Source organism: Callorhinchus milii, unplaced genomic scaffold (genome assembly GCF_018977255.1).
Source record: "Callorhinchus milii isolate IMCB2004 unplaced genomic scaffold, IMCB_Cmil_1.0 Scaffold3, whole genome shotgun sequence".
Classification (NCBI taxonomy): Eukaryota; Metazoa; Chordata; class Chondrichthyes; order Chimaeriformes; family Callorhinchidae; genus Callorhinchus; species Callorhinchus milii.
In genome coordinates this window covers 38,555,668-38,627,756 of record NW_024704744.1, presented here as the reverse complement: position 1 = coordinate 38,627,756, position 72,089 = coordinate 38,555,668, and the positions used below count along the sequence as shown (strand labels likewise).

At 39.3% G+C, this 72,089-nt stretch overlaps 1 protein-coding gene and 1 non-coding gene across 3 annotated transcripts; one reads left to right on the top strand and one right to left on the bottom strand.

The window, feature by feature from the left end:
* Positions 1-31,491: 31,491 nt before the first annotated feature.
* Positions 31,492-31,563, top strand: trnaa-agc. Its single transcript has one exon. It is a non-coding gene; the product is annotated as a tRNA-Ala (tRNA).
* A 4,960-nt stretch (positions 31,564-36,523) lies between these two features.
* hace1 (HECT domain and ankyrin repeat containing E3 ubiquitin protein ligase 1) lies at positions 36,524-70,146 on the bottom strand (the record flags this gene model as incomplete). 2 transcript variants are annotated; one of them, XM_042333070.1, is given in 23 exon segments in its annotated part: positions 36,524-37,452; positions 38,730-38,843; positions 39,595-39,665; positions 40,317-40,415; positions 41,148-41,279; positions 43,166-43,362; positions 43,768-43,917; positions 44,794-44,881; positions 45,561-45,658; positions 47,048-47,159; positions 47,695-47,782; positions 47,895-47,963; positions 48,310-48,641; positions 57,116-57,362; positions 58,318-58,424; positions 61,836-61,937; positions 63,618-63,714; positions 65,583-65,665; positions 66,253-66,384; positions 66,733-66,808; positions 68,176-68,280; positions 69,252-69,341; positions 70,092-70,146. In XM_042333070.1, coding segments are annotated over 23 exon segments (2,747 nt in total), but the record flags the coding sequence as incomplete, so codon positions are not given.
* Between the last annotated feature and the right edge of the window lie 1,943 nt (positions 70,147-72,089).

Sequence of the window (72,089 nt, the reverse complement as noted above, 5' to 3'; positions counted from 1 at the left end):
AATCTGTTGAAGGAAATAAGCTGATTTTGCTACAGCTCCTGTAACATGATTGTGATGATCCATCATCATAAACCCCACACATGTTCTGTTGCAATATTAGTCTTCTGACACTCCCAGTAAACCAGACAACTTTTACCTGTTATCTCTCAAACACCAACAAGTCATTTCATTCTGGTTTACTGGTTAGGTTCAATTCTATCGGGAAATGTTTGCTCTTTCTAAAGAAACTCCAGCTTGAGATATCTCAAAGCGCTTCACATAATAATAATAATAATAATAATAATAATAATAATAATAATAATAATAATAATAATAATAATAATAATAATAATAATAATAATAATCCTTGCATTTGATAAAGCGCTTTTCATATCTTCTGGACATCTCAAAGCGCTTCACAGAATATTCTGCAAAGTGAATTGAATTTGTGGGTGAAACGTGGCAACCAATTGCACATAGCAGTGTCCAACAAACAGTCGTGGATTGAGTAACCAAATTATTATTGTGTTTTTTTTAGGGATTATTATCCCTGGAAAAGCGATCTGCCAATCGACTAACAACCGGGTTCCCACTTACTGCTAGGTAAACAGAGGCGTGTGGAGTAAAGAAACTTGCCCAATATACTATAAAGTGAATTTTGTGGACAAAATATAAAGCGTCTTTCATGTCAGAAGGACATCCCAAAGTGCTTAACACTGCTGATTGGGCACTTGAGCTCGGGGTGAAAGCTTAAGGAAGTGGGGAGGGGAAAGATGGCCAAAAGCGTAATCAATGAGGTATGTCTTGAGACATTAGCGATCTTGAAGAGTTTAGGAAGGAAAACACAAAATATTGCTTATGCTGCTGCGGAACTTTCTCAAATAGAGAATCCGGCCCACGGCAGCCAAAAGATTGGACCACCATGATGTATATAATCATGTATTAGAGTGGCAATTTTGATGATAAGGATTTAATAACATAATTACTTCATCTAACCAGCCTCTATCACAGTCCGGGCAGAGCAGACTTCAGTCCTGCTTTCTCACTCTGATGAGTCTCGTATTTTCAACAATAACCAAGCAAATATTCTAAAACATTAACCAATCCACTCCTGCTCCACATTTGAACCCTGACCTGCTCCCCTCCAGAATCAACATTCCCCTTACTCCCAAACCTCAACAGCACACAACCCATTGTGTTCCATGGAGTGTTTGCTTAACTCAGGCTTTATCAATACCCACAAAAAGTAAATGTTCCCAACCAGATATTTATCCGAGGACTTCTCTTGGTGTCTTGGTCAACATTCCTGCTTTATCCATATTCACTACAAATAAATAACTTGCTCTTTCATCTCATGCTTCGTGAGATCTTGCAAACATGCTTAGCCTTTGCATTTGTCTGTCTAACAGTAGTCACTGCATGTTAATGTATAACAATCGAAAGAAACAGTTTGAGCCATTCTGATGGGATAAGACGGAAATAGCCAGCCAATGTAACATGCTACAAATTAATAATAATAATCTTTATATTTTATACAGTGCCTTTCATGCTGAGAGAATGTCTCTAATTGCTTTATGGGTAATGAGGAAAAAATGGAATTTAATTTTTTGATAGACAGAAAGTGCTGATTGCAAAATATTTCAATAAGTGAACCTTGACTGAACTAATTCAAAAGCACACTGAGTTGACCTCTGTGCTGAGGGTAAGCAGGAAACTTCTGGTTGGCTGGAGAGGGTCAGGCTAGTTCATTCAATCTACATCTCCTGTAGTTGCTTTGGAGTCAAAAGTCCTGACAGAGGTAGGTGTCTGAAGCATACCACGATTTTCACATTATCTGCAGGATAGTAACTTCATTATTGTGAACTAATAATGATAATAATAATGATAATGATAATGATAATAATGATGATAATAATCCTTGCATTTGATATAAGGCTTTTTACGTCTTCTAGATGTCCCAAAGCGCTTCACAGAACATACTGTAAAGTGAATTGACTGTATATTTGTGGGCGAACACGGCAGCCAATTGCGCACAGCAATGTCCCAAAACAGTCGTGGATTGAAAATGACCAATTTATTAATGTTTTATTTTTTTGGAGGGATTATTATTAGGCGTGATGAATAGGTTTATTGTAAAGAAGTAATCTGGTTGAGTATAAACATTAATAGATAGCAAAGATCAGATCAAGAAGAATGTAGCATGAATACTAACACTGGAACACATCTTTTTGTCTTTCAGCTGAGTTATAATGAAGACTTCAACATGTCTTAGACTGGAACAGGCCGTCTTGATTAAATTAAAACATACTAAAATGTATTCTTCTTTACATGGCATTTTATTCCCATCTTTCTTATTCTGTGACAAATTTGGAATGACTAGATTATATAGCAAATTACATTAGGGAAATGTAATGCCATGCACCTTATTTCCTTCCCTATTCTGCAAGAGCACAAGATAACTGCTAGTATAAAACTAAGTTTGTGGGAAATTGTACAAAATAAATGTATGTGCTACAGAATGAAGTGGTGGGGAGGGAGGGGGTGGTTATGCTTGAAATAACAAATGGGATGGATATCACAACCCAACAAAATTGAATATGCCTTGCCACATTGAGTTGACAGCGCTGAATTAACATTTCAGCAGAAAAGTAAATGTAAACAGACTATCTTATATGATCTAATAAAAGATTTGAGCTAACTGAAACCACACAATAGAGTGGTAAGTAGCAGTATTATAATGGCTTTTTCCAAGGTAATTGATAGTGATGCCTGATGTCAGCAGTTCAATGCTTATATTTCCACGTTGCAAAGTGGGTTTTCTTGATTGTACAAGAGCCGCGCTATAGTTGTCCCCTAAGGCGATTGTCTTTGGCAGATCTGTTTGCTCAGATTAAAAAATCATTTCCATTATCTGGTCTGTTTTAAATTCGGAAGCAAATGGAAAATGAGATCTAAAATTATTTGTGAAGCGAAATGCTTTGTCACTTAGAACATCGCGTTTGTTATTTCTAAAGGGAGAGGATATTTCATTTGAACCATCAGTAGTCTTACATCATTTCTGCAAGATGACAGGAGCTTATTTATCTACAATTTAATGTAGTGCTAACAGGAATGCCCAGCCTGTGAAATTCATCCCAAGGCATCAACCAGCGTGTTAAATAAAATAAAACGTACAACACAAGGCTTGAAACGTGCTACCGCTTTTTCTCTGCATTTTCAATAAAAGTTCAGCAAAGTTTTGAATCCTGTAACATTTAATCGCTCCACTGTTTTGAGTGTTCAACACAGCAAAGCATTCCGAATCTGATGTGATGTTACAATCATGGGATGGCAGAGCAGGTTACGATTAGAGAATGCCTTAGAAATGGCAAACACAATATGGCTGTGTTTAAAATCAGACTCAGAATAGAGAAGAGGAGGACAACATATCTCAACTTTCGGAAGGAGGATGTAAGGGAATGGGAGAACTAAAATGAGCTAAAATTGACTCAGTTGTTAGAAGGGAGTAGTGCAGAAGACAAGCCAAATTCTTTCAAAAATATACCACAGAAAAAAATAAATATACAATACTAAGGATGTTGTACAGCAAAGAAAAGAGGAAACTAATGTAAACAGCAAGGGGTGGAATGCAAGTTTAATGACAATAATAAAAAACTACAGCATAAATCTACTGATAAACAGAGGCCAGAGAGTGTGTAACGGAAGCTATGAGACTGGTCAATCAGATGAAAAGCAAAATTCAATTAAGATTGCAGGGAACATAAAACACACATTAAAAGTTTTAATAAATATCTTCATGGAAAAAGATGATGTCAAAACCCGAAGGATCTCAATGAGGACATGGCACTAAATCACCAATGGAATGCTGATTTCTTAATAGTAATAATAATTCTTGCATTTGATAGAGCATCTTATCATGTCTTCGCGACGTCTCAAAGAGCTTCACAGGATATACTGTAAAGTGAATTGGCTGTATATTTTATGGGCGAAACGTGAATTGATCCATGTTATGGAGGAAAACCACAGACCACCTAATAATAATAAACCTTGCACATGCACCTAATACCCCTGTAGTTGACACTTCTTAAGATTTCTAGATTTTAAACATTTTCCCAATGTGAAAGATACTATATTAAATGTTAAGATTATTATTTTTATTTGATATAGCGCCTTGTCACATTGCCATAACGCCTTCTGATATCCCTAGGCATGTCTTTTCCCTCTCTGCTTTCAAAACCGATTTAAAGACCTATCTATTTAACAGTCTTCAGCCACCTCCCCACCAACCCTCCTATCACCTTTCTAGTTTGGAGGTTCTCCCTATGTGAAAGCTATTATATAGATGCAAATTATTATTTTTATTGCATATCCGTTCAAAGAAGTGGTTGCTGACAATGTATCCCACAATATAAACAGAGCAACAAACAACTGGAAAACAAGTGTGAATGTTTTAGCTGCTGAACTTTCCCAGTGGCTGATGCAGATCAACATTGCTGACTGGTATGTGTGGCTGAGCCACTGCAGCCAACAATGCTGAAATATAATCTGACATAAGAGTAAATATTCAGAGCTGCTGATGTTTCAAAGGCACATTTATACCAAAGGGCATTTCAGAGCCACTTCAAGTACAACATTTCTGTACCACACAAAGCTTTAAAAATCTGTACCTTAAAAAATCTATGTATTCCACATTTTAAGCATCTCTGATATGTCACAACCTCTGATAATAAATAATATAATAATACACATTACTTGTGAATTTCTTACCAATAAAAAGATTGTGTAAAATAACCACCTTACAAGATGACACACATTTTTATTATTTCATTTTCATAGCTCTGAAAGATAGCATTAAAAAGATGTATTTTATTGGGCAATTGTCTATTGTGAAAGGGTATATTGTAGATACTCGACTTGTATTTTATGGGGCTAAATTTCATCACAATAACTGTAATATACACTTATTATATGATAGCATAGCCACATCTCTCTTAAGTTAGTTTCTAGCATAACATGGTTTCTGGCATGATGTAAGACATGCTCATCAGGTTTGCCAGTGTAAATGACTGTGCATTGTATTGAGCCTGGGTGTAAGAGACAGGTTTTCTCTGCAAACTACCAAGCGGTGAGGGCTGAAAAGCATCCAGACAGTGTAAAAACCACATGAACGAAGACCCAGGGCAGACTTCATGGACCAAATGGCCTGTTTCTGTACTGCAAAATTCTATGATTGTAAATATACTTCGCATCCAGGAATTTCCATTTTTAAAACCACTTAAGTCTCCTCTGAGTACCGACTTCATGTAAGATACATTTGGTGCATCCAAATCAAAATGAACTTGCAGATGGCACCAGTCATGTCTGTAAGAGCACCAGTACAATAGCTTTACAGTGACATAATTGATTCAGATTTGCCCTAGGCTTCCGACATAGACACTCAGATCCTTCAAAACCCATAAATAGCCCTCACCTCAGGTATCTTGTGCACTATTGTATGGTGCTGAAGACAGTGCTACTGCATGAGCTGTCATCCAACTGTCCAACTAGGGTGTTGTGGATGGAATGGAATGCAAGAAAGTAGGCTCAGTCCCTACAGCTGAATGAATTACATGCATGAGAGATCATTGAATATCAAACCCATCTGTATGCATGAATGGCAAAATGACACAGGCACTACTGTACTTCTTATAAATACACAAGTAGTTTACAGGCTGAACATTTAAACATCATAGCCAAGATGCGCAAGCACTGTTTACAGGGCTGGGTTTTAGCAAATAGTTGAACTATCATGGAGAGAAGCCCCTTCTTCATTTGGAGGTAGGTATAGCCAGCAAAGGAAAAGTCAAGCAAAATAGAGGAACAATTACTATAATAATCCTTGCATTTGATATAGTGCCTTACAAGTCATTGAGACATCAAAGCGCTTCACAGAATATACTGTAAGGTGAATTGACTCTATATTTTGTGGGTAAAATGTGGCAGCCAATTGCACACAACACTGTCCCACAGACAGTCGTAGATTGAGTGACCACATTTTTTTTAAAGGAATTATTATCCCCGGGAAAGCAATCTTCCAATCGATGAACAACCGAGTTCCTATTTACTGCTAGGTAAACAGAGGTGTGTGGAGTAAGGAAACTTGCCTAACATTTTGCCCTGCCGGGAATAGAACTCGGGTCCTCTCGCTTGCGAGGCGAGTGCTCTAACCACAGAGCTAGAGCTCTTAAGCTTTAATCGGAGACATTTCAGTCTATGAAGTCTAAAATGGACACAGAAAGTAAACCCAGAACAACATTTTCAGATATATGAGGGCAGAGGGACAAGTGGGCACAGGTTCAGATTTGTGAAGGGCAATTCATAGCTTGCTATAGCTTGTCACTGCCAAGGCTCACACATGAACAATGGCCATTGGGGAAGGGGGTTGGGGGAAGAATTATCGCCAATAAGAGGAGGCCAGACCAGGAGCAGAGAGGCAATATGAATTGACAGACAGGATCTTGGTTCAATATCTCATTCAAAGAATAGTACCTCTGAAAATATAGTGCTCCCCCAACACTGCACTAGAGTATCAACTTAAACCAAGAGCTCAAACTCCCTAGCTTACAAAGTAAACTGTATCTCCTTTATATGTCAATGACTTATTTGCCCCACTGATAATGTCCTTCTTAGCAATTTTACTCCCTTGGCTAAAAGAAAATGTAGCAGCCTTTGTTGTAAAAGTGGAATGATCATTATCTGCTATTGTCATTATAGCTTTATTCTTAATTGCCAATTTCAGTATTCAGATGAGACAACTCTATTCTGCCTCTATCAGTCTCTATAGCTGAAATAATCGCTTCCTGCATAGGCAAGCACTTCCTGACAGCTGCCTGATCAGAGTGAAAATATTCAACTCTGCTTTTCAGGCGGAATTCTTTTAACCCTATTACTACTAGTATAAGTTTCAAACGATTTCAGATTGCCATGCAATTCAGCATTAATGTGTTAATAATTTGCTCTGTAATTTGAGCCTTCTTCCTTCTGCAATCATAGAGCCATTGCAGAGTGGCAGCACCCCCCTCCATATAAGGAGTTCCCTTTCAGGTCCCATGGCAGAGCCCATCTTTTTCTTAAATCTGTGGCCCATCCATTTTTGTTTTTATAAATTTTAGGCTCTATATCATTCCACTCCTTTTTTTGGTTGATGTTTTTTTCCCCAGGGTTAAAATCCCTCCTCTCCTCAGCCATGAAAATAGCTTTTATTGATCATCCCAGAGGTCTCAGGCTTCGCTCATTCCATTAAGAAGAGTTTGGGCTATCTTGGAATGTGTACCCTTTTCCCAGAGAGATACAATCCTGTTTACCTAATTCCAGAGAGCATTAGACATTCCTAGCAAGTACCAAGATTTGGTGACGCCAGACTGTGCGTTGGGGTACTGCTGGGGTTTAAACTGCTAAAACCACATAGCTTGTGATTGAAAGTGCTGTCTGACAAGCTTCCTGTTGCTTCTCCATGTAGGACCCACACTACCGTTAGGGTTTGGCTTGCAAGGTTGATAGGAACTGAATGGGAGGAACTGGATTACCAGGACCCCGAAAGGGAATTTACACAATTCCAACATTCTGTTACCAAACATGTCACCTTAGAGCCTTTCAACTCCAAGAAGACCCTACTTATCGCCCCTACTCCCCCCACCGTGCCCCATATTGGAGGACAGTTTCCAGTTTCCTGAAGATTTGGATTCCCCAGTGTTTTGACAGTCACGCTGCTGCAAGTCTCTTGTGCAGTTATCCTGATATGAGCCTTGACCTGAGCAAAACTGCTTTCATTAACTACATCGAAACCAAAGGTGGTGGCACTTTGCTCTGAAAGTCCTGGAGAGGGAAACCATTGTCCCAGATTCAAGGGAGGGGAGGAATGTTCAATCTCAAAGCTGTCATTAAGCCCAGTTTCCAGTTTGTAAACCATTCCTTAATGCTCCCCAGTAATTTAATAATAATCCTTGCATCTGGACCCATTGTTCTTCACATATTTATCCAATTCACTTTTAAATGCTGTTTATCCAGCAGTGAGTAAACAAACCAAATGGACTGTCAGAATATGCCAGCATGTGAAAAAAGATAATAGTGATTGGTTTGCACATCACTCAATAAGCGCACACTTTTCTCGGCATCTTCTCTCACAGTCAAAGTTAGCATTTCTAATGTGCCGGTCAGAGCTTACTTCTGATTTGTGAAAGCCACAGGAATCCCAATGGTATCACTTAGGAGAGAACCACACAGCAACTAATTATCATTTCAATGGCATGTTGTTGACGAAGCCTGGATATAATTACGAATGCTCCATTTGCTTGTGAAGCTGATGAGGACAATTTGGACCAAATGTTTGCCTAGGCACAAATGTTCTTTGTGCTTGTGTGATTGTGCCTAGGACAGATTCTAAAACGTTTCTGTGCTCATTATTATTATTATTACTTATTATTATTGCACACTGTAGGGTTGCTATGTTGTGCAGTGTTCAGGTCAGCACATCCTCCAGAGAGATGTGCAGCAGCCAGCAGTTATCACATTTGGGGGGTCTGAAAAATATTTTAGGAACAAGAGTCACAAGTAACAATTCCTGGCAGTAACCAATTGTGAGTCAAGCCAACCTGTAGGAACCCCACTCTACACTAGTCATAGGCAAACTAGGCAGCTGCCTAGGGCGGCAGATTTCTGGGAGAAACAATTGTTTTTCAATGCTCGACTGGCGAAATTAGGACGAGCGGAGCTGTAGTGAGTGCTGCATTCTAGTGCCAGCTGTGACCTTTAGGCGTTTTAAAGTAAATGTATCTCTCTTTAATTAAAGCTAAAGCTACTGAGCTTGTAATGGGGTAGGAGTTGGGTGGCACAATGACGTTTAGCCGAGAGCGGCAGATTGTCTGGAGCTGCTTCTGACCCCACTCCACCGGTGGAACATGTAAGATCAGATATCCCACGGGCCAGCGTAAAGTTCTTCCCAGCAGGAGTTACTGTTTGCAACTATTGTTAAGAATATTTTGATTTAGTCCCCCATGTTCCTGATAAACCTTTGTCACAAGCTACATCCACCCAAGCTTAGTAGTTAGAGCACTCGCCTCGCAAGCAAGAGGACCTAGTTGTTTGCAAATTAGCTGCCGTGTTCCCCTACAAAATACAGTCGCAAGACTTTGCAGTAAATTATGTGAAGTCCTTGAGACATCCTCCCAATGTGAAAGGGATTACATTATATGCAAGATTATTATCTGTATCTTTACACAATATACCGTAAATTGTGGTTGAACATTGCACAGGATAAACCATTTGCTTTTTGGACACAGGAACATTTTGCCCACAATCACAACTACATCTGTGCTTAGCTTCGTGCCTCAGCTTGCAACCTCTCAGATCAAGCTTGCTGTGTGATTTGCTTCCAAAAACTGATTTGAGAGGGTATATTACATCCTCCTGTAATGTGTGGCCATTCTTTATATGTGAGCCTATATTGCGTTGGCTGTTTATTTGACCATTTGAGAGTATCACGGTTCAGTCTTAAACAAGATGTCCAACAAGTATAATCAAGTACGGTTCACTGGGTCAGCAAGCAAACAAGCCAGACATTTTTTTTCAGACTTTACCAACTTTGGATTTGTGATTCTCCAGCTGTAATTCCACTGCAAATTTTAAAAATCCAATATTTGCAAACATAAACTGTCATAAACTGTTACAGCATAGAAACAGGCCATTTGACCCAACTAGTTTGCACCAATATTTAGATTCCACATGAGCTTGCACCCTTCTACTCCCTTCTACCCCACATGAAGGGCGCTATATAAATGCAATGTGTTATTGTACTGGATTCAAAATATCCACTTTTCCTGTATTTATAATTGACAACAATAAAACAAAATAACTATTGCCTACTGCAAAATAGACTATATGGGTTAGGGCTTCTCCAGAGTCGTAAACAGGGTGGTTCTTTTTGTTACTGTACATCTTTTTAATAACCCTTCAAAAAAAACAATAATAATTTGGTCACTCAATCCACATCTGTTTGTGGGACACGGCTGTGCACAATTGGCTGCCGTGTTTTGACCACAAATATACAGTCAATTCACTTTACAGGATTTTCTGTGAAGTGCTTTGAGACATCTAGAAGACATGAAAAGCTCTATATCAAATGCAAGAATTATTATATTATTATAAATAGCATTTCTTGTGGCACTCTTTTTTTCATTTCGATTCAAACTTTATGCAACAATTAATAATATTAATCTTTGCATTTGATATAGCACTTTTCACGTCTTCTAGACGTCTCAAAGCACTTCACAGAATATACTGTAAAGTGAATTGACTGTATATTTGTGGTCGAAACCACAAATTTTGGCCAGTTTCAAATAATGTGGACACGAAGTTTACAGTTCTTGTGGACATCTCTGAAGAAAGAAAACAATGTCAAACCTTCCTTTCAGAGTCCAAATACCATTTGGACCCCTTGCAGTCTCTAATATGCGGAGAGTTGCTCAATTGAGCACAAAATAACAGTATAATTGTACATATGTTGTTTATGTGCCATTGTAATTACAGTGTATTTGCCCTTTAGCATCTATAATCAAACTTAACAGTGCGGGTCTTGCTCCTGGCAATCTAGGAACAGATAAAGCAGCAGTGCAGGATGCCCAGTTGACAATCTGGGGGAGAGAACAGCAGGATTGGCAGGAGGGAGAGGATATTGTCACACAGGAAAGCAAAAGCAGCGGTATATATAGTGCCACAGAACAACATAGTTCTTAAAATAAAACGTTTTGTTTAATCCGAGATCGTCATGTCTTTGAAGAAATTGTTTCATTTTGGAGTGAACAGAACTATTTCTGTTGACTGAACTACATTAGTTCAACCCTAAAGAACAAGTTATAATATGAATTGAATGACAGCTACAACAACAACTTGTATTTATACAGCATCCAGAAGAAGGCCTTTCAACCCATCATGTCTATATTGGGTCTTTGGAAGAGCAATCCATTCAATCCCAATTACCTGTCTTTTCCCCATGCCCCTGCAAATTATATACAACATATACAAATCTATGTGAAATGAAGATTTCAGGGATGGGAACAGGCTGCAGGGTCCAAAACAACAGCCCTCCCTCCTCCTCCCCCCACCCCTTACATTGATAGTATTCAGTGATATGTAGAAGGAAGGTAGGAAATCAACCTTGAAGATGGAGTTGTGGGGATAAGAATTCAATACTACTCGTCAGCCTGAGAGGCTTGATTTTAGGCAGTCCTGAGGTCTGTACAATCCAAGAGAACAAGAACAGCAATATCATGGGACATCACCACCTCGGTTGCCCTCTATGTCACTCTCTGTGCTGACTTGGATATCTATTACCAATCCTTCAACGTCACTGGGTGAAAATACTTGAACTTCCTATTGCACCGTCACCCGAGACGTTTGGTGGCTTAAAGAGAAGCTCATCAACAACTTCTCAGGGCACTTAGGGTTGTCATCAATGCTGCCAGCATCACCACATCCCTAAATAAGTGTAGAAAAGTGGCAAATGTGCCATGTTTAGCTGAAAGAGCAAAATCTCCAGCATTTTTGCTTCAGCATTTTCATTGCATTTAGTGAATGGAGCAGAATAAGCCCCGAGCTTATTAAATATACATTAGGTGTATTGACCTGAGCTGTAATTCATCTCTTTGGTATCTGTATTCCCATCAGACCCAAACTATGAGTATCAGGCCATCTGCACAACGCACACACAGGGCTTGCTCTGCATGTAAGGATTTGGATTTGATTCTTAATGCACAATGGCACCTCAGACTGCTGAGACAACCTTAAACAACCATACTTCAGTAAGATTTGTTTTCAGGTCCTGTTCTTCAACTCCAATTCATACCAGGCTTTTGGCAATGAATAATAGCACATAAACCCACCATGAATCTTCCATTCCTCAACTAATCTACATACTTTAAACAACACCTTGCATTTATAGAGCATCCCGCACGCAGGGCAGTGTCTCAGAGCACTTGACAGTGGCGGAGCATGACGCCAAGCGGGACAGGAGGGAAGGTGACCATAAGCACGGTCGAAGAGGAAAGTGTGCAGGCCTGACCTGAACATGGAGAAGGAGGGGGAAAGGTGGAGGGATTGAGAGAATGTTGCAGGGGCACAGAGGCATAGTGGCTAAAAGCACAGCTTCAGATAATGGAATAGCGCGAGAAGCCCGAGGCCTAGCGCACTGTGGACTGTACAGGTTAGTAGCAGAGTGGGGTGTTTGTACCGTGTTTGTACCGGAGGAGAGCGCTGTAGTGGCTGCAATCAATGACCGTTGTCCTGAATAGTGTGGTGCCCGGTTTACTGAAGCAGACAGACAGCCTATCTTTTAACATTGACAGTGAAGCAGACTGTGAAAATGTGCTCGCAATGGTGTGGTGGCTGGATTATCAAAGTGACCGCAAACCGGATTTCTATTGTTACATAGTGCCATACATAGCTATACATTGTGCTAAATTACTGATGCTACATTTGCCTCAACATTTGCTTTCTATCCCTTTATTAAGAGCAAATAAAAAATTTGGCCCTGCATGTTGCTTTGAATGTGTAAATTATTTAATATGTCTGAGGTATTGTTCCTGTAAGCGCTTAAATGATCAATCAGTCCTACAGAAGAAATGATGTGAGCTTTGAAACATTTCTGTGCTCCAAAAGAATTTCGTTCCAAAATTCACTTAAAAAAATTAGCAGCACCATAAAACAAAATCTTATTTTAACAAATGAAACATGATCTTCAACTCCCACTATCAAAGAAATTGAAGTTCAGCCCTTGTGCTTGATTTGTGATCATTTTCTTGATAGATGAAAAGTTTACATTCAGTGCTCCTGCTCCATAAAGACCTGAGTTCAATTCCAGGCAGGGCGAAACCTTGGGCAAGTTTCCTTACTCCACACGCCTAATAATAATCCCTCCAAAAAACCAAAAACAATAATTAAATTGGTCATTTTCAATCTACGACTGTTTGTGGGACATTGCTGTGCGCAATTGGCTGCCGCGTTCGCCCACAAATATACAGTCAATTCACTTTACAGTGTGTTCTGTGAAGCGCTTTGGGATGTCCTCCTGACGTGAAAAGCGCTATATCAAATGCAAGGATTATTATTATTATTATTATTATTATTATAAAAGGCACAGTTATGGGTAACACATCTTTGCAAACTGCTTCCATTCATTGTAGACCTACAACATAGCTCCCTTGTGTAGCATTAGACTTTGTTGTGATAACTAAGTTGGCAGCACAGAGCATCACTGAGTTCGATGCCAGAGGTGTCCCAAGTTTTTCATTTCAGAAGGCAGATATTCTACATTGTGTGGAGACAATAGGAGATCCAACTCTGAAAGGATTTTCAATCAATTTTGGCACTCGGAAATTTCTTGAATCATACAAATTGCCTGTAGAGGCGGGCTTACTTCTGAAGTTAATCGTGTGTAAACAGTATAGGACTGGTGCAATTTAATGAGCATTGCCTGTGTTGAATTATTAATAGACACAATCTGCCAAGCAATGTGTTGGATTTGTTAATATTCCTCCCCCAATGAGTTGGTTTTATTGGTATCCCCCCTCAACCCACCCCCAAGACCACCACCCCCCTGAGCAATGATCTTGATTTAATCATTTCTGTTCCCACATCCCACTGCAACTCTATCAACTAGACTGCTCCCTCCATTCAAGGCTTGTTTTGTGTCCCTCTCCACACTCACCCCAACATTGGAGGTCAAGCTTTCAATGTATCTGGCCCCAAACTCTGGAAATCCATCCCAGAATCTATTCAACTTGCTCTTTCCAATGCCTCCTTCAAGGTCTACCTCAAGACCCTCCTCTTTGATGATGCTTTGATCATCTTGGGCATTGTTAGCCAGGACACCTGGAGGAACTCCATCTCTTTTTGAATAGTGCCATGGGATCTTCAACATATATCTGAACAGGCAGTCAGGGCCCCAGTTTCGTACCTCCAATAATGCAACACACCCCCAGCACTGTAGTGGAGTATCAGCTTAGACTATATGAGTTCCAAGTCCTGACGTGGAGCCATTAACTGAGCCAGCCTGACACACAATTTAATATGTAAGTCTTTTTTCTGCAGATCTTAGATCATCAAATGCAAGGATGATGATGATTTTTATTGTTATTATTATTGCACACGGCAGGGCAAAGCTTCATCTTTGAAACTTGGATCTTGGAAATTCTGACTGCCTTTAACAATGATGTGGTAATTATCACCAGCATTAATTATGACACATTGCGGGTTGGAATTTTTACCCCTTGTCCCCAGTATCCAGAGAAACCAGTGGATGACTGGACAGGTTTCTGGGAATTGAATAGATGCTGTTTGCTACTAGGAACAATTCCTTAAATATGATGGATCATAGGCTCTGAATGTGCCAGGTGCATGGAACCTGGGAAACCAAAAGATGGAGGTCAGCAGTTAACAGGCAACTATGATTTATCCTGCGCAATTCCCCATAAGTCAAGAAAATAGGCTCCTTCATCACCACGCCAAGGGAACTGAAAATGTGTCAGCATCACTTCAGAAAAGGGTAGTGCAAGTCCTATCAAAACCATGAGTTAAGAAACACTTGTCCTGGCTGTCCTCCTAACTCAGACCTTGGCATCAGCTTACAGGAAGAAATTGAGACAGAACTTGTTTTTCTTGCAGATAATAGGAAAAGTTATATGGCTTCATTCTGACCTGGTGCTGGATCAGAAATGCACACTATACATTAATTATTCTTCATGCACCTCTGGGCTATAATCTTCTATTAAATGTACTTTGGGATTTCCTTCCAATGGGAAAGGCAATATATAAATGTAAATTGTATTGCACCTGCACTATGTACAATATATGTATTTGTTGCTATTAACTACACTATCTACAGCACATACATTATATGTATTTTGTGCTATTATCTACACTCTATACATTATATGCATTATGATCCCAGTACTGTTTCTTCCATCATTGAAAATACTGTAGATTGATTAAATATAATAAGGTGAATTAAATTTAAATGAAAGGAAGCAAATCTGAGCCCAAAGCACACTAGATTGGAGCAAGGCACATTTTATCATTTCAATCCAGATTGTTACCATTATTGAGTTCTCTGTGGCCAGAGACTTCTAGTGTATGAGAAAGACATTTTTTTCATTGGCACAGAATTGAAGGAAGATTCGCTCAGCATCTGTGCTATATTATACCTGACCTGAGAATTCTTGATACTGACACTGAAAGTGGTGGTGTGGGTGGGGGAGGCATTAAAGATGCCATGGTTTGAAGGGAAGGGTGTTTGTCACAGTACCCTGGCCAACAATCCCCCAAATAAAAATTGGTCATTCACCTCATAGCTATTTGTGGAACATTGCTGTGTGCAAATTAGCTGCTACAAATTACACAATCACTGCACTTTACAGTAAATCCTGTGAAGAGTTTGAGACTTTCGACGACGTGATAAGTCGCTATATTAATGCAAGAATTGTTATTATTATTATAGTTGCTAAACATATGTTGTTAAAGATTGTTAAATTAGAGGTTCAGGATGCTGTAAATATGACATCAACCTGAGGCATTTAGGCATTTTAACTCTCCACCTCTTCCATGCTGAAATTGCAGAAATAAGACATTTCATGCACAATTGAGTTTCTGACATTCTGTAAGTATAAAAAACACATTTATAAGAATCAAAAATTGGTCATTCACTTCATGGCTTTTTGCTGTGCATAACTTGGCTGTCACATTCGCTACAAAGACAAATACACTTCACACTTTGAATACACTTTACAGAAAACTTTGAAGCATGTTGAGGTGTTTTGATGTGTTAAGGCACTCTGTAATGCAAAAATTATTATGAAGTAAGTAGCACGAAAATGTCACACTCCCTTCACATGTAAAAAAACCATTAGCAATTTATTTGCACAATCTTGCCACTGCTAGTTCAGTAGCAGAGATCCTGGAATAACCGAGGCACAAGCTGAGAGATACACCAGGCAATTTTCTGCCAGAATATATTTCCCGATTCTGCTGTCATTCTTTCAGTAGCAGAGATTAGGAAACCTAGATTGTGAATGGTTTTGAGCATGCATGAACATGTGGCTTCATCCTATTAATCTTTGATATTCACGTGTATGTGTGATCTCATTGAGTCCAGGCACTGCAGTGTGTCTACACGTACCTTGATGGAACTGTATCTCTATTGTGGAGACAATGGAAAATAATAATAATAAAAATAATCATTACGTAGTATATACTGTAACACTTTTCATGTCAGAAGGACATCTCAAAGCCTCAAGTCATCTCCTGCCTGCCCCACCACCTATCTCCTACCTTGCTCAGACTCCCACTCCATTTCACAAAGCGCTTAGAGACATTCTCCTACATACAAAGCGATGTGTAAGTGCAAGTTGATTCTTGTGGTGGAATGAATATTATACTTAAGGCCAAGTACAGCCTGGAAAATAGTCTGGAAGGTTGTTTTTAAACATAAATCTATATAATGAGGATGATCATATCGGGTTTCTGATCCACCTCTGTGTCAGTGCTGGGTTTCAATCGAGACAGTGAAAGACAATGTACTTCTTTCTGGTCATTAATGCTTGGTGACATTCACACTGAAAGATTAACATTGAAACCTCAATACTACCTATTTATCAAGAAGCATTTGAAGTCAGAGACTTACAAAAGTCACATTATTAATGATTTACGTAAAAATTAACTATTTTTCAAAGACATTGCAAAGCCCTTGACCATATATGCTGCAAAGGACGAATATTGGTTCAAAGAAATTCAATAAGCAAGTTTCCATAACTGTAGACCTTTGATTTTGGCAGTTTCTGTGGTGTCCTTCATGAGGAGATAGTTCCCAGAAACAACCCACCTTTGACTTTGAAAAACAACCAGATTTCCAAGGCCAGATTGGGCAGAGCCCATTATCAACTCTGCTTGTTCAGGTAGACATTAAAGTTCCCATGAAAAAAAGAGAATAATTTTTCTCATTATGCCCTGCCCAACAATATCAAACGTGGAGAGAAGTATTATTATAAAAATGCAATGTGCATGTTGCACCATCTAGTGGCAGGTGTAGGTATTGTATCCAAACTCAATGGAAAGCACTGCACTCCTGGCTGGCACTGTGTGCTAAATGTGGCAAATGCCGAAAAGGTTTGGATGAAGAAGCACCCTTCAACAACAACAACAACAAGATTACATTTGTATAGCGCCTTTCACGTTGGGAGGACGTCCCAAGGCGCTGGACAGTGTACAGCATTTCAGACACGAGCTGGGGTCAGGGGGGGGAGAAGGGAGGGGAGGGGAAGGGGGGTGACCGATGGCATGGTCGAAGAGGATGGTTTTGAGACGGGACTTGAATGAGGCTAAGGAGGGGTCGAGGCAGAGTGACTGAGGGATGGAATTCCAGAGGTTGGGGAGTGTGGAGCCAGGGAAATCAAACAAGCCTCTCCTTCAGGTGATGGATGAGTTGTGAGCAGCTGTGAGAATGACGTAAGAGAGCAATGCTTTGGAGATGGAAAAAGACAGTTTTAGCAATGGATGTGAGGATTGACTTATACAGTTTTTCCCATCCTCTGGGAGATAAATCCAACAGGCTACCACAAAACATATGTGTGTACGCTAAAATGTGCATTCATCTTAATCACGAGCAAAGTGTGCTTTAATAGTGAAACTGATTATATAACATGGCTTAAGTTATCTCCAGAGGTGCCTAACCACTACAGTGAGTTCCCCAAGCACAGTTTTCAATTGCTGCTAAGTACATACCTCAAAGATATCATTATAATTTGCCACAGAGCTTGCTCAAAGTCAGCAGCCTTATTAGACATTGAGACTGAATGTGACAAAATATCAAAGTGCACTTGATTCAATATACTCTAAATCTAATGGGTCTCTACTCAGGTTTTTCGCTGCAAGGAACCTTTCTGTCCATCAGGTCCCCACTAATAAATAAGGCAAGTCGTGAAGTGAAGCAGAAAGCACATCCTGTAACCAGTATTTGAGTGGCAAGGGCTCAAGGTCATAATATATTTTTGTATAATTATAATAAATAATAATCTTTACATTTGATATAGCACCTTTCACATCGGATGGACAACCCAAAGCACTTCACAGCATATACAGTAAAGTGAAATGACTGTGTTTTGTGGGTGAATGCAGCAGTCAATTTGTGCACAGCCTCACAAACAGCCATGGAATGAATGACCAATTTTATTTGGGGGATTGTTGGCTGGGACACTGGGAGAAACTCCTTTTTCTTTTCGAATAGTGCCGTGCAATCTTTAACATACACCTTAACAGACAGACAGGCTTAACATGTCATCCAAATGACAGCACCGCCAACAAGGTAGCATATCCCCAGCACTGCATTAGAATTTCAGCTTAGTCTGACTGTACAAGTTCAAAGTCCCAATGTGTCGGTAAGTAACGCTATTGGTATGTAAATAGGTATTCCTTGAACAAAGCTCATGAACCTTTCATAAACTACAGCAAAACGTAATTGTGGCAAAATAGATTTTCTTCAGGGACAGTTAATATTTTTATAGATTCTCAGATGCAGTTGCCCACCAAACTAATGATTAAAAATCCTCAAATCCTACAGTTTAAAGACACAAGAACAGGCATTTAATGTATAAACAAAGCCACATAAATCATTTTATAAAGTGAGGACCGAACAATACAAATTCTTGCATATGCTGTAACATCAGCATTTTTCAAAGCACTTCACATAATGAGTTATATTTTTGGAGTGTTTTGTGATGAGGCAACTAATATACCACTGGGTATATAATATAGCAATGGGATGAATTAGTCAGGTGCTGAATTAGGATAAATAATTACAATATAATCCTTGGATTTCGTAAAGCATCTTTTCATGTCATCGAAACATCTCAAAGCACTTCACAAGTGGAGTGACTATATTTTGTAAGTGAATACAGCAGCCAATTTGCACAAAGCAATGTCTCACAAACAGCACAAACATCCATGAAGTGACCAATTTTATATGGGGGGGTGGGTGTTGGCCAGCACACCTGGAGAAACTCCCTTCTTTTTTCGAATAGTGCCATGAGATCTTTAAAGACCGCCTGAACAGGCAGATTGTAATTGTGTTTGTAGATGAACAAGGAATGAATTTTGGCCAGGACACTGAAATCATTTCACTCACAAAATACACAGTCAAATGCACTTTACAGTGTATCCTTTGAAGTGCTTTGATAATGTGATGGGCCACTGTATCAAACGCAAGGATTATTATTATAGTTACTGTTATTTCTTCAAATACTGCTCTAAGATCTTTGATGTTCTTTTGAATCATCAGAACAGATCCACAGTTTAAAGTCACAAGAACAGAAGATACTACATAGTAGCACTCCTTCAGTGCTACATTGGAGTAGCAGCTTGGATTACAAACTCAAATCCTCAAGTGAGACTTGAACCCACAGCCTTCTCCTTCAGAGGGAAGTGTACTATTCACTAAGCTACACAAATGTTGCACTGATGTTGCCAGGCACTAGGTTGCTTTCGCTCCTGGAAATACAGCTGGATGTGGAGATGGAAACTCTTTTGATACTTAAAGCTCTACCTCACTATGAATCAATTGAAAAAAAAATCAGATACTAAAACGGTAGGTTTATCATTAACATTATTAAAAAGCCAGTCACATGATCAGTTCTTCAATAACTTTAAAAAATAATCTACCAACGTTCCCGGGTCATCCAAAGATTTGTCCCAAAGCTTTCAATGCCTCACAGGGATTCAGTGTGACTTATCTATGTCAGTGTGACTTATCTATGTCAGGTTAATAATAATAATCCTTGATCTTTATTAGGTTGTTGAGATGTCTCAAAGCATTTCACAAGATATTAGCATAAAATGCAGTAACTGTATTTTGTACCAAACACGACACCCAATTCGTACACAGTAATTCCCACAAACAGCTATGAAGTGAATGATCAATTTTATCTGGAGGATTGTTCAACTGATTGAAGCTGAACAACTTAACAAGTTTCCAGAGTTTTCACCAGAATTTCCCAGCCCTGGAATTCGTAAGCACAGCTCGCAAATGGAACGTAAAATGCGGAGAGAAGCCGGGCAAATAAATCTTAGCTTTCCAAGTACAAATTTGATACAAGAAGATGACAAAAGCTTGGACTTCAGTTTGCCCATCAATGTACAGTGCAACTCATTTTATTCAGAGACTGTCATCGGAGTCTAGAATATTTACTGCACACCTTGTACTTCTCTGGCAATTTTAACTTGAGCACACAGCACTGACCTGCAGGCTGAGATGTATACACTGCTTATGAGCATTTCATTCAAAATGCCAATGATAATAATAAAAATAATAATCCTTACATTTGATAAGCGCTTTTTGCGTCTTCTAAACGTCTCAAAGCACTTCACAGAATATACTGTAAAGTGAATTGACTGTATATATATGGGCGAAACACAGCAGCCAATTGCGCACAGCAGTGTCCCACAGTAATTTAGCTATATATTGTCTCCAGTGTCATGGCAGTGTTCAATGAATCAGATGGATCTGGACACTATCAGTTTGGTAAATTTGCTTTCTGTCCTCCAGTGGATCGACTTCAAGCTCATCATCTTTGATGCTCTTCATCTACCTGATCTCTGGAGTCTTCTCCAACCCCACATTTCTGATGCACACTGTGCTCCTCACATTCGTTCCTCGCTCCTTCTATTCTATTGTTGGTGGTTGAGCTTCCAGCAACTGTGTGCCAACTCTTTGGAGCTCACTCCCCAAATAATTTTGCCTTCAAAATTGTCTTAAAAACTTATTGATTAACATCCTCAAATCCTCCATCCCCACCCATCTTCCTGAGTGATGCATTTTATCTATGTAAAGCCCTTTGAGACTTTATCTTCTAAGGAAGGCATTGTATAATTTGGACAGAAAGCAAGTGGTATAAACTCAGATTCATCCATTTAGTGTTCAATCCTGCAATGAACAAGTACTGCAATAAAATTTACACGAGGATCTTTCTCTCTCAAGCTGCCAAGCAACATTTGGTTCTTGTATTTGAAAGCTGCTTTGTTACCTTTTACAAGCCCCTGGATAATCAAAACTGGCATTTTCCTACAGGATCTGCAGGAATGGAGTCCCGGCCAAATCCCTTCCACTTGCTCCTCTATCCCCTGGTATCAGTTTAAACTTCAGCTAAAATGCCCATTTTGTAAATGAATTTACATTGCTGATCTAGCCAGATTATATGAAATGCTTTACATGAATCCGGGGGCACAATTAGATCCCCCTGGGAGCACCACTTGTTTGCTTTGAAATTCTGTAAGGCAAGAATGTGACTTTGTCAGTGAATTAAATGAAGGAGGACTCCTGCTGAATCTGTGCAATGAGAAGCAAGCGACACAGTAAATAGATAGGAACACAATGAGAAGAAAGCTTGCGAAAGATATTATATTAAATTCTTAATTTTTTCACTGTTCAGGAATTTGTGTTTGGGAATGGCTCAGGGACCTTGCTTTCTGCTGATAGTATTCATAGTACAAGCTGCTCAGTTGGTCACATTTGTAACTCTGATCCATACCATTTGCATGTTCAGTCCTCCAAAGAGAGAAAAGAATCAAGGTTGACAGAATTGTCAGTCTGAGACAGAATGTGCTCAACCATTGAGTCCAGGACGAAGGATGAACTTTAGCTTCACCACTCAGTAGACAGATAATTACATCTTAATTCTTTCAAAATGCAATCTTCTTCCAGTGCCTATTCATTTTAATTCTGTGCAGCCTGTTGAACTCAAATAGTTTGCATTTTGATATGGGAGAAAAATGAGGTGCGCAAAGTGATAGCTATCATTTGTGCTAATTATAACATAGACAGAAAATCTGCTTGAAATGTACCCTTGATACCTGTCCTCAATGACATGTTCAGGAGTGACATCCCACGCCCACTAATCAGGTGTCAGCCTGGCTCAGTTGGCAGCCCTCTTGCTTCCAGGTCAGATGGATATGGGAGGAAGCCTCACATCAGGTCTTTGAGCTCATTGTCTGGGTTGATACTCCATTGCATTGCTGGGGGAGCGTTACATTGTCTAAGTTGCCATCACTCAGGTGAGATATTAAGTTGAGCTCCTATCTGCTTGTTCTGATGGATGTCAAACAACCCATAATATTATTTGAAAGGAGAAGGAAGTTTCTGCTGGTATTCAGCTGTGACCAAACAATCCTCCAGTTAAACTGATCATTTATTTCCACCATTGCGGAAAATTAGCTGCTGCTGTGTTTGCCTATAACTACACTTAAGAGTAATTACTATGAAGTGCTTTGAAATGTTTTACAGCCCTGCATCAAATCAAGCACTATTATTATTACTCTCCAGAAACCAGTGAAGTTTTCACTCCCAATACCATATTGAAGACACTTTTCTTAAGACAAATTTGAATGACAGTTTGTTCCTGCAAGATAATTATAATAATAATCCTTGCACTTGATGTAGCGCTTTTCACATCTTCTAGATGTCTCAAAGTGCTTCACAGAATATACTGTAAAGTGAATTGACCGTATATTTTGTGGGGGAAACATGGCAGCCATTTGCGCACAGCAGTGTCTCACAAACAGTCGTGGATTGAAGTGACCAATTTATTCTTATTATATATATATATATTACATGGTACGGGGAAAGTGCAGGTAATTGGGACTGAAAGGATTGCTTTTGAGGGGGTCAGCATGGTCATGATGGACCGAATGTCTATGGTTCTAAGATAAAACCATTTTTCTGCAAAACTGTACAATTCCCATCAGGTATTTCCAGATGTATGCAAATCTCCATTGCATGTTAATGTGCACCTGGCTACAAAAAGTAAACAAAATATATTTTTTAAAAACTATATTTTTGAATAAACAAAAGTTTATTTTATTTTATCATTTTTGAAAGGTAGGTAATATATCTATTCAATGGATGTTACACATATGGGTACAAATCAGTTCCATGATTGCTTTCTTCAGCAGAGAAAGGCTTTCGGATCTTGTATTTTCCTTCTACCCTAATATTTGTCAGCACTACTGCTTTCCAGCCTGATTCCGATCAGAAAGGTGCCTCTGATTTGTCTGATGACTTCAGCTGTTCAAAAATATCTGCTACATTAATCTTCCAATTCCTCCACTTGTGGTTCAATCTTTCTACAATATTTCACTTAGGCCCTGCTCCAACCAACCAGAATAATCCAAAACATCCTTTTGCATCACTCCGTTTAATCTCAACAGGTGCATGAGCTCTGCCGGGTGAAGGGGAGCGAGGTGACGGCTTCACTGTTAGGCACCTTTCTCCGCCAGGGAAGAGACTTATAGCCAGGTCTGACCCATGTTATTTTGGAGTCCTATAGCTCAGTGGTTAGAGCACTCTCCTCCAAGTGACAGACCTGGGTTTGAATCCCAGGCAGGGTGAAACGTTGGGCAAGTTTCCTTCCTCCACACGCCTCTGTCTACCTAGCAAGAAATAGGAACTTGGTTGTTAGTTGATTAGCGGATCACTTTTACAAGGGTAATACTCCCTTCAAAAAACAAACAAAAACATTTTAAAACTAATTTGGCCACTCAACCCACAACTGTTTGTGGCACACTGCTGTGTGCAATTGGCTGCCGCGTTTTGCCCACATAAATATGCAGCCAATTCACTTTACAGTATATTCTGTAAAACACTTTGAGACATTTTGTAGACATGATAAGGCGCTATATCAAATGCAAGGGTTATTATTATTACCAATTGAGTAGGTGAACAGTCTGAGCAAGGCTGACACCTATTCTATCTAATGTTTTAATTAGACACGTTTCCGTTGAGCCTGAGACCCAAGAGTCCATAAGATGTTCTTATACATGGGCACCATTCCGATACATCTCTTTAAAGTAAAATTTAAAATTACAACCAAACTTGATACAAAATTCAAACTGATTAATATTCAGGTAGAATTAATATTAATAGCTTTTTATCTCAACATGACTGGTATACCTGCTTCTTCCAAAGTACAAGCAGGCAATGGAACTCACTGTAGGATTTACTTTCATCTTCAATCAAAAAGAAAAGCACTCAGAGCTAAATTTTATTCCACGGTGTGTTCATCGTATTCTCATTGTAATTCAGCAGTAAAGATTACAGTGGATATTGTTCAATGGGAGTTCCAGAAAATTCAAGAGATATTTTCTGGGGAACATTCTCTCTTTGACTCTGCCTTTGGTCGCCTCCCTCCTTTCCCTTTCCCCACCCACCCATCCTAATTGTTCTTGTCTCATTCCACACTTTGTCTTCCTTCCTATTTCAAAAGAGGTTTTCTCAGTGTCCTGGCCAAAAACTCCCAGATATGTTGGTCAATCACCTTCTGGCTATATGCTGCGCTCAAATTGGATGTTTTGTTTGCCTACAGAGTGGAATGCTGCTATAATAGGTATTCCCAGGCTGCAGCAAAGCATCTGCTCAGTTACAGCGATATCACTTTCCTTATATAAAAGTTATTTTCTGGGATGCTGAAATCCTGACAGGTAATTAGACAGGTAATTAGAAATTGAAAGGCAATGGTGCAAAACTACCATTTTCCTCTTCAATTCTGCATTAAATCCACCATTTGAGTTTCTTGCCACTGATTTCATCCACGGATTTTTCCATCCCTTTAAAATCTGGGCTCATAAATTACAACATAATTGATTCAAAATTTGCAGGTTGTAAGATTATATTTGTGATGCTTACTGTATTTAAGATTTTTGATTAGTATACTTTTAAAATATAACCAAACACTTATAATCTGTTCAGTATAGCATTCCTTAGCTATTAGGGCATAGACAAGTTAAATGACTAACTTAGGGCCCCTGAGAGGGTACATGTGCAAATTACTGTTAGCAAAGGTAAGGATATATTGACTTGACCCTGGCTGAGGTCAGGTTTTGATAACTTTCCCTTGCTCTGTGCCTGGGTCCATTATCATCCTCCCGTCTAGGAATCGCGTAATCATGTCCTTAAGCACAGATGTGAAAACAAGGAGACTCAGTGAGAGAAGTTCACTCCTGGACATTTGATTAGCTCAAGACTAAGAAACAGGAAAGGAATCCTCCCAATTAGCTGTGCATATTTCTTTCTCCTTATCAGTTACTTTCCCATGCGAAAATAACCTGCTCAAAGATCACTAGCAGCCTGTGAAGGGTGGGATCTATCTCTGTGACAAGGGGAGGTGGAGTTAGAAACACATAAAAAAAAATGGAACTTTGAAATAGTTGGAGTTGTGAAGAGGCTCAGCGCACTTCCCATTGGAATCGAGATCGATTCTACTGTTTCTTTGTATATGTACAGGGGTGAGGGAATTTACCTTCAGTAAGAAAGTGACCATTAAGATTGAAAGAGGAGTAGTGAGGTCCGAAAGGAAGGAGGGCTTTCTGTAGTTGGAGTGGAAGAGAATTGTGGGAGTTCCAGGAGCTGACGCCACTGCCCAGAGTCGAATCTGATAATATGATTTTAATTCTGTCTGTTGCCTAGTATATCTGTATAAGCGATACAGTGTAGCTAATTTGTCTGCTCAAACTTTAATAAAACCTATATTTGAAAGTAACGTGGTGTCAAGTAAATTTGTCTACAGGTATTTCAGGTGAGAAAATACTAACCATGAAAATTGGATATATGTGTATGATTTTAGTGGAAGCATTCCAGAGACAGGATTTCTGACATACATGTGGCTCATGTAACTTTTATGACTTGATCGTGTGTACTTACTTATTACTTACATAGAGATACAGCAAGGAAATAGGCCATTCGGCCCAACTAATCCTTTCAGTGATTATACTCCACATCCCTCCTATTCCTTTCACCAATACCTCACTATTCCTTTCTTCCTCGTTTATGCATCAATCATTTCTCTAAATTGATGCTTTTCTGTTTTTGTCTGTCAGTGAGTTCCACGTTCTCATCACCCTCTGTGTGAAGAGGTTCTTCTAAAATCCCTATTAGATCCACTATAATTCATGATCTCTTGTTTAGACTCATCAATAAGTGGAAACAACTTATCAACAGCTTATTAACAATAGCAAATGAATAAATAAGTTAAGCCTTATTTTCAAGCATAACATTTACATCATATTTTAACTAATAGGAAATTTGGTGTATGTTTTTGCTTATCAGCAAGAGACACCAGTGCTGAATTACGTTACTACAACACTGAACTATGACTAGTTTTAAAACATTGAATTAAACTTACTTAATTATAAGGATTATTTGCAAAGAGAATACAGTTGCCATATTTGCTTAATAAGAGTCACTGCACTTAACAATAATAAGCATAAAGGTCTTTCAGATCTTATATTTGATACAATGCCTTTCACATTGGAAGGATGTCTCAAAGCGCTTCAAAGAATCTACTGTAAAGTGTAATCAATTTGCACACAGCAATGCCCCACAAACAGCCATGAAAGGAATGACTTTAGTGTATTGGTTAGAGCAAGGAAGTCCTGTAGGTATTGGTTAGAGTACTTGCCTCGCAAATGAGTGAAACTGGGTTCGATTCCCGGGCGTGGCAAAATGATAGACAAGTTCCCTTTCTTCACATTCATCTATTTAACTAGCAGTCAGTAGGAACCGGTTGTCAGTAGATTGCCAGGGGTAATAATCCCCTCCCCCCCACAAATAAAATAAATCCAGTCATTCAATCCACAACTGTTTATGGAACACTGTTGTGCACAATTGGCTGTAGCGTTTCGTCCACAAAATATACAGTCAATTCATTTTACAAAATATTCTGTGAAGAGCTTTGAGACATCTCAACAGCAGGATAAAGCGTTATATCAAATGCAAGGTTTATTATTCTTATTATTATATTATTATTATAATAAGACCAGCACACTATGGGTTCAGATACAACTAGGGAGTTTGATTTCAACTAAGATCCGTAAGAGTGTAGCCTGTATTTACCTGTTAAATCCTTCATCCATGCCTTCGGTGATGATAAGCCTGCCCTCTTTCAAACCCTATTGTCTCACTTGCTCTCTCTCTGCTCTGAAAAATCCTCCTAAAATATATCATCAACATCCCTAACTCTGCCTTCTTCCTCCTTGGTCCACTCTTTCATAATTGTTAAGCTCTTCAAAACATTAATTTTTACATGAGATGTAAGTGCAACTTGTTGCCACCTGATAAATCTTACTAACTTTTTATTTTAAGCGGATTACTCAAACTCTACAAATAAAGCAACAGGATAACGTCATGGAGCTCCTATATTCCACAATGTTGCTTGTCAAATAACTCCTGTAAAAGACACTGTTCCAGTTTTTGGCATTTGCATCCCAAATTTCTTTTTCTACTACATCGCCAGTAGTTTCACTTATATTGTGCAATTGCAGTAAAGTAAACTTTTCTATCAGCAAAACTTGATTTCTGATCAATTCCAGTCAGTCTCTGAGCAGAAGTTTATACCCGAGAATAGCAAAGCAGTGCACGCACCTCAGCAAGAAAATAAGTGGGTTTTAAGGACAATTTAAAATCTGTAGAGCTTGAGGGATTTAATGCGACAAATATGCAAAGCTTTTGTGTTTAATGGAATAAAACTGATCTCTTTCACTAATGAATTAAATTAAGGTGGTATTAAAAGGTGGTGGAAAAGACACTCAGGAATGTGGCTAACACAAGCGGTGAATGAAATTCCTAACATGAGAATGTTATTTAAAGTCCCTCTGGGCAGAAACATGCTGCTGTGAAATAGCTAGATCTTTATACAGTTTGGCAACATGAATATAATGCAATGTACTGTTTTGATTTCACCAATACCTGGCTTTGTTTATAAATTTGTAACTGTCTTCCAGATAACCTGTACTCTGGAGTAAGTTACTGTCCACATGAATTTTAGCCCGTTCTATTTAACAACAAATTTTGAATGAGGCATTAAACTGAGGTGCTTTCTGCCCATTTAGATGGACATTAAAGATCCCGTGGAAATATTCAGAAGGTCATTTCCTTCATGGCTATTTGTAGGGTGTTACTGTGTGCAAATTGGCAGCCATATTTAGCTACAAAATACAGTCACTACACTTTACAGTAGATCCTTGTGAAGTGATTTGAGACTTTCTCCCAATGTGAAAGGCACTGTATCAAATACCAGGATTATTTGAAAAGAGTATATGGTTGCCATAACAGAATCACTACACTTAACAGGAATAAGCATAAAGGTCTTTCAGACCTTTTGGTGTGATAGAGCACTACAAAAATGCAAGTTATTTCTTATTATCTGTCTTCCATAAATGAGGAAGACCGGATTGCATGATCAAGCTAGATGACATGATTCTAGCTTAATGCAAATTATATCAATGATAATTTACATTTATAAAGCACCTTTCGTGTCGGGAGGATGCCGCAAAGTGTTTCACAGGATTTACTGTTCAAGTGTAAGATCTTCATAGTTGTAGTCTACAACTTGTAATTGATGCAGGACAGCTAATTTGCACACAGCAATGAAGGCAATGATTCTTGACCAGGAAACCAGGAGAAACTTTCTTCTCATTTCAAGTACTACTATAGGATCAGGAAGACACAATCTTAGTTAAAATGTCATCCGGAGGATGGTACCTCCAACAACGGAGCACACCCACAGCATCTCATTGGAGCGTTAGCTTGGACTATATTAGTCCCAAGTTCTGACGTGGAGCTTTGAACCCACAACCTTCCAACTAAGATGCAAGATTGTTTACCAACTGACTCGTAACGCTGACACTTAACTGAGTCAAGGTGAGTGGTTGCAACATGGATATGTAGTGCCCGAATTTGTTCTCAATCGCCATCCAGCCAATAAATCCAGATCAATGTAAAACTGCAAGATTTGCGGGGAGAAACCAAACTTAAAAAGTTAAGCTACTGATTGACAGCCGGAAGAGCACTTCAGTGCTAAGGCATGTTATAAGCACTTACACCATCGGTTAATGTTTCAAAAGAAGCTAGAGCAGGGCTACAGCAAAATGATTCAGCCGCAGACTGTGCAACTAAACGTTTTGATAAAAGTGAGAGGAAATTATGTTCAGGTAGAAGATGATTTGAGCATGCAAAGAAAATGGCCAGAGACACAGTGCTACCTGTACATTTATGGCAAAAGATGCCATTTGTTCAAAAAGTAACCTGAAAAAATCTTAGCACTGCTGCGCGATTGCATTGAATTACATAGAATTACATAGAATGTTACAGCACAGAAACAAGCCATTTGGCCCAACTGGTGCATGCAAATTTATACTCCACATGAGCCTTCAGCTCTGCTAATCGTTCCTCCCATAACCCTCGGCCCTTTTCCCTCATGTATGTACCAAATTTTCTCTTAAATACTTTGCTGATTTCTGCATGAACCACAGCCTTTTGGCAGTTAAGTTCCACATTGTTACCACTTGCTGTGAATTCAGAGTTTGCTTTGTAGTCACAACTATATCACTGAAATTAAAGCACAAGCCAGAGAAAGCAATGTCCTTTCTAGTACAAGTCTAAATGAAGGCTGTCACAATGGAAGAGAAAGTATAGATTAAAAATTCACATGAAAGTGCACGATTGTCCATGAATAGAAACAGAGAGAGATCAAATCAAACAATTATGCAGCACATTCTGGGTTTCTGCAAAGGGGCTTTATTGTAGCAATGAAACAGCAATCACAGTGCAGCTCCAGCCAAATCAACTTTGGGATTGTGGCGGTCTCGGGGAGTAAGGCTTGCACATTCGACTTTGCACAGGCTGCAGAATAACCGCAACTGCTTCAACTCAAAGCTTTAAAAGTTCCCAAGGTGTCGGCAAAGAGCTAACAGTCCTGTTGGCCTTTTGCTAGCAGTAAGTAGAAACCCACTTTTTAGTCGATTGGCAGATCACTTTTCCGGGGGTAATAAACCCTTCCCAAAAAAGTAATAATCATTTTGTCACTCAATCCGCAACTGCTTGTGGGACACTGCTGTGTGCAATTGGCTGCCGCGTTTTTCTCACAAAATATACAGTCAATTCACTTTGCAGTAAATTCTGCGAAGCACTTTGAGACATCTAGAAGATGTGATAAGACGCTATATCAAATGCAAGAATAAGTAGTAGTATTAACATAAAAATGCCAGAAGTGGTCAGACACTAGCAAGCAGAGCTGTGTACATGCATTTAAGAATGAATGCACAGAGGGCCTCTTTCCTTTAGTTACACAGCAGTGTGGAGTGGGCAGGCTGACTCAGTACTGGCTATTTGCACCGCTCTTAACCTGAAATGGCTCTCAATTGCTGAAGGACAGCTGTAGCTGTAGGAACAGATGAAGAAAACCAAGTGACTAATGATGATGATTGTCTGCCATTAAAACTTCCCACCAAACGCTGTGAAAGACCACTGGAACTGTGTGATGGTCAGTTAAACATAACAAAATGATTATTCAGATCTCTGTGAGATAGCAGATGGCAAAAAGAGTTCATTTAAGATGTCTTAGAATTGGCAAATTCAAAATGATGATACAAGATGCAGTGATTCTGTAAGGAAGTTGCTGCCAAATGGATGATGGCTTCCTGTTGAGAAATCTGTCAGAACCATGGGAATTCTCCACAGAAAACAATGCTCATTAATTATTAAATAATAGTCTCCATGGCAAATTCTAGGAGCAAATTTGTTCTTGTGGCTTAGGCGGAAACTGCATCACAGCAGGTTACCTACTATTGAGTATTCAATTTATTGAAAGTATTCCTATTGACAGTATTCCTTTTATCTAGATGCAGAGCCAAGGCCAACACCATAGGATACACTAAAGGTTAAAAATAGTATAAGGGAGATGAGGTAAAGGTGGTTGTACTTGCAGTATGTAGAGATACCAAGACTGTTAGGTATAGGTATATTAGCCGATTAAGTCCAAGACTATATATGGTCCAAGCGTAGTGGACCCTACTTGTGAGGAGCTTTGATACAGGAAACCTGTGACTTAACTTTCTATGTCCAAAAATATTGTGACAAAATGCAGAAACATTTTTGATACAACAGAATCTGCTGTGTTGTAACACAAGCTGTTTTCATTTCCACCATTCTTAGATCAATAAAGAGTACTGTGAGAGAAAGGATTTCATGCCAAAATTCCATTCAGCTACAACACTGCACTACTTATAACTCTGCACAGTTTAGCTCTCACGTGCAATTATAAAGGAATATGCAAAATAAAGGAAAAAGCATTACCTTACAACAGAGTCATAATACCTCCTCATAGATTTCCTTCTGTTTAGTTTTATACACCTACCTAAGCAGACGATGGGCTGGTGCATGTGCCTTCTGCTCCACCTACTGATTTTGTTAGCTTACTGCAATAATACAGTCATTGTCTGTCTCAGCCACGTTTCAAATTGATACAAAGAACCTATGTTAAAACATGGTGGTTTGGGTCCATAAGTTCTACATTAAAACCAAATCAAACAAACGGCCAACTTCTAGGTCCAGGTCATCAGGACATCAAGGACATTACTGCATGCTGTGCATGAAGTTCCTTCACAAAGTGGAGTCCTGTAGCTCAGTGGTTAGAGCACTCAACTAGCAAGTGAGAGACCTGGGTTCGATTCCCGGCAGAGCGAAACGTTGGGCAAGTTTCCTTACTCCACACGCCTGATAATAATAACTCAAGTAAAAAGAATATAATAATTTGGTCACTTCAATCCACGACTGCTGTGCGCAATTGGCTGCCGCGTTTCTCCCATAAATATACAGTCAATTCACTTTAGAGCATATTCTGTGAAGCCCTTTGAGACATCTAGAAGACGTGAAAAGCCATATATCAAATGCAAGGCTTATTATTATTATTAAAGTTCACCTCCACGCCACTTATCATAGAATTATAGAATTATACAGCACAGAAGGAGGCCGTTCGGCCCATCGTGTCTGTGCCGGCTCTTTGAAAAGAGTTCCCCAAATCAATCCCATTCCCCCACTCTCTCCCCATAGCCCTGCAAACTTGTCCTCCCTAAGAATTACTTTACAGTAATTTAGTAAATTACTTTACAGTAATTGTTGGGAAGCGCTTTGTGTCCACCAACAAAATACAGTCACTACCCTTTGAAGCAAATGCTTTGAAGCAATTGAGATATCAATGTGATAAGGCTATATGAAATGTGATAAGGCTATATTAAATATCATAAGGCTATATTAAATGTGATAAGGCTATATTAAATGTGATAAGGTTATATCAAATGCAAGGATTAGTAATGGTAGTAAAGAATTAAAAGTGACTTAGGCATTTCCTACACATTAATTGGTCATTCATCTTATGCCCATTTGTACGACTTTGTTGCCACAAAAAGGTTGTCACTAAATGTCACAGTGACTTTCTTTGGCATGTTGCAAAGTGATAAGGCACTATAAAAACTTCCCTTCAATATCCCAGCTTCTGCTCTTCTAAATCAGCTATAGACATCCTTGCCCATTGTGGAGTGGAAGATCCCTGTATTGATCCTCAGTCTGTGCTGAACTATCTGATGGTGGCATCTATAGAACCAGCAGTTTCCAAAGAGGAAAGCCATAATCACAAGTTCATAGTTATTTGTTGCATTGTATCCCCAACAGGTCCAGCTTTAACTAAGTTTTACAGTGATGAGTTTAATACTGATCTGATACTAATAGACAAACATTAGAGTGAGCCTTCAACCTACTGTGTCTCTAGGCAGCAAAGGACACCTCTGGATTGGCCTAAAATCCTTGTTGGGGTCCTTTCTCTTCACTAGCAAATTAAATTGGAGATCTACAGCAGAGTAAATGCTACAGATCTCAGTCTTGTGGCAGTGGAAATGTGTCAGACCTTCTAGGCACCATTGTAATTTACTACATTTAGAGAGACCTTATGAGTAAATCAAAGCTGATAGATGTGTTCATTGAAATGTATGACCAGCTGGAATGTCACAACTCCTTTACAGCATGATAGAAACACAGGGTTCTTACTTTTTCATATATGAAGGTTATGCAATAGAATACTATCTCGATTGATTAGACTATAAAGGATATAGGTCTGCTAAAAATCAAAGAATACTTCAAAAGGCACTTTGCCTGGCATGATACCCATTTGAAAACTTAGTCACATTCTCTGTGAACTGCAATTGTTTTGATGAAAAATAATGACTGCAATATCACTGTTAGCAGTGCTTGCCAAACAGTGTTTAAACAGCAAGCCACCAAACTGTTTAGGAAAATACATCACTGACAAAAGAAATGAGCCCTTAAGACTTTTTGCAGATGCACTATTGTGAGCAATAGAATTGGTGAGAATGGGGGAGTCACTGCCAGAAATTGTGCTTGAAGCCAAAAAACTAAAAAAAGAAAATGCATAACTGGGGAAGAAGGAAATACTGTAAAGAGATTTAGAAAAGGGCAATAGAAGAGGTAGCAGCTTGTGTGGAGTATAACACTAGCACGGAACAGTTGAGCGCAATGGCCTGTTTCCATGTTTTATCATTTTATGTAATTCTACCATCTGAACAACACTATTCAGTCAATGGAGGACTCCTCCAAGTTGTTGAAAGCTTTTGGTTAATTCTTTGCAACCTTTAATGCTTTGGCTACTGAGGTTACCCTAACCAAGTCAATAATGTCTTCTGCTATTGCACTTTATTTCTACATTACAACAACAAGATTACATTTATATAGCGCCTTTCACGTCAGGAGAACTTCCCAAGGTGCTGGACAGTGTACAGCATTTTAGACCCAAGCTGGGGTCAGGGAGGGAGAAAGGAGGGGAAGGGAAGGGGGTGGCCGATGGCATGGTCGAAGAGAGGGGTTTTGAGGTGGGACTTGAAGGAGGCTAAGGAGGAGGTGAGGTGGAGTGATTGGGGGATGGAATTCCAGAGGTTGGGGGCAGAGTGGCTGAAGGCTCTCCTGCTAATGGTGGGGCAGGTGGTCAGGGGACAGGAGAGCAGAGGGAACAGGCGGGTTGGTAGGGGATTAGGAGATCACAGATATAGGATGGGGCGAGGTCATGGAGGCCTTTGTGGGTGAGGACCAGGATCTTGAACTGGATCCTCTGAAGGATAGAGAGCCAGTGGAGTCGGGCGAGAGTGGTGGAGATGGGGTCACAGAGTTTGGTACAGGAGAGGACACCGGCTGCAAAGTTCTGGATTATCTGCAGCCTGTGGAGGGGAGTTGGGAAGGCTGACAAGCAGGGTGTTTGCACAGTCGAGCCTGGAGGTGATGAAGGCATGAACAAGAGTTTCAGCGGCCTGAGGGGTGAGGTAGTGGTGAAGTCGGGCGATGTTTACGGATGTGAAGGCAGAGCGGGTCATGGATTGGATGTGGGGGAGAAAAGACAGTTGAGGGTCGAACAAGACATCGAGGTTCCTGACTGGCTGGTGAGTTGAAGTGTGCAACCATGGAGGTTGTTGCTGCCAGAGCCTGAGGTGCTGAGGCGCTGGCGCGAGACAATCTGGAGGGCTTCAGTCTTGTTCGCATTCAACTGTAGGAAATTTGCCCTCATCCAGGACTTGATGTCCGACAGGCAGTCTGTCAGGACAGCAGTGGTCCTGGAGTTGAGGGTGGAGACAGAAATAGAATTGGGTGTCATCCGCATACATGTGGAAGTTGACCCCATGTCTGCAGATGATGTCACCAAGGAGGAGCATGTAGATATTAAAGAGGAGAGGGCCAAGGACAGAACCCTGGGGGACACCAGACATGACAGTGCGGGGGCTGGAGGAGAAACTGTTAGAGGCAACAAAGAGACAGTGAGAGATAGGAATCGAACCAGGCAAGGGCAGGTCCGCGAAGATTAAGTAAAGCGGAGAGGCGGTGTATGAGGATGGAATGGTTGACAGTGTCGAAGATATTACTCCCTCTATCGGCATTTTTTTGGATGATGTACTTTCTTTGTGATTGACTTTTGTCATAAATATTTATAATCCTATCCCAAACTTGTCTGGGTTACTTTCTCTAGTTTATTAAAAATCAGCCCTGTAGCATTAGGTTAGATTATCAATTTTGCATTGATTTTATATTCAACATCTAATTCACCCAGACTCTTTCATAATAAATTCAAAGTATATATTGAAAAGGTCGGTGACAACACAAGCTTTTACCACTCCTCTTTGGATCGTTTGTCCAATTTATCCTCATCAGCTTTAACTGCTGCTTGCTCCCCATTAGGTTACTAATTCCATGAATTCTTACCTTTTACAGAATATCCATTAATCTGTTATGCTTCATTCTGTCACTTTCTCATAATCATACACTTCTCTCCATTTCTATTGCCTACTCACAAATCATTCTTAAAGCAAATATCCCTTTGCATGTCCCTTTCCTGCTTCAAAACCAATCAGATCCTGACTGAATTCCCAAACCAGCTTTCTATCAGCCTGATTTTAGCAGCATTTTCACAGTATGGCTCATATTACTGATGCTTTGAAGTTCTCCAAATTCTAGTATTTAAGCTTGTCAAAGATGTTGTGATTATATACTTCGAGAAACATTCCAGGACGCTACCATCGTGACGGGCACTATATAAATGCAAGTTGTTGAGACAGTCTACCAGTGGGGTTCATGAACATTACATGATGCTTCAGAGCTGGACCATTTTCTGTACATCAAGCATTCCCAGATCCTGCGAAATATCTCTATTAGGCCACTACATTCGTCCACAAAATAGTCAATATACAGAATATCCTATGGTACACTTTTAGACAACATGATGACTTGAAAGGCTCCATTAACAAATGATTACCATCATCTTTTTCAAGTCTTTTCCCTTCTTCATGAACTGGTTATAACATGCTCACCTTTCATATAGCAATCTAAAACTCTTTCCAACTCACTTACCATGCAGATTTTCTTCAGGTCTTGTTCATATGTATATACACAACCTACCTAATGTTTTTTTTCCAAATAAAAAACCTTTGCTTTGTTATTAATTAAACCATTCATTTTATTCTTCCCTGACTTTTTAATTTTATTACATTTTCTGCTCTTGTATCTAATTCTTCAGTTTCTTATCTTTTGTCTTCTATCCACATCTATTTGTTCCAGATTACTTAGTTACGTGATTAAAAGTCCTGTGAATAAGTTCTGAACTATTGCTTTTAATATAATAATCCTTACATTAAACAGAGTGCTTCACTGATAAAATGTCTCAAATCTTCATGGGCTATTTTTCTGCAAAGTGTAGTAACTGGATTTCAGAATTATTCTCAGCATCAATGGGAGAGCAGACTTGAAAAGCCAAATGGTCTGTATTTGCAGAAAATTGGCTGCCACATTTTGTCCACAAAATATAGTCAGTTCACTTTACAATATATTCTGGAAGAGCTTTGAGATGTCTCAAAGACATGATAAGGCGCTATATCAAGGGCAAGAACTTGGGTCCAGTCCGCTCCTCCATCTCCCCCTTCTCCTCCTGCTTCCTCTTCCACCATCTTTGTTCCAGCTCAATGGCTGAATAAATAACACCACAATCTTCCACAAACAACTCAGCCAAGTAACTGGTTCAGCCAAAAACTCATTGCAACATGGTAAATCTATTGCACTGCAATTTTAAAAAATTGAGTCCATGTGAAAGTAAAATTTTCAATAAGAAATTTAATGGCTTTTTTTTTAAAAAAGAGACATGCATATTAGGAAGAGATAAATAGCAATTGCATTATATTCTACAAACACAAATATACAAGACTTGAACCAACAATATATACAGCACAGAATTTTCACAATGTACAAGAACTGTCAGTTGTAAGACATTTTTATCTATTAAACTGGTTATTGGGACTTATTACAGTGCAGTAATTTTGTTAATTATTTCAATGTCAGTATCATCTATCAAATATAGTTTGGCATTTCTACTGACCTCCATTTTAGTATGGCAATTTAAATTATGAAGTCTATATTTAACATTTACACCTTCAGAAAAATAAAATATTAAACAAAAATTTGGTTTTCTTACTTTACAAAAAATAAATCAATGTAAAGGAAAAATAAAATTAAAGTTTGGATTTGGAACCCCAGCAGGGCTTATTCTTTGTAAATATAGAACTCTTGGCAACATCACCAAAATACAAGCATATTTAGAAGTACAGTTGTGTGCATGGATTTCAGGCTTCTGAGTACAGAATAGATTTTGACCACACCCAGCTGTGTTTAATAAGTTTCTAACATCTGTCACCAAAAGCACGGAATTACAAATCAGGGACCTATATATTTTTTAAAACTATGTAAACTATGTAAATGTTATGTAAACACACAAGCATAGTGCTTGACAAAAATAATGAGTGTAGTGCCATGCAGCTATGACACATATGAATTTTAGACTGATCAAACACTTCCACCCCCACCTATCACCCAAATTGGTTGCAATAATAAACTCTGTTTGGGAGTGTATGCTTCAAACATTCAGCTCTTTTCATGCCATTGTGTAGCCGTAGCTGCCACAGTGCAAAGCCACGAGAATTCGGTCTTTAAGATTTTCTTTGCTTGGATATTCTGGCAATTTTAGCATGTTGATGCTGGAAAAAGGAAAAACAGTTTATAAAGTGAAATAAATATTTTTACAGGTCAAACTTCAAACTTGTGCCTAAACCAATACCGATACCAGACTTCAAAGCAAGAAAGATACAATCCATAAGTCACAACCGTAAGACAATCGAAAATATCTTTACATAAATTTATCTTGTGAATTTACTAAAATATATAGAAGATAATGAATTGTTGTGTGATTGATTACCAAAAATAACTTGTTTGACACAACATTATTGCAGACATTGACTGAATCATTGCAGACACTGACAACTATTGCAGGCACTGTTCCAAAAATATTTGCAGAGCAGGAATATTGAAAAGTATAGGGAGCAAGCTAGAAAATGGAATTAGATTGGCTCAAGTGGATAAAAACACATGACAATATGATAAGTCACTATGTGACTTGATAGATCAGACGACAGATTTTACCATTCTATGATTTTACTGTAATACCCTTGCTTTGTCCAAAAATGCATGTTTAAAATGTACAGAACAATTAAGTCTAAGATGGAAGTTTTTACAAGCTGAAGGGTTAAACAGCGTAAAAGGTTATGTTTGTGCTTTCAATTAATCTACTGATGAAGACAGAATACAAGTGTAAGATGCATTCTACAATACTGCACCTTCAACTTCCAAAGTAAATCAACTATAACATTCAAAAGAATACTTATAAAATGCATTGCTTATTATTTTATCTTGTCAATACTCAATTAATATACAATTGCCTCAAAGTAATCATTACACATTTATTTTTAGCATCTAGCTCAGAAGGCATCCCAAAATCAAATTAAACAAACACTCATGCTATTAAATGATTTGAGCAGCATCCTGCAATCATGAAACAACTGCCAAGAATGAAAGGTAGAGGTAAGTACAGGCCCTAAAATACCTGATTTTCTAAATTTGGATGCTTTGTCAAGAGAATTTTATTGGAGTGTCAAACTTTGGAATGGCAAAATTTCACAGGCATTTGGGCTTTTGTTTTAGAACACTGCTAATACTGTGTCTCATTACTTTCTATGATACTGATCTGCCACAAATAAAAACATTCTGCCAGCAGCATTTCTCATCCTTTCATGGCATTTGCTGCTTGAAATCTAATTAAATGCAGATACTTTATGAAACTATGTGTAATGCAAATAAGACATTTCTACAACTGATAAACTGGCAATGAAATTCAGAAGGCAATAGGTTTCCAATCATTATAAATTATACAATTGACATGTATTGTATCTACAACATTCTGGATACTAACTGTACATACCAAGTACTGGATGTTGGCAACAGATTTGAAGTGTATGGTACAGCAGCTATCGTAAACTTCTGTAAGCCACTGCCACCCATGAGATAAGCAAACCCCCCATGAGGAACCCTAGAACTAGAAAACATACACATGAGTTAATAATTGAGACACACAATAAAGCATCAAAATAAACATGGAACTATTTTAATCAGCAAAATCATTAAGTGTGAAGATTTACTTTAAAACTAAAACACTCTTGCATTAATAATTTTTTTAAAAAACTACTTCCTCACTCTGTCAGTTTTTTTCTAATCGCTCTTCACGTTACTTTTTTGTTCTACTGGGCTTCAATTGCCTGCAGTACATCATCCATGAGGCCATTATTCATGTTGCAACCTTAAAAGTGAATGCTGGTAGGATATTTAGCTGCTGGGAGTAATCACAGCCAAATACACCATTCTTCTCTCCACCAAATTTTAATTAGTAATTTGGCGAATGATGTTATCCTGGATTAGTTCGCAATTATATTTAATCAACAATGATATTTGTTTGTGCCCAATTGACCAAAAATACCTTCTTTCTACACAAGAAATTAACTTCCTTATAAAATCGTGTTTTTAATTATTTTTTTAACAAAGAGGCAAGAGTTTTCACTTTTGTCAACCAGGACCATCTTAGCAGTCAGGGTTAAAACAGACCTCTGCCATGGCTCCCAGAACATTTTTCCACTGGGCTCTGTGTCAGTCTGGCTCAGTTGTCACCTGAGTTAGAAAGTTGTCCCACGTTGGGTCTTGGAACCCATAATACTGGGAAGACTGTCACCCCAGCACTGGGATAGAAGGTGGAGGGATAGAAGCAGAGGTACATTTACGTCAAAGTTTCTCACCTGCCAGTAACAAACTGCAGTAGTAAAACACATTCTTCTTGGGTTAATGCCTCCACAATCTCCCAAAACCACTGGAAAAAGAGACTTTGTAAGTGATTCATAGTCACACATCAATATTTTGTAAAGGGAATTCCAATTGAACTTGGCCTATATCCACAACTAAAGCAGAGACAATATTATATAGGTATGATTACAACAACAACAACAATTTATGCTTGTACAGCGCCCTTCACGTCAGAAAGATGTCCCAGTGCTCTGGAAGATCAGCGGTTTTGGACTCGAGCTGGGAGTTGGGATCAAGAGGGGTGGAGGGCGGAGGGTGGTAGGGTGGCCGAAGGCACGGTAGAAAAGGAAGCTCTTTAGACGGGACTTGAAGGAGGCGACAGAGGGGGTGAGGCGGAGAGATTGTGGGATAGAGTTCCAGAGCATGGAGGCAGGGATGCTGAAATGCTCAACCACCAATGGTTGGGTGGAAAGTGCGGGGGACCTGAAGCATGCCGGTGACCACCGAGCGGAGAAGCTGATATGGGATTAATGTTGAAAAGGATATGGATTAAGTGGGTGAAGTTTAACTTCACATCTGGCCTCATTATAAATTCCATCAGTATTTAAAATGGGTAAGCAGCATGAAAAAATATTATATTCCTTAACCTGAAAAGCATTTAAAAAAAACAAGTGGTAAACTATCAGTATCACTACACATTTCCAGCTGACAGTAGCACCTGTATAACTGGGTCCTCTCTTTCATAGCCACTGGTATATTCTGTATTCCTCTTCCAGTCAGCTACATCAATCTCTGGCATTCCAGAAAGCAACAACTCCTGCCGACAAAGAGAATAAATGATGTCAATTTCCAAACTTTTTTTATAAGTGAGTTACAAATGACAAATTACAATTTGTTATTTCATCTCATCTTTCTACATCTTTCTCAGCCTTTCCTTTACCTTCCTCCCATTACAATATAAAACTTTCTTAAGAGTCCAGAATCCTACCCTTTACAACCCTTCCTAGTCCCTATTCCAGCTGCCAATTACACTCAATAAAAATAAATATTTTTTGGTGAGTGGCCTCTTGAAACATGAACCCCTGTCCACCTGCCTTAGAATATTTGAAAGATTTGGGGGGGCTAATCTCTCAATCCCATCTCACATATTTGCGTCTATAATAATCCCTTCCAAGATATCTCTTTGTAAGGCTGAAGAACCATAGTTTGTCAAGTGATACTTTATCAGAATATTATAAAAAAATAATAATCCTTGCATTTGATATCGCGCTTTTCATGTCTTCTAGACGTCTCTAAGTGCTTCACAGAATATACTGCAAAGTGAATTGACTGTATATTTGTGGGCGAAATGTAGCAGCCAATTAAGCACAGCAGTGTCCCACGAACAGTCGTGGATTGAAGTGACCAATTTAATATTTTTCTTTCTTAAGGGATTATTATCAGTCGTGTGGAGTGTTCCAAATCAATAGGTTATACCTTAAAAATAATTTCAAAGAACTAGGGGCCAGCAAACATGTTTCAGAGGTATGTTTAGTACTAGCATTCTTACCAGTTCATACTCATCAAAAAGCTGAATTAGAGAGGGAGGAATGAATAGATGAAAACCTTGCAGGAAAGCATTTATCTGAGGCTGAATAGCTCGAGTCATCCGTAATTCAGTAACAAGCTGCACATATTCAGCCTACAAAAGAAAAATAGCAGTGACTTAAACTTCATAAAACAGACATTTAATCAAACCATTAAATGAATAAATCACTACATGCAGAAATTTGGAATTGTCCTTTGAGTGTGATTGATATTAACCCCTTGCATCTTCTAATAAAAAGGCAGCTGAGTTTTTATATTATATATACATATAAAAAAATATATCCGGATGTCTTTAAAATAAATCGTTTGAAAAGGCAATACAGTAAACGTCACACAAGTTATATTAGTTGGGGCCATATATTTAATATGACTTTTGCAAAGTATGTGTTTTGTGAAACTTGCACAAGTCATATCATATATGACTAATATAAAGTTATGCACAACAACAATACATTTGTATAAGTCGGATTTTATATGACTAACACATAACAAATGCAAGTACTGAACTGGTTGGTGATATTAAGGCAGGGTTTCTGTACCATGTTTAACTCGTGCATATTAAAGCTATGCTAACCTATTACTTTTATATACAATACTGCACTGTACTGCATCTCAAGTGCAGAAAGTATGTGCTGTACAATGGATGGTACAACCAAATAGGCTCCAAAATAGAACGGTTTTAATAGAATATAAACCGTTTTCCAACTTTGAGGGCAAAGATTAAAACCAGGCATCTCCCCATGATAGAAGGGAAGAAATCTATTAGTGGAGAAGTCACTCCTCTCATATGCCACCAATGAGTCAGTAACAGAGAGAGAGAGAACAAATGAGCTCTGTTCTGACTTTCTAAACACAAATAAACACAACAGGACCGATGAAAATTTATTCAAATTATGTTCAACATTAAAGGAGAAATCTGTTTATAATGTCTCTAGTATTGCTCAGTTAGAAATTAATGATCCAAAATTAAATAGAAAATTATACAAAAACTATTGAGCAGAGTTCTAGCTTGATGTTGATCCAATAAAAGGGGTGGTATTTTGCATAATATTGCACACAAAATAATGATTTTTTTTAACGTAGGCTGTCAGTAGATTTAAGATAAATGAATACCCCCCTTGGATGGCTCCCAAAATGTTCAATTTATGCATTCCCGCAGTTATACATTTTTCACTAAAAATCTATACATCAAAGAGAGAATTATAGCTGAGGATCATTTAAACAGCCCAACAACAACTTGCAATTATATAACGGCCTTCACATGGGATAGCTTCTCAGAGCGCTGAAATTTACATTTAATAGTTGGGGTCTGTGGAATATCAACCAAAATTATATTGGGCGCACGATCACAGGTCAGCACTTACACATTCACATCACGTGTGCCCAAAAAATGGTCAGCTACCTGCACATCAACCAACACGTAGGAAGTGACATCAGTAGTGACCAATGACATAAAACATGTTATTTTATTAGTGTCTGAGAAACCAGCTAGCATTACGAAGCAAGCCTGCTGGCTTCCTGCATGCATTTGGATTTTTTGTTAAGTAAATGTCAAGAGCCACTCAAGAACTGTATTATAAGCAAACTGCATGACAACAAAGCACATTATAACAGGGTTCCCCTGCACTTTAAGAAACTGATCAGCCCTGCCAAATTATCAAAGTGAACCTTGCTAAAATAACCCAGCATTTTGTAGTGTTAAAAAGCTGCACATTAATACCCTTATTCGAGCTTAAACTACAATACATAAAAAGGTAATAAAAGGCAAAACACTGCAGGTGCTAGAAATCTGAAATAAAAACAGAAGTCGCTGGGAACACTCAGCAGGTTAGGCAGCATCTATGGAGAGAAAAGTGAGTTAACATTTCAGGTCAATGACCTTTCGACAGATCTGTGCTGAGTGTTCCCATGACTTTTGTTTTTATTAAAGATGTGTACAAAGAAAGCCTAATGGTTCTATACAAAATTGCATTAATTTACCTTATTTTCCTGTGAAACAAGTATACTTGTCCCTCCTGGTTTTAAAGGCACTTCTTCCATTGCACCAAACACATCGGTCTCCACAGAAAACATAAGTTCGAGACCTAAATCACTGATATCATTGTCCAGAATCCATTGGAGGTTTTTAGCATATTCTGGGTCAATAGAGGCTACATCCTGGTAGTTTACAGGAATACCTGCAAATGTACATACACATCAAAAAACCTTTATAACTACTGGATGTTGTAACTTTAAGACAAACATCTGAAAGAAAAATTATGAAGCAAAGTATGTCTTTTCGAGAACTTTAACTAAATTCTTAATTTTTGTGGATTTTTTTAAAAAAAATTACATTGTTGTGCGCCACTGGCTGCTGTGTTTCGCCCACAAAATACACAATCAATGCACCTTACAGTATATCCTGTGAAGTACATTGGGATGTCTCATCGACATGATAAGGTGCTACATCAAGTAGCGGGAGATTATCATCAAAAAATAGTTCTGATAGAGTTCAAAGGACAAATCAGGCTCCAAATCACTTTCTGCTGTTGTTCAAACATGCAATAGATCTGAATTAGAATTTTAAATCACACCATACTTACCAAGGATGTGTTTGTAGAATGAGCGTGTAAAATAAATGTTAACCAACTGACGGTGATAAAGGGCTAAACCTAGAATCTGCCCCGCAAAGCGGAAGTAATTGAGGTGGTCAGGGTTAACTGAAGAATTACTGTTAGGCTGGAATGTGGTTCCTGTTCAAAAAAACACAAAAAACTTTCTGTTCAAAGGCAATCAATAGTTTCAAGAAAATTACATAGTTTCAGGAAAAATGAGACATACATTAGAAATAATGACCACCGTGGGAGATTAAAGAGGTAAAGCTTTTAGGGACTCACACAGTGAGCAATGGGAAAAATAGCAGTAAAGCTGGGACGCAACAATGCATTTAATTGGGAAAGGACAGGTCAGACATGGGATGATAACTGGAGAGACTGGAAATCCAGTATGGCATTTCAGTAAGTGATAATGACAGCAGGTTGGAACGGAAAGGGTACTATGTCAAAGTTTGACTCCATCAGTGAACAGAGCGGAGAGAAGCAGCATCTTAGTGGAAATGAGCTGGGCAGGAATGAGGCAAGGGAGCAGGTGATGCATTTCTTGCAGGAGATAACAATGGAGGAGGAGGAGGGAAGATGACGTCAAAGGTATGAAGGGTGGGGGATGGTAGAGGAAGTAGATGGAGCTGAATAGATGTCGCAGGATTGGGGTAAAAGGAAGTTCAATACTCCTTACACTTAGTGTTCAAGGTAAGGATTGAGAGAGCATGCAAGAGTGGGCAGAGGATGCCCTTTGCCCTCCAGGATGATTCTGAGCCACAAGGAAGGTTTGGCCAACGCCATGGTGCATCGGCGAAATTTGGTGTGATCCAGCCAGATGTGGTGCTGGACTGGGAGAGATTTGAGCCATAGCCCTTTAATGCACAGACTTTGGGCATTGAAGAACAAAAGGCTCTTACTATTAACCTGTTTTCAACTGAACCCTTGAACATTCTTAAACACTCAAATTTGAACTAGTCTGAGATAACTTTCTTTCAATTTGAACCATCACTGTCGACTAGAGGCACTTACCATCGGCTGACTGTGTGAAAAGTGCATAGTCTGGATTAATGATCTCATTGGAGAGGATGTCAAACCATTCACGTACCACACCTTGACCCTGAATGGAGGAAAGATATAGCATAAATAGAACACCAGTCATTTATTTACTTACTTTCAGAGTAAGGTTACTCTCGAGCTACATAAAATATTTATATAAAATATAAATATTATTATTATGATTTTTATTAGTTAATTCTATGAAAAACTGTCTGCATAGCTTAAATGTGCAAAGCCTTTGGATATTAATCCTTGCATTTGATATACATCTCATCACCTTGTTAAAATGTTTAAAACGCTTCACAGAATTTATCGTAAAGTACAGTGATTGTATTTGGAGGCAGCTAATTTATGCACAGCAATCTTCCACAGACAGCCATGAAGTGAACGCAATTGGAAGAAACTCCCTTCTCTTTTCGAGCCATGCCATGGGGCATTTAATGTCTATCCATACTTGCAGACAGAACCAAACATTAACATCTCAATGTCTGAGGAGTACCACCTTAGACAATGCAATGCTCTCGCAGCAATGTACTTGCATGTCAGCCTAGACTTTGAGCTCAAAGAGCAATTTTTACAAGAACTTAGCTTTTGTTCTTCTCAAATCATAAACACATTGATGTATTTAAAAATAGTTACTGGTTTAATATCATAACTGAAATTACTCTATGCAAATTGTCTTATAGCATTGTAGCTAGTCTCTGAATAATTAAGATTCTTATCAGAAAAATATTGCTCACCATCCCTTCCTCTCCATGGAAACGTACAGCAACACCCTGCTTCAATTTTTCATAACTTGCTTTTGACACAACCTCACAACTGCTCTGGAAAATTGAATCTGGAAAGAGAAAAATAACCAATGTACTTAATTGAAACGCAAGACATAGGAACATAGGAAGAAGAGGTCATTCAGCCCATTCATTGAACCTACTCCACCACTTTATTAAATTCTAGCTGGACCCGTTACAGCTTCACTTGCAACCAAAGGATCCAATATGGAATGTAGAATGACACGAACAGATAAGACTTACTTATCCTTGAAAGGTTTGATTTTCGCTTAGGTATCTTTATAATGACAAATATAAATGTATAATTTATAATCACTGGGACGTCCTTATGTGAAAGGCGCTTTAAAAATGTAATTTTGTTGTTGCTGTGGCTTAGCTTCGTCTGTGTTCTTTATTTTGCTCCTGCCACTTTGCTACACGCTTGCTCTGTGACGCACAATGCCACAGCGTCACGGTCAGCCGGCGCGGCCACCAGTTGTAACTGTGAGTACATACGTAGGTGCTCTGTGACGCAGGATGCCACAGCGCCACTTTGACTCGTCAGACATTAGGTGTAACTGCAGTGAAAAACGTAAAACTGAAATACATTTTAGGTTATAACTCATGAACGATAGGAGATACCCGAAAACAAATATGCCCGTGTCACTCCCAGCTGCAAGACCTTTCTGATAAATTGCGTCTGTGTCAATTGTTTATTGATAGCCTTCTTGAAATGCAGACAGATATTGTTGTTTTATATTTATATATATATAAATAATGGCAGATATTTTAATTCCATTTCCCTACCTTTTCTCCAGATTCCTTCATACCATTACTTCTCAAATATGATTGTGATTCAGATAGTTGCAAGATCTGCTTTTCCAAAAAGTAGTTGTTTTTTTTCCAGTTATGCTGGTTTACGTTCACCTCCTATTTCAAGTTTGTTCCCAAATGTCAATTAATTTATCATGTTGCAATCTTTAGTTGCATGAATTTGATAAGAAGCAAAATATGTTATTCTAATCTTACCTAGATCACTTGGAATAGTCAGTGCAGTTTTGGACAATTTACCTTGAAAAGAACTTTGAAGGATTGAAAAAGCATTGGAGATGGTTCAGAGAAAAGCAATAACAATAATCCCAGGATTAAGAGTTCTAAACTATGAGAAGCGCTCAGACAAGATCCACGTTTTTAACATTCTGAGAGCCATAGATAAGATAGATGTAAGCAGACTAACTTTTGTATGAGCAAAACTAAAGTGCATAGGTTTAAAAGCGTGAAAGGAAACGGACCCGGAATGAAGGAGATTTAGGAAGAGCTGAATATTCTGAAGGTTATTAGAGTTGTGGATCGTAGGCCTAAAGAGGAATTGAGAAATCAACAAAAAACTAAACGGTTATTGAGCAAAGTTCATTCAAATTCCTAAATTAATGTGTTCAAATGATTCACTTCAGTAATACCTCTGCGAACAAGCAAGATGTCGTTTTCACTAACTGGTCTGTGCACCATGTCGGAGTCAGGATGATTTGAATGAAGATGTTCATAGAACCATTCACATCTGTCCTTGAAGGGCTGCATAAGTAATGAAAAACATAATTATTTTTTTTCTGGACATTTTCAAGACAGAGTATAAAAGGACTGCCTTCAAAGTCCTGTTGACAAGCTAGGATAGCTGGCCTGCCATCAACAGTGGCTTGGAATATTGTGAACCTGACCAGTCAGAGTAGGCTTTAGATCTCTCATTATATTTCTTTTGTTACAACTAAAAATACAACAGTAATGCACCACAATTATTTAGGCATGGTAGTCCAACTGGCGGCCCATGAGCCACATTGGGCCCACAGGCCAATTTCATCCAGCTCTCCCTTCCTCCATTTCATCTGGCCCACCCGCTCCCTCCATAACCTGTAAGTGTTATGTTTCTGGAAAGGAAACCAAAAATATTGCTTTTGCGGCCCGAGGACATTTCTCAAATAGATCATTGGCCCTCAAGAGCCAAAAGGTTGGACCACCCTGTAGAGCATAATTAAATTGCTAAATTGATCAAATCTGTTTTGCTGTTTTTAGCAGAATCTTGAACGATCTGTACATTGTGACAAAAACCTACTTGTGCTTTAATGATGTGCATGAATCTTGACATCAGTTCGGGGCACTCCAGAAGAAAGTGAAAGTGGTCAAAAATGATTTTAGGATTTCTGTAATAAAAAGATATTTTAAAAAAGAGAGGGCTCATGTTAGTCCAACTATGGAAAAAATATGTGAGCAAGAGGATTTGGAGTTCCCTTGAACAAAAGGATATAAACTTACCTTGTGACAAAGCACTTGAGAACATCATCATGCTTGCAGACAAATTCAATAAAGCGAGGTGATGTCATTCTGAAAAAGAAACCCCCACAACTAATCTAAAGAATTCTGGTGCTAAAAAGGAACACCTTTATCACAATGGAACAACTTGCATTTATATAGCACCCTTCATTAGGATTAATGTCTTGGAACAGATTTATAATCAAGAGTACATTAATTATTGTTTTATCCAATAAAGCAACTATTTTGTTAATATCGGGCTTGATTTCTTGACGTTTTTCAAGTTCCAAAAATAATTCCGGTTAACACCTAATTTACTTAGTTTTACTCAATTTTCTCCCTTTTAGATACACAAAAGATTACGAAATAAAACAGGGTTTTTACTTTAGATGCAATAAACTACATGGATGGTCCTTACCCCTGAGGCATCTGGCACGAACAGCACATGTAGAATGCTTGGATGACAGTACTCAAACGGTTTGCTGTCATAGAGATTACATCCAGGCCATCTGTACTGGTATCTTGTGTCGAGTTACTACTTTGCACTAGGTTATCTAGGGAGGAAGGTTGGTCTTTTCTTAAATCCTCACACACTTGGACAGTCACAGGCTCTTCATGTTGGGTTTTTTGTTTCAAGAGAATCGAAGTGATATTGTTAGCATCTATTTCAGAATCTTGTTCATCTTTCTTCAGCTCTGTGGCAATGAGAACTAACCACTCGTCCAATGAATGCCAAAGTAGTTCCAAAGGCTGTGAGGACAAATATAAATATAGTAATATTGTGTAGGCTCATTTTATTCATGAACACTTATGGTGATGATATGCAAAATTATCAGTCACTTTTTAAATTAAAAAATATTTGATTGATGTATCAAAGATTATTTGATTTGCAGATCAGTATTGGTCACATAAGGTAACCAGAAAATCAGAAGCCATGCAAGCAGGAGACTGGCAGTCAAGAACAGCATGTAGGTTTCAACAGGCCTTTCATAACACTGTATACTATTTTATAAGAATTATAGAAATATACAAAACCACTAAGTAATACTGAGCATTCTTGGCCATCCAAACATAATCTGTATATTTTATATTAAGGGTTTGAAAAATCATTCTTGTATAATAGTACAACTTTCATTTTGTTCAATGCGATTAAGACTTTTTTTTAAAAAAGGTGATATAAATAGAAGACAAGATTTTTTATAAGAATACAGTTTACATCTGCCGGAATTCAAGAGTTAAATATTTGACATTAAGAAAATCAACAAAACATTTTGAAACCAAGAAAATATTAACCAATTAAAACATTATATTTCTTTAAATGTCATATACTTAACTTATTTGTACAATATCTATTTTAATTATTTCTTGGTATAAAGATTCAATCACTGTGAACATATCCATAATTCTATCAGATTTAACATCTCTCCTCCCCCCAAAAATACATGCCTACAAAATGGCAGTTGTACTCGTCATTCTTAAATAGTAATACTGGGGTTACTTGTACCACTTGAACCACAGACAAGAGATGATTCCTTTCAGCTTCTGAATATCAAACTCCTTATTAAACATAAAATATGACCAGAAAGTATATATTTATTTGAAGTTTAGAAAAGGAAATCATTTTCCATTTTGAAATTAATATTTGTATCTACACATCACCTTTATCACATCAAAATGCTTCACACGAAAATATACTTGAAGTGGATTTCCTATGGTGGCAACACAGCAGCTAATTTTCACAAAGCAACAATCAGAATGACCAACTAATCTTTCTCAAATAAATTGGGAAGTTGGAGAAATAATAGCCAAGACCCAGCACGAGGAGAACTACAACAACTACAAAATTACATTTGTATAGTGCCTTTCACGTCGGGAGGATGCCCCAAGACGCAGGACAGTCAAGAGTTTTGGACCCAAGTTGGAGGTCGGGATTAGGGAGGGTGGAAAGCAGGGTAATCAAAAACACGGTTGGAAAGGAGGGACTTGAGATAGGTCTTGAAGGAGGCAAAGGAAGGTGCGAGGTGGAGGGACTGCAGGATGGAGTTCTAAAGGGTGGGCAGAGTGGCTGAAGGCCCACCCGCCAACTGTGGAGCGAGCGAGGCAGGGGACGTGAAGCAGGCCGGAGCCCGCTGAGAGGAGGGCTTGAGCAGGATGGTAGGGGGTTAGGAGGTCGCAGAGGTAGGGGGGACCAAGACCATGAAGGGCTTTGAAGGTGAGGACCAGGATGGGGATGATAGGATCACCGAGCCTGGTGCGGGAGAGGACAAGGGCTGCAGATTTCTGGATGATCTGCAGCCTACGGAGGGAGGAGTTGGGGGAGCCGACAAGCAAGGAGTTTGTAGTCAAGCCTCAATGTAAAGAAAGTGTGTTTGAGGGTTTCGGCGGCCTGTACTGTGAGACAGTGGGCAATGTTGGGGAGGTGGGGCAAGGCAGAGCGGATCATGGCACAGATGTGGGGTAGAAAGGATAGTTGAGGTTCCAGACTGGCTTAGTAAGGTGGAATGTGCATCCATGGATAGTAATGCTGTCAGCACCTGAGGTGTGGAGGCACTGACGGGAGCCAATCAGGAGAGCCTCGGTCTTATTGAAGTTCAACTGAATAAAGTGATCCAGGTTTCAGTGAGAGCGAAAATGTCGATGTTTTTGTCAACAATGAGGTCTTGGATGGTGAGTGTTTTGTTGGAGAGGGAGCAGACATTTTGTAGGCCAATGTGGGGGGGACAGTTGGTGGTGGAATGTGGGGGGTAAGGGAGAGGAGGGGAAGGACTGATAGGGAGGGTGGGGATGTGGATGAGGGAGGAGAGGTTGGCCCCCGTGGTCAGGGACCGATGGGCCTTGTGGCGAGAATGGGGAATAGGGCAGTCAGAGTGGCTGCTGTTGGACAGCCAGCAGTGTCTCCCATGGTGGGCCCGATGGAGGATTCGCAAGCTGGAGCAGAGTGAGGCTGTGGGACGGTCGAGCAGGGATAGGAGTTGGGGAGGACGGAGGGAGAGGAGGATCGAGCGGGAGAAATGGAGGGTAGAGGACAGGGGTGGGAGCATTATTGAGAAGCAGCTCAGGTCGGTGGCGACAGCCAAATTGCGCACACTGAGACTAAGAACAAACGGCAGTGGGGGTGGGGTGTTCAGCAAGGCATGGTCAGCCCGCCGGTGGGAGTCATCATGGGGAGAGGGGGACAATGTCTAGGCTGAGAGATTCATAGGTGGCGGGCAGAGGTAACGTCACGTGGCAGCTGGTCTCTGGTTGGATGTTCACCAGGAGAGTCAGCGATGGCCGAGGTGGTGAATCCCATGTTGGCTCCACGTGGCTCAGGTAGGTGGGCCTCAGTTCCCGCGTTGGATCTGGATCCCGTTTGGCGCATCTGACTCCACTCCATTGCTGGCCTCGAGCCCCGCTCAGCCTCCCCATGTGTAAGTTAGGGGCCTCGCTCGAGGCGGTGAGTTTGGGCCTCGCTCCAGGCGATGGTTTAGGCCTCGCTCCAGGCATCGGGTTTGGGCCTCGCTCCAGGCATCGGGTTTGGGCCTCGCTCCAGGCATCGCTCGTGTGAAGTCACCTCAGTCCCCGTTCCAGGCCGCCCGCAAGAACTCCTGCCCTCCCCCGGTCCACTCCAATTGGACTCCGATTGAGCCCACTCGCCAGGATTGCAAAAAAAAAAAACAGGAGTTTTCCCTCTGTTTTTCGAATTCTTGTTTGGCGACCTCCTCACGATTCCAGCCTTCAGCCTGCCGCCATTTTTTATTCAGTCATCTTCTTTGAAAAAAGTGCCATCTAGACCATATAATCAGCTAGTCATGACTAAAAGAGTAATGTCTGTCAAAAGAATGGTGCCTTCAACAATGAAGTACTGTCTCAGTTCTGGAGCATTAGCCTAGATTATAAACCCAAAAGGATTCGAATGCACAATTGTCTGACCCAGAAATTAGACTGCTACCATCTGACCCAGAAAACTGGAAATTCCATCAGTAAAATCAACTGGACTTATCCCCTTAAGAAATTATACTTTAGGTGTCTTTCCAGTCAATCCTAACTCTTACTCTCTGTCCAAAGACTACATAACATTGTAGTTATAAAACCTAAAATATCACCCAGAGCACTAAAATCTAATAGCAAACCGAACACATCTTTAAACTACTCCAGTTCAGTTATAGAAAATAAGGATGCCTGGAAGATTGGTTGGTGAAAAATAAAACGCCTCCAAAGAATAATGTCTAATCTTCTTATTTGGTGATCCTGCACACATCAAAGTTATTTTTTTATTATAAAAGGATGGGGGTCTAAGGATCCACAACTTTAAGCCATTTGGAAAAGAAACCCTTTCCAGTTTTGGCCCAATAATAATAACAATAATAATCCTTGCACTTGACATAGCGCCTTATCACGTCTTCAAGACATCTCAAAGAGGTTCACAGATTACACTGTAAAATTAATTGACTGTATATATTGTGAGCGAAATGCAGCAGGCAATTGCGCACAGCAGATAATTCAGATAAACAACAAACTGAGGCCTACCAGGGTCACAATTACTAAGAAAAGGTTATTAGTTATTGAGAAGTTCTATCCTGTAGTTCTTAAGACATAAATTGACCAGAGTATCAAAAGTCACCAGAAAAATGAAACGGTTATATTACATTAAGCTTTGATTTTAAAAACATGTAGATTGTACACAGACGACGAAGAAAAGTAAGGAGTTTCAGAAAATTGAGGTAGTGGGAAACAATGAATTAGAATAAGAGCATAAATAATTTTGATTTCAGAATAGTAATGGAGGAAAACTTGCTATCACACAGAGTACACAGCTCAAGATCCTGGTCCTCACCTTCAAAGCCCTCCATGACCTTGCTCCCCCCTACCAACCTGCCGGATCCCTCCGTCCAGCCTGCTTCATGACCCCCACCTCGCCCGCGCAATCATTAGCGAGTGGGCCTTCAGCCACTCTGCCCCCACCCTCTGAAACTCCATCCCTCAGTACCTCCACCTCGCCCCGTCCATGGCCTTCTTCAAGACCCTCCTCTTCGACTGTGTCTTCGTTCACTCTCATTCCCTCCCTGCCCTCCACTCTCCCCGATCCCGACCTCCAGCTCGGGTTCAAAACACTGATTGTCCAGCAACTTGGGAAGTCCTCCCGACGTGAATGGCGCTATACAAATGTTACTGCATTGTTGCTGGAAAGAAGGAATGTGTGTGGATGAGATATTTGAATCTTGGAAGAGGGAAATTTGTAGAAGCAATTCCTAGGAGTTATAAAATGTGATATCCTGGGAAAGAATGAATTAAAATAAGAGTTTGAGTAATTTTTATTTCAGAATAGTGATGAAGGAAAGAGGGAATGTGTATGGATATTTAGGCTTGGGAGAAAGAGAAATTTGCAGGAAAAATGCCTATAAGTAATAATAATCATATAATAGAAAACCAGGAAAGGAAGATTGCAAAATAAAGTGAGGGTAAAAGCCAGAAAAAAGGAGCAATCACGTCACAAAAATCTTTCCATCCGGGCATGTAAAAAGGCATTCGAAAAAACTGCTCACATATGGGAAATTATTGAAGTCTTAGAAAACCTCAGGCTTCCAAGAGAGTTAATAGTTGCTGGAAAGTGTTGGGTGGTGGGGGGTAGGAAATGGAAAACAAGAAAGATTGAGTTCAAAAGAACAATCATCATGAATCAATTTCTAGCCTTGATGCATGAATTCCAATCGAAATCCAAGAAAATAATGAAGTCCACAATGTCAATAGAAAGATTAAAAGTGGGACCATAAAGATTAGTTATCTACTTTAAAGACATAAAACAATTTGTTTCTGAGGAACTGAAATAAATAGGATTATAATTGTTCTATGGAAGGGCATAGAGATTAAGGTCCTGTGATTAAAACACAACATCAAAATGCATTTATTTAGTGCCTTTCGGCCTCGTTAGCCAGGACAAAAGGGGAAACTTCCTTATATTTTGAATAGCATCACAGGATCTTAAACATCCACTTGAACCTTGGTTTAACATCTCATCCAAAGGTCAGCACTTCGGACAATGTAGTGCTCCTCTAACTATGCATCGGAACCACAACCTTCTGACCCCCAGCCAAGTCTACAATCAATTGAGTGAAGCTGAGACTGTGAAGCAGTCATTCCAAAAACTACATACCAGGGAAGGTGATGGATAATTGATAGGAAGTTCTAGTACTTTAGAAAGTACAACAGCAAAACTTAAATTAAGTTATTTAATTGGAAAGATAATAATAAATAAGGATCACTCTTCATTTGGGATACATTGAATATAAGATGCTATTTTCCAAGAAGGAAGATAGATTTGGAGGTTTTCTTTCTTTTAAAAAAAAACTTTCAACCCAAAGCCTTAAGATCTTTTCTTATTAAGGTGGAACAGTGCCAATATGAATAAATTCAGTGTCTGAAAATGACCTGCTTCCTTCATTTGCTTTTCTACTAAAGCCACTGCTGCTGTGGCTAACTTTGCAGCTAATCAGAACTAATGTCGAGATCTTATGGTGACACTGATCTCAAGCCTCAAAAAGCGGCACTATGTTACAATGAGCCAAAATAATCCCCAACAAATGGAACTAATCAATACTATATAACCAAGAAAAAAAATTAATGTCAGCTCCAGATCAGGTGAATAACTAGCTCTAAAAGCTTTCCTGAATCAACTAAACTTCTGAGTCAGACGTAGAGTCTAAATACTCCCCACAGTGTCATGCGGATAACACCCAACTTTTGTGCTAGGGTTACGTCTGACTTACCTGATACCACTAGCGTTGACAGCAATGAAGTCCTATGAAGGTCTCTGGGATTACTCTTATGGTGAATGTGGTTCTTTACGGCTGCCTCTAATTGGTACAATTGGTACCAGCAGGTACAAGTGGGAAGCTGAAGCAGATGGAATACAAATGGCCATCATGTTTTACTGCAGGGTCTTGAAGTAACCATGGAGACAGTAAATGCCCTCACGCAACTCACAGTGTTTGGAACCCAAAACATTTTGTCTGCCCCAAATTTTTAAAAAGATATTCTGGGAAATGTCAATCAGAATGAGTGAGGTTTCAACTCCTCCTGAAGGTGAAAAACTACCAAGTAATATGACATCTTTTCCAGCATTACCAAACGATCCAAGCTTCCCCTCTACCAAAATAACTGTCCCAACAAAGGAGATGAAAGAAACAATCAGTAACATTCTTCCAGAACTAAAAAGAAAAGTGACCATAACCAGCAGTAGCAACTACTAATCCAGACAGGAACAGCACCCCAATCCCCACCACACTCAACCGAGTACCTGACTAAGTGAGTTATTTCCACCCTAAAACAAACCTTGTTCCAGCGCATTTACAATGATATCAAAAGTCTAAGAACCATGACTACACCTTAGAAAGCGCAACAGAACAACAAGTGGTTTAATTGGAAAGGAGATACAGAAACTGACAATGACCTACTTTACGCAGTCCCTAGAAAAATTTCAAGTGACGTTCTGAAAATCGTCTCAGTGCCAGTCTAAATTTCTGTCACTTGGCTCCTTAGCCACATAAATGTATTATATGTAAAAACAACAAAAAAGTGTTCCTTCAAGCATTTGAATAAAGTATAGAAATTTAAAATGGCAAGACAATTTATTAAAATATATTGTTATTGTACCTTTCAATAATTTATGATGGTACACAAATTCTGCAGAATGAAATTGCCAAGATATTGGAGGTGTCAAGTCTAAGCTTTTCTGTATAAGCAGACAACGTGCAAGCCATGAATTATCCAATTTATCCCTCTTGTGAGTGGGACACACTGTATAAGTAACCCAGTTATGAGGCATTCTGGTTCAGTACACATTCATGTGTAGAATGGGTGGACTGTGAGCCTGCACTGAACTACATAGGAAGGGTCTGCTTCTAGTGTGATTTGTTGTTTTCCTGCTCTAAAATGGCCGCTAGTGTCACTTCCTGCAATTGTGCACAGAAGATGTCACAAGAGCGTACCCTGCATTGATAAGAAATGGAAAGGAAGTGACATCAGAGGCGCTTCTTGTGTACAATTGTAGGAAATGAGACCAGCAGGAGTTTGTGTGCAGAGTGCACATGCGCAAGGCAAAGGAAGTGATGTTAGCAACTCTTCCTGTGCACAGCACACAAAAAGTAAGGCAAGCAATGAAATGAAGGTGGCCCGATAACGTGCTTCATTTTATCACTCTGGTCTTAAGTTATCGTCCCAAATCACCACTTTAATTAGGTCAGTAACACATAAAGCCAATTATTCAATCCTGCTCATTTGAAAGACAAGCTGCTTCCTGATGAGTATCCTCTATATGTCATATGCATATTTAAGCAACAAAAACTTGCATTTATATAGCACCCTTCACTCTAGACAAGAGCAAAAAAGTAGGGAGATTTGCCACTTCCATAAAAGTTTTCCACATATTGCTAATATTCGTCTGAGGCTTTCTTGTAAATATTACCCATATAAGGAACAATGTGACTTTTGAAGTGAGAACTCATATCTATATCATCAGGATTCAAATCCAACCAAGACTGATGAGATGAAATTCTCTCTCTATAAATTCCCGAGAAAAGCCATCTCAATCTAGTTTCTGATGATTGCAAGTCGAAGGTATATAAACTTCCCATAATTCAACCCAAACAAAAAATCTCAATATCAGATCATTAGAATGGTAGGAGTTGAAAGTGGAAACATCAAACTGTTTGAGTGAAGGCAGATTTATGATGCTGAGGTATGATGATCTGCATTTAACCATGTGATACTTGTGTTCAGCTAATATTGATTTTAGTTTGAAAAGAGAAAAAAAGTCAAGTGTTCCATTCTCCAAGTGTTCCATACGTCAAAAGTGACATCCTTCACATTAACGAGCATAAAATTTAGCAAATTAAAGGGGGTAAAACATATATCCTTTTATGTACAACAAAAACTGAACAGAACAAATAAGGAATATTAAAAACAGGGTACAAAGTTTGCGAGCACATCTTTCAGATTTTTTTAAATCTTAAAAATGTACACTCATGCTTGTAAACATCTTTTCAGAAAGAAGTAGAAAGTTGAAAAGATTGATCAAATTAAATTGAAAGAATTTTGTTAAAAACACCAAACAAAATTACAAAAATCATGATTCATGTATTAAATGCAACAGAGTGCAAAGAGGGAGGAAGATAAGCTGATTAAAAGAGTACTTTAAGAAGTTTCACATAACTTAAAAAAGTACATACTGTTTGCACCAAACTTACTTCGTTTTCAACAGTTGTCTGATTAATGTTTGCATGCTTTGTGACATTCATCTCTTTTACGTCAATCTTCCTAATAACGTCATATACTTTTCTGACCTTGAAAACTTGACTTCTTGGAGTTTTATTTCCATTGTAGGCCATGTCATTTCCATTATTGGGAGAGGATGGGCCTAGGCGAAACACATGACAGAATATTCGCACTATCTTCAACAAACTCTTCATCTGAGCTTCATAGTTACTTGATAAACTGAAGGAGAAAAATAGTCATTAATTTATCAATTTGTAAACACATAACAGACAGTATAATTTCTGAAATTTTAAAGGGAATGAAAAACCTATTCCTGTTCAAAATACAGTGCAGCGTCATTATAAACCACTTCTTTATGGTGTAAATTCAATTGCAATTTGGTTGCACTGTGGTCCTCATTCACTGCACATGTGCACAGGCAGCCTGCTCATTTCCCATGTGCTGGTCACTTTCACCATTTCCAATTTAACAGGAAGCTGCATACATCACTTCCTATTTTGCCACGCATGCTTAAAGCAGGAAGTGACATTGTGGTGACCTGAATATCAGCCATTTTGTTTTTGGCGTGGGAAGTGGTCTACAGCAGGAGTAAATTAGCTAGCTGTGTGCAACAGTGAAACCAGCTCTCTGTGAGAGTTAAAATCTTGTTATAGTGCTAACTGGCAATTTAAGGATCCGAGCCACCACGCGAAACAAGGCTTCAATATATTTTTAAAAATTTTATTTTTTATGCCACTAAAAATACAGTCTAGGTTTAGTTAAATATCTGATTTTCAAAGATTTCTGTGAAACACCTCCTCAATTAAACTGTTCCAATGATGTGGGTGCCTAGGAAAAATTGAATATCACAAGACTAGTTTGGCTAAACAATGTCCTTCAATGTATTCTTATCCTTCCAGAATACCCACCCAACCATCCCTCATTGCAGCATTAAGCAGTTTCTTAAATAAATTCAGCACCCAAACACTCTTCCTATGTATAAAGGCCACTTTGGCCCAGTTCCGAGTGGTTGTTGAATACAGGTATGATTGCATTATTATTACTCTTTTACCACTGGGCCCAATACTAAAGTTCTACAGTTCATCTCATCAAACTGGGTGGATGAATTCTGCTGATAGAAAAACTAAAATTTAAGTTAACATTTCCATCTGGCCAACAGCATCTCTCAACTCACCTCAACAGCTTGTGCCCATTTGTGGTCGTCACCTCAGCCAGACTGGTTAGGATCTTCTGATACTGACTTTCATTCTGCGGGCACAGGTGCTCCAGAACTTGACGCAACTAAATCCAAAAGAAAAGTTTAGAATGTTTAAATGGTATATGAATACATAGAAAGATTAAAGCTTTCTACAGGAACTAGAAGCTCACTTCTGATGAACCTCAATTTTTTTTGTGTTGGTAGATAGCATTTTAGATACAATAAGATATAAGTACAGAACTAATCCAGGTTTCTCCCAAAAGCAGAACAGTTCATCATATCTTCTGCTTAAAACAAAATGTCCCTTGCTTTTTAAATCCCAACTGGCTCTCCAACTTTAAAGAAACACTAGAACTTATGCAAAGTAAACTGCCAGTTTACAGTGAAGGGTGAATGTTCACCAAATCAACACAATTTACAATTAATATTGGATGTTATAACTACAGTGCTTCATTTCTCAATGTTAACATAACATGTAGGAGCAGGAGTAGGCCATTCGGCCCTTTGAGCCTGCCCCGCCATTCAATCATGGTTGATCTTCTAATCTAACTCCAGATAATAATATAACCCTGCCTTATCCCCATATCCCTTAGTCCCTTTTGCAATAAGAAATCTATCTATCTCAGTCTTGAATATGTTCAAGGATTGAGCGTCAACAGCCCTTTGGGGTAGTGAGTTCCATACATTCACTACCCTTTGAGTGAAGAAGTTGAGTGAAGAAGTGCGAAAGGGCTGGCCTCTGATTTTAAGGTTGTGACCCCCGGTTTTAGTTTCTCCAACCAGGGGAAACAATCTCCCACTATCTACTCTATCATGCCCTTTGATGATCTTATAGGTATATATGAGGAGACCAAAACTGGACACAGTATTCCAGTGTGGTCTCACCAGGGCCCTATACAATTGCAGCAAGACTTCCCTATTCTTATACTCTAATCCTTTCATAATGAATGCTAACATACCGTTCGCCTTCCTAATTCCTTGCTGCGCCTGCAGACTAACTTTCTGTGATTGGTGTACAAGGACACCCAAGTCCCTCTGGACACTAACACATTCCCATCTCTCCCCTTCTAAAAAATAACCCACTCTACAGTTTTTGCTACCTAGGTGGATGACTTTGCACTTCCCTACATTATACTTCATCTGCCACCTACCTGCCCAATCACCAAACCTATCTATGTCGCGCTGCATTTTTTTAATGTCATCCTCTGTGTGGACACTTCCTCCTAGTTTTGTGTCATCCGGAATTTAGATATATTAACTTCGATATCCTCATCTCGATCGTTGATATAGATGGTAAATAGCTGAGGCCCAAGGAATGATCCTTGTGGGACTCCACTAGTCACATCCCGCCAATCTGAAAAGGACCCGTTTATCCCTACTCTTTGTTTCCTACCTGTTAACCATTCCCCAATCCATGTTAATATGCTCCCCCCAATTCCGTGGGCCCCTATCTTTTGGACTATCCTTTTGTGCGGCATCTTATCGAATGCCTTCTGGAAGTCCAAATCGACCAAAGTTTTATAAGCTTTTTCTTTTAATTTGATGCTTTCCCTAACTGCTCTAGTTAGCCACGGATGAATTGCTTTCCCTTTGGTACTGTTATTCCGCAACCGCTGAGAATTATGCACTACATCCTTAAATATTTGCCACTGTTGGTCTACATTTTTACCTCTTAATCTGATTCTCCAGTCTATTTTACCTAAATCTTTCCTCATACCCACAGAATTCGTCTTATTTAAATTCTGAATAATTGCCTCGGATTTAACTATATCCCTCTCTAACTTAATGCAGAATTCAATCATATCGTGATCACTCTGAGCCAGAGGAGTCTTAATACCCACACTACCAATTAGCCCTGTTTCGTTACACAAAACAGGGTCTAGGATGGCCTTTCCCCTAGTTGGCTCCTCGGCATGCTGCTCTAGAAAGTTATCTCTCATACACTCAATGAACTCTTTTTCTAACTTACTTTTGCCGATTTGGTTAGTGCTAACTTCTTTTAGTTAGCACTAAAAAGTCATTTTTAATCCATTCTCTGCTTCTTGTACTTAGCTTTGCATCAACAGTGCAGTGGAACAAAAGTGGAAAATTGATGCAAAGCTAAGTACAATTTCTGAAGTTTAATTTAGAATATTCCATATTTCACACGTGGTTCAAATTCAACTCAGCGTTTAGCATTTCATTAATCTTCATGGATTTAAATCTCAAAATGTCCGTTTTGTGCAACACAGAAAAAAAATACATAGACCAAGATTAATTTGGAATCTACTTCTTTCAAAGCTCTAAAACACAGTACATTGGACTGGGATCGTAAATACTGCCAATTAAACTTAAATTTCAGTAAGCTGCAAAACCTTTGGATAACCAGCACGCTGGTCTCACAAGTTTATAAACCCTGTGTTAAACTGTGATGAAATCTTGCATAAAGGCTACATTTTTCATAATCAGTAGCTCTGTGAATTCCCCTGTAATGCACTCTGGATCAAATACTATTGCAAATAAAGTTAGTTAGTTGTCAACATATCACCACTATATTGTTTTTAGTGAGAACTTGATTGCTCACGTACATTCTAACCATTGAACTAACCATTCTCAACTTGTGGGCTGATAACACTTATTCAAACACAGATCTTGTAACAAAAACTCCCTGCACTGGAAACTGTTTTCATACATTTTTATATTGGAAAAGCTAAGCAAAAGGACAAGCTAGTCCAAGACACCACTAAGTTTGAAAAGAATGGATCAAAAATCAGTGGCTAGTTCCTGCCAAGATGGATTTTAAAGATGGTAGATCATAAAAGGGTATAAAAGAACAAGGGCCATCACAGTCTTGAGGAAAGAATGACTGGGATAAAAGGCGATAGATGTACTTAAAATTGAGACATGAAGAAACTGACTTTGAAAGAACATATTTTGATTGTCCCAACAAAGAGTTTGAGAGTTAAAATTTCAGTGAAACGCTGAGAGAGTGCAGTCTAAAGGAAGCTGATAAATGTCAGGTTCAAAGAGTGAATGGAGTTGAATGATGATTGGAAGTCATCCACTAAGAATCAGTATCAGTCACTCTGAGCAAACACAATAACCACTAGTGCAAGAATTACAATTACATGGAAAAAAAGGCTTTGAAATGCCAAGATGGGGAAAGCATCTTAATGTTGTACCAAAAAGACCAGTGCAGAAATAATTTAAATTCCAATCTTTACATAATATTTTAAATACTGCATCAATTGGTCATCTAGATTCATCCAGATATCTCCTTCAGTAAAGACAGAAGTCATAAAAAGAAGTATCAGCCTTTACAGAATGTACAGAACAAATCGTCTTTGATGGAATTTAACACTGGAAAAGCTAAACAGGCAAATATGTAGTACTATTGATTTAATCCGTTTCTAAATCAAGATAACTGATGAAAACATTACACATTTTTTCATTCTTAACACATATTTCAGCAGGATTATATTTGAATCTTAAAATTAAATAAGCCATGACATTACCATGTTTTCCTTGATATCCTCATTCTGTGTCATCTGAATAAGTGTCTGGAAAAGTCTGGGATGGTGCTGTATTAAAATTTCACAGGTCTCTCCGTACCCTCCCTAAACAAATGATCAAAATGCAGTACATTTAGTTAATAAGATAATCAGAAATGGCAAGGTAGACTACAACAACTTGCACTTATACAGCGCCCTCCACGCAGGGTAGCGCCTCAGAGCTCATAACAGTGGCAGAGCCTGACTCAAAGCCAGGGGGGGAGGGGGGTGGGGGAGGTAGCTGTAAGCACAGTCGAAGAGGAAGGTTTTCAGGCAGGACTTGAAAAAGGGGAGAGAGTGGACAAGGCGGAGGGATTGAGGGAGAGTGTTCCAGAATTTCAGGGTGTAGTGGCTGCGAGCAGAACCTCCAATAGTAGTGCAGAGGGTGCGAGGGACGACCAGGAGGCTGGTGCCAGTCGAGCGGAGGCGCCAGGTGATGGATTGGGGAGCGAGGAGGTGGGAGAGGTAGGGAGGGGCCAGTGAGTGAAGGGATTTGAAAACGAGTGTGAGGATCTTGAAGTCAATCCGTTCAGTGATGGGGAGCCAGTGGAGCCTGGCCAGAACTGGTGAGGTGTGGGTACGCAGTTTGACCCGGGTCAGAGATCTGAATGAGATGGATCTTTTGAATAGTGGAGTTGGGGAGACCGGCGAGGAGTGCGTTTGAGTAATCCAAGCGGGAGGTGACAAACGCATGCACGAGGGCTTCGTTTGCATTTGAGGTAAGGTACGGTCGGAGGCGGGCAATGTGGCGGTGGTGGAGGTAGGCAGTTCTGGTCAGGGACCGGATGTGGGAGAGAAAGGAGAGCTGGGGGTAAAACCGGACGCCTGGGTTGTGCACTGGTTCGGTGAGTCTGAGGGAGAGCCCAGAGAGATTGAGGAGTTTAGATCGGCAGGAGTGAAGACGTTGACAGGAGCCAAGGAGTATGGCTTCTGTCTTGTCCACGTTCAGCTGCAGGAAGTTTACACTTATCGAGGCATTGATATCTGCCAGACAAGCTGACAGAACATCAGTGGACCTGGAGTTGGTACTGGAGGAGGCAAAAGTAGATTTGTGTGTCATCTGCATACATGTGGAAGTTTCCCGATGCAGATGACATCACCCAGAGGGAGCATATAGATAAGGAAAAGAAGAGGGCCAAGGATGGAGCCCTGGGGTAGCCTGCAGGTAACTGGGCAGTGACAGGAGGCGGAACTATTTGTCAAAATGAAATGGTGGCGGTTGGTTAAGTAGGACTTGAACCATGTGAGTGCGGTCCCACTGAGGTGGATGAGTTGGATGAGGGAGGAAAGCCGATGGAGGAGGATAGCGTAGTCGACTGTGTCAAACGTGGCAGAAAGATCCAGGAGGACTAGGAGGTAGACTGCTGGGCACTATCTCTAACTTCCATGCTATTCCCAGTTGCTGAACACTTGCAGCATGTTGGAAGAATTGCAAGTTATCTATACGATGGACTATATTGTTGCTTGATCACTGAAAGGTGCCACTTTACTATTGATGAGGATGTTGCTGCTTTTTGAGTTTGACAGGTAAGCAGGTTTTTTTTGGTCAGCCAAGTATCTGACACATGCAGAAACCCATCAGCATGCTGAAGACTATCCAAAACAGACCAAGTTCCACATATGCATGCCACATATAATAATCCTTAGAACTTCGTTGAGACTTCTCAAAACGTAAAGTGACTGTATTTGTATATTTTGCTTACAAAGTTACTGAACTAGTAATGGGAATTGTGAACACTGTTTAACCTGTACACAGAGATCCAGTGGAGTGACACCATTTCTGTCAGGCAAGTATTTGGCTCCCCTTGAAAGTAGTATTTGTGCTGTATCCCTTTGGCCATGACTGCAATTGAATGACAGACAAATTACAGCAGATAAGTTTATAACCGTATTTAGTGATGTAAAATATTATATAATAATCATAGAAACAGGAGGCCATTTAGCCCCTCAAGCCTGTTCCGGCATTCTATAAGATCGGGGCTGATCTGTACCTCAACACCAATTACCCACCCTTGCCCCGTATCCCTTGACCTAACAAATATCTATCCACCTGTCTTGAAAATGTGAATGGATCCAGCATCCACAACTTTTTGGGGGAGGGAGTTCCAGATTTCCACTATCTTTGGGTGAAAAACTGCCTCATAATTTCACTCCTAGATGGCCTAGCTTTAATTTTAGGATGGTGTCCCTTTTTATGGATTCCCCTACCAAAGGAAATAGTTTCTCTGTAGCTACCCTATCAAATCTATTTATTATTTTAAAAACCTCAATCAGATCACCCTCAACCTTCTAGCCTCAAGGGAATAGAGGCCAAGTTTATGCAATCTGTCCTTATAATTTAACCCTATACGCCCTGGCAGCATTCTGGTGAATCTGCGCTGCACCCTCTCCACAGCTAATATATCCTTCCTGAGGTGCGGTGCCCAAAACTGAACACAATATTCCAAATGGGGTCTGACCCAGGCTCTATACAACTGAAGTATCATTTCCTCTCCTTCACATTCCAGCCCCTTGAGATAAAGGCCAACATCCCATTTGCCTTTTTGATAACTTTATGTACCTGTGAACTAGTTTTTAATGACTTGTGTACTTGAGACACCCAAATCCCTTTGCTCTTCCATAGTTCTTAGTTTGTCACCTTTTAAAAAATATTCTGTTTTCCTATTTTTGGATCTATAACCTTACACTTCCCCACATTGAATTCCAAGTAATAATGTATCATCGGAAATTCGGTGTCCGGTCAATATCTGGAGAACTGTTCCCTCCCCCTCGAGATTTAATCAAAAATAAAAGGATATATCTCCAAGTATCCTGGCAAACAATCTCCCAGATAAAATTGGTCATTCATTTCAAGGCAATTTATGGCACATTTCTGTGCAAAAAATGGTTCCCATGTTCACCTACAATAGTTGCTACTCTTTACAGAATGTGTGAAAGTGCTTTGAGATATTACGGCATGATGTGATTCACTCACACTGAGTAAAACAGAAGGGTTTTTTTTTTACCAGTAGACAAAGTTAAATGTCTATTTGGCTATCTGAAGAAAATAATTGGATTCCAGGAAAAGAGGCAGAGATAGATAAAATTAGATAGAAATATACTGAAAGAGAAGTCATATATAGAGAGAGAACGCAAAAGAAAAAAAGAGTCAATAGTGCAGATAGAGTGAAGGGCTGGCACACTGTGATTCTTTGGTAACAGTAATAATGCCTGACAGAATATTTTGGTTAGACAATTTGTATTTTGCATGAGGACAATTATCTACACTGTTTCAACAATGTAGCACATCACAAGCACAGCACTGGAGTGTCAGCCTCGAGTCAAAACCTTGGCATGGGGCTTGAACCCACAATCTTGCGACTCAGAGGCGAGTGTTACCAATTGAGCCAGGCTCTATTTTCCATTGTACCAATGAAGGGAAAATAGACGCACAAATAGGGTTTTAGTGGTTTTCATTTATTGAACTACTAGAAAACCAAGACATATTTTACTAATCTTTGAGCTGCTGATCTTCAAGAAAACTTTCTGCTCACTCCAATGAGACAAAAAGTGAACTCATGTGAACTAAAATAAGCAGAAAGGCTTTCAAAACCAAAGATAATCTTGTATTTATTGATACAATACAATTGCAATAATACAAGCAAAATATATCTAACTTGATTTGCTCAAATAAATCATGTGGCAACTTAACACAAATGAAGTCGACAATACCTGCAAGCAAAGTATAGAGGGGTAGCTCCAGAAACATTTGGCCTGTTAATATCTGCTCCACTATCCAAAAGGCAAAGTACTGTCTGCAGGTAAAAGGATAATAATCGATTACAAAGAAAAACAGAAATCAAATGAAGTACTTTGAGATTCAACAAAAATCTTTTGATTCTTGATTCAAAATCAAGCTTTGCTAAATAACCGCTTGACTACTAACAAAGCCAGGGAAATTCCTAACTTCCTGGCTACACATTTCTCAGTGTATGAATTGGTATCAACTAAAAATTCATTAAAAAAGTAAAAAATATAAAATATTTTAAACACTTCAATTCTGCTTCCCTATTCGGCACGTTGTTTATTTTGACTTTTTTGACAATAATATGACTATTTCTATCTAAAAAAAACTTCTAAGATCACATTTGTGTCAAGACCTTAATATTAATTTATTTGGGATGAATTTGTCAATTTTAAATGGCAAACACGGCATTGCAATAATTTCAGTTTGATTGCAAATTTTCCCTTCATTGAAGATTTTTTGAAAACTATTCTTACCCTGTCCAAGGTACTTCAAAAGGTCTTTAAAAATTTAAATTAAATTTTAAATTCCATTAGTCAGAAAAGACAAACAATGCTATGAAGCTTCTTTGTACTGTTCCAACAGTATGCCTCTCACCGTTTTGTGTCCATTCTGGCAGGCCACGTGTAAAGCAGTCTGTCCCATTGCATCTTCTACATCCACATTTGTAACGTGCTGTACTAAGTCATGAAGCAGCTCAGTCCGGCCATTGACAGCCAGCCAGTGAATCTGCAGTAAGATATGATCCATAAAATACAGTTTCCTTTGAAATAACTAGTAAAAGTATTATTCTATACTCATTACTCCAAATCCCTCCAAACTCCATTCATCTTATACAGGAGTGTGTATACAAGCAATGTGAAATAAGTATTTTTTTAAACTATTTCAATTTCAGACTATTTTTCTCAGAGGAATTATTGTGAAAGAGCAATCTATTTTGGGAAATGTGAGAATCATCTGAGTTATAGCCCAGTGCATCATAGGCACCAATTTGATTCCTTCATATTATCAAAATCTTGATTGTTTTTTCCAAAAAATACCAATGGAAATTGCTAACCCTAAAGATTTCAGTCTTACCGCAGTTAGACCTTCATTATTGCAGATGTTCACATCAGCACTGTATTCCAACAATTTCCCCATGCATTTTTTTTGCCTGAAAAAAGAACAGGTACCATAACTACAATGTTCATTTCTCATACATACTTGTGGAAACAAAACTATAAATGCAAACATTAGTATACCAAGAACTGTATAAACACCTGGAATACGAGGATGTGACTTTTGTAATAATAATCATCATTAATCCTTCCATTTGATATTGTGCCTTTCATGTCTGGAGAGAGTCTCAAAGCATTCCACAGAATTTACTGTAAAGTGTAGCGACTATGTGTTTTGCATTGGCAACCAATTTGCACACAGCAATGCTCCACAAACAGCTATGAAGAAGTATCTAGGTATTACACCAGTATTACATTTTCTTAAATCAGAAGATTCAGGACCAGCTGTCAGTGGCACCCCCACAAAATTCAACAATACATTCCTGTTCCTCCCACAATAAACATTACCAGAGTACTCTTGCAACAGAAGGTAGCAAGTCCTAGATGGTATGTTAACAACAACATTACATTTGTATAGTGCCTTTCACATCGGGAGCACGTCCCAAGCCGATGGACAATCAGTGTTTCGGACCCAAGCTGGGTGTTGGGATTGGGGAGGGTGGAGGGCAGGGGGGAAGGAGAGTGATCAAAATCAAGGTCGAAGAGGAGGGTCTAGAGATGGGGCTTGAATGAGGCAAGGGAAGGGGCGAGGGGGAAAGACTGTGGGATGGAGTTCCAGAGGGAGTGGCTGGAGGCCCGCCCGCCAATGGTTAAACATTCACGATAGAACAAGCTAACTGGAATCATGGAAGTGTCCCAATGTTGAGACAATAACTCAGTATGATTTAATTGTACTTAAAGCATGCCAACATAAGATTTGAATAACTGCAGAGAAAGAATCTGTGGAGTCATTTTAACAAAACAATGCATGTAGGAGCAGGAGTAGACCATTCGGCCCTTCGAGTCTGCCCCGCCATTCAATCATGGCTGATCTTCTAATCTAACTCCAGATAATAACATAACCCTGCCCTATCCCCATATCCTTAATCCCTTTTGCAATGAGAAATATATCTTATTTGCCTGTGCAAATCCCTTTTGCGTGCCCTTTGCCACTAATCAAGATAGGGGCGGATAAAGTTCAGAACACAACCAATCTTATCTTTTGGATTCAGTGCCAGAGGGACAACCAGAAGAGAATGCTTTCATCCAGTTTTCAGAAGAAGGACCATGCATTACATAAATTTTCCTAGAATAATGTGGGAAACCATGATGCTTCAAAATATTCTTCTGAATATCTATCTGTAACTATGAAATGTTAGAACAAAAAGTAAAACATTAGAACAAAAAGTTGTGTTTGTCTAAATAATGTTCTTGGTATGTAACTGTGTGAAAAAAGCGTTCTTAGCCATTCTTAACCACTTACCCATTCCTAGCTGCTAAGTGAAGGGGTGTACATCCAGAAATATCCTGGTAATTTGGATTTGCGCCTTTCTTCAGAAGCAAAACAAGACATTCAACAGAGCCACAACTGCCCCAGAAACATATAAATCACTGAATTAGTAATAAATAATTAGCAACATCTCTATATTTTAAAAATTAGGTTTACTTACACAACTCTGGTATCCTTCCGCACTTCAGCAGAAGGGTCTTAGATTGCATTTAATTCTTATCGGGAAAGTTTCTAAAATAACCCCCCCCACTTTCCATTCGAACAATTTGTTCCCCCTCCTCTTAACTCCCTCCTATCTCGACGGGGCAGAATTCAATTGTTCTGCTTCTTCCTGATTTTTGTCAACGTTGCTCATGCTTCAATACACGAGATCAGCTGTGATACTCCAATGTTTCCTCTTTGCTCTGTAGGAAAGCATCCTTGCCTCCTCTTATCTCCTCTCTGATGATGTGGTGGTGGGGGGGCATTAAAATCAGGAACTCACCACATGAGAAAGTGCTTGTATGTTTATGTTGTACAACTTTATGATGCAAGAAATTATTACCCAAGCATTCTGCATGACAATGCACCATGAGATTTTAGTTTTAAGAAATAGTCCATCAAGATGGGTTTAAAAACATAGGGTTATAGCAAAATAATGGATAGCTTAATGTCAACGACATGATATTTACATTATATTTCCTATTCTCAATCAATATGGCAAGATGGTTCAGCTCATTAATATTATAAAACATTGAACAATGATCTTTAGCCAAACCACCAGAAAGTGTGCTTTAGCAATATAGAAAGGGACCTTTGTTATATTTTTTTCTTTCCTCTGTATCGAACACAAGACTTGCAAACTAGTTCTCTCAAATGCAAGGTCAATATTTCAACTTGCAAAGAGTCTAATATTTATAACAGCTCNTTTTTTCCAGAATCTCCATTTATACTTGCCACATACATCCCAGAAAATAGAATAAAGGGCTTATAGTAAGACAGTTTGAAGTGCATTATGAGTTCTATCATTCAGTAATACAATAAAATATCACATTTGTTTATGATCTTACTTTGCTGCAATGTGTAGTAAGCTTCTCTTGACACGACCAAAGGCATAATTGACATCAAATTTGGAGTTTGCCAGCAACTCTGAAACAGACCTTAGAAAGGAGCATTATAATATTGTACATTACCAAAATATCAATGTATCCAAAATTATTAGTCACATTCAACATAATTCTGTTTCTATTATAATCCTATTATTTGGAAGTTTACCTTGAAATCAAAAACAAATAGTAAAACAATAAAGTCAGCTTCAATCTGTGATGCAGCCACCTATTTTCCTGGGTTAATTTTTTGGCGTCAGCTCGGTGTGTGACACACAGGGGAAACCCAGCACCATGCTAAATAGTATCCAAATTGAAACACTAAAGAGTTCTAATAAATGTGTGGAAATTTCTCTTTGTCTGAAATGGAGCGCGCACTCTCTCCACAGAATTGCACCCTATCCCTCTAATCCCATAAAATAATAGGTACAGGGTGGCAAGTGTGCGTTAGTGCAAGAAGCCGGAGGCCAGTCTGAATCAAACCAATTCCAGAAACCATTGGTTCACAGGAGACCCAAGTCATAAGCAAACTGATACTCTAGCGAGGTGCCTGTATTATTCCCCAAATGATTCAGAAATGTGATATAAAGTGTAATACTGAGCCATTAGAATCAGAAAAGGCCCACATTTGACTCATGGTTTGTGCTTTGCCATCTGATTTCTGCTACAGTTACACTACAGACACTGTAACCCTCATCTTCATTTTAGTAGACAACAAAAAACTCTTAACAAGACTTCCTAACCCTGAAAAATACCAATATCTGGGAAGGACACGTTCAGCTTTGACTAAAAAACACGACTCACCTGTGCTGATCAGCCATTACCATTGGCATCAAAGTATAAACTGCAGTTTCATTGTCTGTAGAAAAAAAATCAAATACCATTCATACACTCGGTGAAACCATAACAAAAAATAATCCCTGCATTCGATATAGAGCCTTTTACGTTGGGAGGACATCTCAAAGCACTTCACAATATTTACTGTGAAGTTCGGTGAGTGTTGAGTTTGTAGGCAATACCAAACATAATGAAGCGTTAATATTTCAAATATTCATCTGCATTTTCCCATAATTTTCTTTTATTTGTTTCATTTACATCTTAAAAAACCTCGCAAACCAAGTTTTGTTGGAGAAAGGTGTAAAGTCTCCATCAAGAATCAGTTCACATTCACAAACCTGAAAACAAAAGAACAAAACTTCACTTCAACCACTCTCAGAGTGAAATATCTACTTGATCCAAAATGTTTTGATGATTTGAGTATTAAACCAATACCTATAGGCCACTGAGTTACACTGAGCTATACAGACCAAGAAGGTGTCAGCCAGGCTCAGTTGGTAGCAGGTTCAAGCTTCACATGTTGGGGTTTGGTGGAAGCTACATTGGTGGAAGTGTTGTGCTTCAGAACAGACATTAAATTGGGGCCCCATCTGCCTGTTCTGGTGAACATCAATGATCCCATGGCAATATTCAAAAAGAGAAGGGAATCCTAGCCAACAATCCTCCAAATAAAGTTGATCATTCACTTTCTGGCTATTTGTGGGACATTGTTGCGTGCAAATTAGCTGCTGTGTTTGCCTAGAAATAGACATTACATTTTACAGTAAAATCCTGTGAAGCACTTTTGAAATTTGTCTGACTGCATGAGGTGTTATATCAAATGCAAACATTATTATTTATTAAGACACCAGGTTCTATTTATCTGTGCCCACTAAAATAATTTCAACAATGGTAGCAAAGGAATGTTAAAAATGCCCTTAAAAAGCTTATTTCGAAGTGGCAGAAAAAGTGTGTAAAAAATCACAATCTGTGTATGACAATCTGTGTGTGTATGTGTGTGACAGTCTGCGTGGGTGTGTGTGACAGTGTGTGTGTGTGTGTGTGTGTTTGACAGCCTGTGTGTGTATGTGTGTGACACTGTGTGTGTGTGTGTGTGTGTGTGTGAGACAGTGTGTGTGCGTGACACTGTGTGTGTGTGTGACAGTGTGTGTGTGTGACAGTCTGTGTGTGTGTGACACTGTGTGTGTGTGTGTGTGTGACAGTGTGTGTGTGTGTCAGTCTTGTGTGTGTGTTTGTGTGTGTGACAGTGTGTGTGCGTGACACTGTGTGTGTGTATGACAGTGTGTGTGTGTGACACTGTGTGTGTGTGACACTGTGTGTGTGTGACACTGTGTGTGTGTGTGACAGTGTGTGTGTGTGTCAGTCTTGTGTGTGTGTTTGTGTGTGTGACAGTGTGTGTGTGTGTGGGGGTCAGTCTGTGTGTGTGCAAGTCAGTGTGTGTGTATCTGACCATGTGTGTGTGTGTGACAGTGTGTGTGTGTGTCAGTCTTGTGTGTGTGTTTGTATGTGTGACAGTGTGTGTGTGTGGGGGTCAGTCTGTGTGTGTGTGTGAGACAGTGTGTGTGTATCTGACCATGTGTGTGTGTGTGTCAGTCTTGTGTGTGTGTTTGTATGTGTGACAGTGTGTGTGTGGGGGGGGGGGGGGGTCAGTCTGTGTGTGTGTGACAGTGTGTGTGTGTATGTGTGACACTGTGTGTGTGTGACACTGTGTGTGGGTGAGTCTGTGTGTGTGTGTGCGTGTGACGGTGTGTGCGTGTGACGGTGTGTGCGTGTGTGCGTGTGTGACGGTGTGTGCGTGTGTGACGGTGTGTGCGTGTGTGACGGTGTGTGCGTGTGTGACGGTGTGTGCGTGTGTGACGGTGTGTGTGTGAGTGAGTGAGTGTGTGTGACGGTGTGAGTGACGGTGTGAGTGACGGGGTGTGTGACGGGGTGTGTGACGGGGTGTGTGACGGGGTGTGTGACGGG